Raw genomic sequence first — 72,089 nt, forward strand, 5'->3', positions numbered from 1 at the left:
ACAGGTGAAACCAAGGGGTGCAAACAACAAGACACAGGACCATGTAACCTAACGCTTTGTCAACTCAGCAGAGGTTTCCAAACATCTCAATTAGCTCTCTCTCAGGGGGAGTAGAATGTTCAAGATCATTTCAAATGCTCTTCAGACTAAGATGAGGGCTAGAATAGCAGAGAAAAATGTAATTACTCCAACTAGGCCAATATTTTAGTTTCTTTCTTTTTTTAATTTTTATTGTTGTTCAATTACAGTTGTATGCCTTTTCTCCCCATCCCTCCACCCCACCCCAACTGAACCCACCTCCGTCCTCCACCTCCACCTCCACCCTCCCCCTTGGTTTTGTCCATGTGTCCTCCATAGTAGTTCCTGTAATCCCCTCTTCTCACTGTTCCCCCCCCCCCAGCTATTGTTAGATTGTTCTCAACTTCAATGTCTCTGGTTATATTTTGTTTGCTTTTTTCTTCTATTGATTATGTTCCAGTTAAAGGTGAGATCATATGGTATTTGTCCCTCACCGCCTGGCTTATTTCACTTAGCATAATGCTCTCCAGTTCCATCCATGCTGTTGAGAAGGGTAGGAGCTCCTTCTTTCTCTCTGCTGCGTAGAATTCCATTTTACATAGAGATGAAAATATACCATAGTGTTTCAGAATTTCCTCAGAGACATTTTCTTGTTGACCTGTGTAAAGTCACTTAGGCTGGATAGAGCAAACTTTCCTGCATAAAATTTGAGAGACTCAACAAAGGTTAATTAGAGGAGACAAATGCTGTAACTTCTTCAGACAACAAATCTCTAGTGATAATGCAGGTGACATGTAAGCTCTCTTGTCCCTTGCATAGGAGTCCTTATTTTCTGCCCAGATATTTTTTTCATTATAGTTACTAAAATTATTTATAATATCATTCTGAAAATATGGGAGAATTAAGCATCTTCTATGCTCTACAAAACATTATACATAATCCTAAATTTTCTAATTTCTTGATTGCTACATTGTAAATAATTCCCTAAATCTACTTTAATTCACTGAAACTATAAATCCTGTTCCTACATAAAAAATAAATAATCACAGACAAAAATGATCCATATAATTTTTGTTTCATTACATTTCTTACATAAGCGTGTACTTAATATTCCTTATCCTTAACAGTCTTAATGATTTGATAGAGGTTATTTTTATCAATATTATTAAATTAAAAAGTACTCATGATGCCTGGGCCTAGGATGAATTTTAAAATTGTCTTTCTGATGATATATATTGGGTTGGCCAAAAAGTTAATTTCGTTTTTTCCATAAGATGGCTCTAGTAGCACTTAGTGGTCTTTAACTTCATTCGAAACAATTTTATTAGATTGTATTGTGACAGCTGTCATATCAGCATGCATTTAAAAAACTTAGCAAAATTGGTAAGTTTTTGTACAGATACTTAATATTGAAGATGGAAGAAAATAAGCAATAGTTTCAGCATAATATGATTTATTAGTTCAAGAAAGGTAAAAATGCAACTGAAATGTAAACAAAGATGTGTGCAGTGTGTGGAGAAGGTGCTGTGACTGCCTGAATGTGTCAAAAGTGGTTTGTGAAGTTTCGTGCTGGAGCTTCTCTCTGGACGATGCTGCACAGACAGGCAGACCAGTTGAAGCTGATAGCGATCGAATCGACCAACGTCATGGCACACGGGAGACAGCCAACATATTCAAAGTACTGAATCAATCAAGGGATTGCTGAAAATGAAAATTGTGTCATTTATTTTATGGAAAAAACTAAACAGATTTTTTGGCCAACCCATAATTAGAACTTTATTTGGTTTTTATACAGAATTGATTATTCATTCATTCAAAAAAATACCTAGTGATCATCTATTACACACAGGCTATAATCTAGGCACTAAGAATACAGTAGTGACCCAGTTCCTTATTCTCAGAGGGAGAGACAGACAACTAGTGAGTAAATGTATAATATGTTGAGTGGTGAGAGGTCTAGTGAAGAAAAATGAAGCAAGTTAGGGGCTAAACAGCATGAATTGAGAGTGAGGTTTTATTTAAATGTAGGAGTGATCATGTGAGCAAAACCGGGAATAAAGTGAGAGAGAGCCTCATGGCTGTTTGAGAAAAGAGTGATCCTGGAAGTTGGAACAGTTTAGTGCAATTCCTGAGGCAAGATTGCACATGACGTGTCTGAGAAAGAGCAGAGTTAGTGTGGGAAGTGAAGTGAGGAGGAAAGTGATGGAGGATGAAATCATAAAGGCAGCCTCTGGGATGGCCCCACCTTGCTCACTGTTGTACCACTCGCGTTGGGGAAAGTCAGCTGTCAGATTATGAGGACAATCAAAGATCCACGTGACGAGGGACTGCGGCCTCTTGCCAGGAGCCAACTGCAACCTGAGAGCCTTGGGAGCTTCAGATGACTGCGGTCCTGGCTGACACATTGCCTTCAACTCATGAGATACCCTCAACCAGACTAATGTAGCTAAGCCTCTCCACTCTTCCTGACTCACAGAAATTGTGTGAGATAAGAAATGGTTATTGTTGTTTAAAGGCAGAAGTTTGGGGGGGGCATTAATTTGTTATGCAGCAACTGATAACTAATACAATAGAGTTTTGCAGACCACAGGAAGGACTTTAGATTTTATTCTAAGTAAGATGGAAAGACATTGGGGGAACTTGGTCTGCTGTAGATTTTTTAAATAACTACTTTGGATAACAGACCTAAGGAGAAAGGGACTGAAGCAGAAAGATGAAGTAGAAAGGTTCTGTAATGAGCCAGTCAAAGAAGACTAAGCCAGACTAGGATATGGAAGCAGTGGATGTGATCAAAAGGGGCCAGATTTTGGATGTATTTTGAAGGTACAGTGGAAAATATGAAAGCATACTCAGAGGCCAGTGGTCACTTTAAGGAAATGATAAAACCCTGCAATGTCTTTTCCACTTGGGATGGTCACTTTCTGTAGGAGGATTAATTCTGAGGTCGTGTAGTAAGTAGTTAAACGGGAATATATGCATTAACAAATTAGAATTTGTTTGCAGCTAGTTGAAAAAAAATTATATTAGTACCTATGGTACTTGCCAGTCAGTACCATTTAGGAGTATAGGAAACATTATAAATAAAAGTGTAGAAGTATCGATTTGGTTAACGATGACATGATAGTGTACATAGAAAATCCTATAGACTCCACCAAAAAGAACTATTCGACCTAATAAGTGAATTTGGCAAAAGAGTGGGATACAAAGTCAAAAATCAAAGTCATTTATTCAGAAATCGAAGGCATTTTTGTACCCCAACAATGAAATATCAGAAGCAGGACTTAGGGAAAAAATCACATTTACTACAGCAACAAGGAAAATAAAGTATCTAGGAATAACCTAACCAAAGAGATAAAAGATGTGTACTCAGAAAACTATGTAACACTGAAGAAAGAAACTGAGGAAGATACAAATAGATGGAAGCATGTACTGTGTTCATGGATTGGAAAAATTAACATAATCAAAATGTCCATACTACCCAAAGCAATTTATAGATTCAATGCAATCCCTATTAAAATACCAATAACATACTTTACAGATATAGAATAAATATTTCAAAAATTTATACAGAACCATAAATGACACCAAATAGCCTCAGCAATTTTGAGAAAGAAGAATAAAGCAGGAGGGATCACAATACCTGATATCAAACTATGTAAAATAAACAGTATTACAAAATAGTCTGGACACGGTAATCAAAACAGTCTGGTACAGGCATAAGAACAGACACACAGATCAGTGGAACAGAACAGAGAGCCCAGAAATAAACCCATGTCTCTATGGTCAATTAATATTTGACAAAGGAGGCAGGAGCATAAAATGGAGTAAAAGTAGCCTCTTCAACAAATGGTGTTGAGAGAACTGAAATGGCACATGAAAAAAAATGAGACTAGACCACCCACTTACACCATACACAAAAATAAACTCAAGATAGATAAAAGACTTAAATATAAATCGTGACAACATAAAAGTTCTAGAGGAGAACATAGGAAAATTTCAGACATCCCATGCAGCAAAATTTTCACTGATATGTCCCCTAGGGCAAGGGATATAAAGGAAAGAATAAACAAGTGGGACTACATCAAATTAAAAACCTTCTGCACAGCTAATGAAAACATCAGCAAAATAAAAAGGGAATCAATCATATGAAAAAACGTATTTGCCAATGATACCTCAGAGAAGAGTTTGATCTCCAAATCGTGTAAAGAACTCACAGGACTCCACACCAGGAAGACGAACAATCCAGTTCTGACAGTAACCAGAGCGGGGGTGATAGGGGATAATGGGTGGGGGGGGATGGGGGAGGATTTTCAGGAACATGTATAAAGGACCCATGGACAAGCGCAAGGGGATGAGAGGATTGAACGTGGGGCATGTGGACAGGGCATGGGAGAGTAATGGGGGGAAATGGGGACAACTGTGAATGAACAACAGTAAAAAATATTTTTGAAAAAACAGGTGGAAATTGACCAAAGGAAATATCTCCTGTATTAAAAACTTCAGTAATTCCTCCTCAACATTTTTTGTTTGTAATTTGAGAGGTTTTTACTGTATTATGCAGGCATTTTTTCCTTCATGAGCCTCTTCCTCCATAAAAAACTTTTTTAATTAAAAAAAAGAAAATATTACCATAAGATAGTTCTGATTTTACCACTACAACTCATAGATATAAAATAATTTCTCCAAAAGTTCCAAGTGCAGAATTCTCAAAAAACCTATCATCACAATTCATCCATCTGTTCATCCATCACCTCTGTTCATCGTCTTTATCCTATTTTTCATAAGCTACAAGTAGGTAAATTATAAAAGAAGTCAGTAATGACGGCTGCCTGTTAGTGTTTGGTGGCAAGTTCATCGCTGATTCTGTGCATCAGTACGGTGACAAGTTGCATGGTTTCACGGACTACCTCTGAATAACAGCTTTGCATACAATGGAAAGAATCCTCTTCCCCAAAAATGTGCCAATTAATCCAAATTATCAATGTAAAATAATAAAACTAACACGAATTAATCACAGTAATTTACATGGTTTAAATACATTTCATGGTAGCAATCAGTTTAGTATGTATATTTGCATATTTTAAATTACTATAATGGAAAGATAAATATAATTTCTGATTTTATTAAGAACAATGAGAATTAGTAAAATAAAATTTAGCCTAAAAACACCTAAATATTACCTTCTTGGGGACTATTTCAAAGGAAAGAAAGAAAATATTTCTAGAAAGGGAGGGAGAACCTAGAATAAATGGAGAAAGAGTCAACAGAAGAAACATGTAAAACTGGAAAGAATTTTTATGAGTTTATTTGAGCCAAACTGACAACCTAAGCCAGCAAGCATGCTCTCTAATGCCCCAGAGAGTGACAGTTTGCAGTTTCTTTCATGTATTTGGAATGAGGAAGAGTATATGAAAGTGGGAGAAAGCAAAGTCTGGGTTGGATCACAGGATAGTGTGCGAGACCATTGCTCTCTGAGAGGGGTCTGGGGAGAGGACAGCTCTGGCACTTCAAAGAGCATGTGTTAACCTAAATGCTCAAGAACAATGAGGAGGGTCTTAGATAAGGGTCTAAGGCAAAGATAAAGCTGTTACTAAAGATGTTACAATGCCTGAGGCATCACTCCCAATCATGACCTGCCCAGTTAGGAATTTATGATCTTACTTTGATGTTACTTTCTGTCAATGGTGGTGTCATTTTTTCAGATTTATCAACTGAAACAGTTGTCTCTATGAATTTTCTATGACTGCTGTAACAAGCTGCTACAAATTTGGTGGCTTTAAACAATGTAAATTATTATCTTACAGTTCTGAAAGTCCTAAATGAGTCTCAAGGTATTGGCAGTATGATTCCTTCAGGAGACTCTGGGAGAGAACCTGATTTCTTGTATTTTTGAGGTTCTGGAATCCACGTACTTTCCTTGGCTAGTGTCCCTCTTCATATCACATTGCCTTTTCTTAACCCCCTTCTGTTGTGATGTCACATTTTCCCTCTTCTGTAGTCAAATCTCTGTCTGCCTCCTTTTTATAAAGATACTTCTTATAAGAATTATGCTTAAGGCCCACTTGAGGAAATCAGGACAACCTCCCCATCCCAGGAACTTGAATGTAATCACTCCTACAAAGCCCCTTTTGCCATTCCCAGGTCCCAGGGGTTAGGACTTAGATATCCTTAGAAGCCATTATGTAACCAACCATATAGTTACACTTCAGACTAAAATTAAATTTATTGGTAATAAAACTTCAAAATTCTTGTCGTGATCAGTGTGGCTCAGTTGATTGCGCATTGTCACTCAAAGGAAAAGGTCAAATGTTCAATTCCCAGTCAGGGCACGTGCTTAGGTGGTGGGTTTTGTCCCCAGTCATAGTGCTTACAAGAGGCAACTTATTATCTCACATCGATATTTCTCTCCCTTTCTTTCTCCCTCCCTTCCCATATCTCTAAAAATAAATTCATAAAAGATCTTTTTTAAAAACTTGAAAATTCATTATATATGTTGCTAACAGGCATCTCCCTTACTTATGCACTTGGATTTTAGTATTCAAATGAAGACCAGATAATCAGTACCCTTATTAAATTATTTTTAAGTATATTTTATTGATTATGCTATAACAGTTGTCCCATTTTTTCTCCCCTTCATCCCCCCTCTGCCCCGTACCTGCCTTCCCTCCAGGATTCCCTGTCCTTAGTTCATGTCCATGGGACATACATATATGTTATTTGGCTTCTCCATTTCCTATACTATTCTTAACCTCCTCCTATCTATTTTGTACCTACCATTTATGCTTCTTATTCCCTGTACCTTTTCATCCATTCTCTAACTTCCCCTTCCCCACTGATATCCTTCCATGTGATCTCCCTTTCTGTGATTCTGTTCCTGTTCTAGTTGTTTGCTTAGTTTGTTTTTGTTTTTGTTTTAGGTTCAGTTGTTGATAGTTGTGAGTCTGTTATCATTTTACTGTTCATAGTTTTGATCTTTTTCTTACATAAGTCCCTTTAACATTTCATATAATAATGGCTTGGTGATGATGAACTCCTTTAGCTTTACTTTATCTGGGAAGCGCTTCATCTGCCCTTCCATTCTAAATGATAGCTTTGCTGGATAGAGTAATCTTGGATTACTCTATCCAAGTAGGCATAATCAGTGTAATACAAGTAGGCATAATTACTTGTATTAGTTTCACACTTTATGAAAAGTATTATTGTCTAATTATAATGCTGTACATTTGAAACTAATACAAAATAATATTGAATGTAAACTGTAATTGAAAAATAAAATTTATAATACAGTTCATTAGGAGTCTCCACAGGGGGATTGTCCCACCTGGTGTGGGCACCATGAGGATCCGATTCAGTGTGTGGCCACAGAAATGGAACAATTTCTCAGCAGGGACAGCTGAGGCGAGTGGTTTCGTTACTGAACAGCAATTGGGGTCCCATTGCCGGCCACCACCCTCTAGGCAAAATCCTAGAGGCAAAGCTTTGGTGATAAAGAAAAGGAGTCTTTATTCAAAAGCTTTACAATTTTGGAATAACAGCTTTCCACATTCAGTAGTCACATAGGCCTGTCAATTAAGGCTAAACTCTTTAACTCTCTAGTTGCAGCTGTAATCACTTAAGCCTAAGTGAATAAGATTAAATTCTTTAACACCTAAGTTCTCCTATCATTCCCCCTGTTAGTTTTAATTATCTTATTTCTATACGATTAGTTCACAAACTAAAACATAAGATACAAAAGCTACACAATATTGGAAGAATGGCAGGCTTCTGCCTCAGAGCCTGTCCCCTCTAGAACACCCAAAGAATAACCCTGCCACCCTATGCCTGGCCAGCCTGATCTTAAGCTGTGCCTGGAGTTCCTTCCCATCCAAAATACCGTCCCATCCCTTGGGAAATGCAGGCTGCTGCAGCACGATCATCCAGGCATCCTTGAGGAAGTAGCCCAAGAACCAGGGAGAGCCATGCCAGCCGGTCCAGGAGCCCGAGAGCCCTTCTTTTATTTCAAAGCTTTTAGTCCATAATTCCATGCGCTCTGGAGTCACTGAGTTTCTCAGCCAATCCCATCCTAGACCGTTTACCATTGCATCAGCAAACTCTTCCCATGACCCCTCCCTACTTCTCCCTAGTGATCTGATCAGATCTCTCTGTACAGTTTTAGGACTTTTTTTAGAGCAGAATATGAGGCTGAAGGCATAGGTAATAAGGTCCAACCTTCCTAGGGCAGAAAGCTAGAAAAATCTAAATGAAGAACCAACAAAGCAGAGGCTCATACTGGAGCTCTCATTGCGATGAAGAAAGTTGCTCTCCAGAAAACCAAGTCAGAAGTCCAGTCAACTTTACTGAGCCAGCTTGGATGGAGGCTGAAACTTAGCCTGTGTGCAAGTGCCCTTCCCTGTCACTTACCAGGCAGACACTGGGGGGACTACCTTGAGATTTCACTCTAGGATGCATCGGTCAGGATTGAATCAGAAAAGAGAACTGAGACTCTAGGTTGGAAGTGTCTGGGGAAGACAGGGACGCATGAAACACAGAATTGCTGCCCTGGAAGAAGCATGATAAAGGCTCTAGTTTATTACTTTTCCCTTTAAAGTTAATCTATTCTCTATACAAAGCCCTTTATCAGAGTTGACAGCTGTCCTTCTACCCTAAAGGGGGAAACTCTGTCACAGTATTCGAGGTGGTCCAGAGAAGAATGATGATTAATGCACTTGGGTGCTTTGCATTCTTTGAATGGCTTCCAAGTATGCTAACCTGTTTAATTCTCACAACAACCTGGGAGGAGTTACTTTACAGATGAGGAATCTCAACCATAAAGAGATTAAGTAACTCCTTCAAGGTTTACACAGTGAAGACTTGAATGCAAGCACTTCCCTCCAGAGCTCACGCTTGTAGCCACCAAAACATGGGGCCTCTTCTGCACAACCCTCCTTTTGCACTCCTCACTGTGTGTGATGCCTCACACATAATCAAAGCCCAGTAAACATCTGTTGGACTGGCAGGTAAATGAGGACGGATGCATTAGTGAATGAATAGATGGAAGAAACCCCAGCTGAGAGAATACAAGCTTTATTTGAAAAGCCCTGAGAATCATTCTACTATAGACTCTCACAAAGCAGAAAAGTGTTGCTTCACTAATAACCAACCCATCTCCATCTTTTATTATTATATGCTTTCTGTAAAGCCTCCCCAACTAAAACAGGACCCAAATTGGCCAGGTACCATAAACAATATGTGCAGCTCTTTAAAAAAAAATTCAGAAATACAAACGAACGTTAGAGTAAATGGAACAAAAATGTTCTGAGCCAAGAATGGAAAATTGCCTACACTTTTTCATTACTGTTTTTATGTGTCAAAAGTACTTCTTTAAATACTCATTATTTGTACTTGTAGTAAAAGACACAGTGTTTGTTAAATTCTGACTTGAGTGAAAGTGAATGGGAGAAAAGGGAGCTCTGTCGCCAATGTCTTCCTTCCTGGTGTGTCATACTGCTGGGCGATATAGCTCTGCTACTCTTGTTGCTGGTCTTATTTTAGTGTTTTGCTAATATGTTCATTGTGCATGATTTCTATTAGAAGTGGTTTTGACAAATAATTTTCCCCATGTATCTTTTATCCTGTGATGCTCTAAGAACACACTTCTTTCCTTTTTAGTATTAAAATATACTTGGCTTACAGTAGTATATTAGTCTCAAATGTACAACATAGTGTACATAGCAGGGAACAAGATGCAGCAGCCTTGCAGATCTGCCAGAGCACCTGGGTGGGGCTCCCACTCGCACTGTCTTGGTGGAGAAGGAACATAGAAAGAATGGTGTCCAGCAGCACATTTAATCCCAGAGAGTTCCCTCAGATTCCAGAGAGCTCTCACAGTTCTCCAGCCTTCTCTATGTGGTTTTTCTCTCTTGTTTGCTGTGTGGAAGCTGTTCAGTCACCCTCAGTTGTCTCTCAGGAGGAATTGTTTTAAATACAGGTGTGTATTTGGTGTGTTCACAGCAGAGGGCAAGTTCCGTGTCCTCCTAGGCTACCACATTTCTTTTTAAAGTAACAATTCTAAATCCAACACATCTTACGCAACTGGGCTTGAGTTAAATTTTTCTTTCATGTTATTCTGAAACCAAATTCTTTTTCACCAAGTGAAAAGACAGCTTAGAGGAAAAAGTCTTGCTTTTCCTTAAGCATTTAAGTTTACATCCAAGTATTATGGACATAGTCACTTAATTAATTAGTGCAAGGCAGATTCTTTGAACATATTTAAATTTCAGGATTTGGCAAGTTTTCAAATAACTGAAGGTTGTATGATACCCTTGTTAATAATTACTTTGTACAGAGAGTCTGTGTGGATTGACTGTTGAAAAAACCATGTGCATGTTCTGTGGATTTTTGTCTTCTAGTCCACTTAGGTCTTGTGTGGTCACCTAGTCATATTTCCACAACAACTCAGCGATAGGATCTTTTCCAGTATCATTTAAAATGCCATACAGCTGTCCTTGTTAGCCGTTCTATTTACCCAAACAGAGAGCAAAGGACAAGTTGTTTTCTTAGTTTAACTCAAGCAAAAACACTAGATTTAAAAAATTTTTTAGTTCCAGATCTCACCGAGGTCACTGCTTCACTCCCTCTGTTTAAGGACTAATGCTTTGCTACCCTGATCTTTAAGTCAAGGTGGTTTTCTACAGTCATTCTTCCTTTCGTTCACTTATGAACTGGTTCAGTCAACACAATTTCATCGAGTTCCCAATATGTGTCCAGCTGTATACCGCACAAATAAATAATAGTTAATTGGTAATCTAAGAGGAATGAGAGGAGTATAAACAAGAATTAGACATTGAATGCAAAGAGATATTATAGAGGTAAGTACAAGGGTTATGGGATCTAAGATGAGAGAGAGGTGAGGAATGGGGGAAGCTGAGGGGGAGGACTAGAAACTATTTAATCTTTTATTCTAACATATTTGAATTTTGAGGAACTTTTCATTGTTTTTTATTAATTTCTTGATAGAAACACATTATAGTAGAAAGAAAGCAGACTTGAAAGTCAGTTCTGTCACCTACTATTTTGTGTCTTTGACAAATGACTTAACCTTTCTATGCTTGGTGCATTACAGTTTTATTGGTTTAGTGGCTGGCCCACTTCCAAACCCCTCTTTCTATTTACGAGAAAGTTTTCATTGCATGACTCTTGGTATTGGTCAATTTGTGCTACAAAAATTAAAGGGTAATGACCCTTGCTCTTCTCCGTACTTCTGGAAGCTAGGGCTCAGGACAACATCCAACCAGGCTGCTCTTTGTGGTCCCTGTCACCCAGCCTCCAATGGCACCTGCTCATTTTCAGGACCCGGGTCTCCAGCCTTTTCCACATACTTCCAATAAATTCTTCTCCTAATTAAGATAGCCAGGGTTCATTTCTGTTGCTTGATACCAAGAACCTTGGGTAAGATTCTCATTTAAGGTCTCAGGTAAGGTTTTGTTGATGACTTAAAATGGTAAAGTAGGTAAAGTTCATAATGCACAGCATCTAGCACACTACGGATTCATTATCAAGGTGGGATTGTTAAGGTGTTTGGCTGAGAGCCCAAGAATACAATAACCATCATATCTCCAATTCTTCCCAATAGATTAAATAGAAGGGGTAAGTTGCATGTCAAAGACACAAAGTAGTAGGGGACAAAACTGGGCTTCAAGTCTGTCCTCTGTTCTCAATAGTCTGAATAGTGGGGCTCGGAAAAAAAAAATACCACTTCCTTGGCGGCTGAACCTAATAACAATCAATGCTGAGAGCTGGAGAAGCTGCTTAACAGCATGTGGCTTTGGCTCCCAGTACCAAAAGGGTGTGTCACATCTTTGAAGAGCAAAATCAGTTTTTGAAACCTTTCAACATCTGGCTGAATATAGGATGTCAAGACATAATCACTTCACTCAGATGAGAGACAGAGACCCAGGGAACCATGTGTACTCAGAACTGGTATTTATAGCACAGTGAAGACGCCCATTAGCAAATGCGTGGGAATTTCTCTTTCTGAACTCAGTTTTTGCACCTCAGGCCTAGAGAGTTGACTTACTTACTATTCACTCACACACCATTGTTCATAGCATGATATCATTATCAGTTCAAACAAGGCTCCTGTTTCATTTTAATTCTTACATTTGTTCTCAAATACCACTTCCATTTGCTCCCTGGCACACACTCTTGAGGTGTTTGAGATCTGTCCTCAAATATGTATGTGTCCTAGTAGATGGTTTGTGGTTGGGTGCATGTTTGAATGTGCACATATTGTTGAGCTATAAATCTTTTATATTTCTCACTATGTGAATTCAACAGTGTTTTAAAGACCAGTTTGGCTGTTTGTGCCTCTGGAGCTTCTCTTTAACTACTATGTAATATCCCACGGTATGCATCTACCACGTTCTATTTATCCATGTTGCCACGAGTGACAACTAGGCTGTTTCCAAACCTACCACCACAAACACCATGAAGACCTATGTTTTCTTATCTATCCTATATGGTCCTATGCAAGAATTTCCCTAAGATACACTCCAGAAGGGTAGCTACTGGACTACAGGGCATAGTCAGACTTTGTTTCTCTCATACTTCTTTCCAGAATAGCTGTAACCATTTATACTTCCACCAGCAGGTCACGAGAGTTCCTACCTATTCACATCTTTTTTTTTCTTTTTATTGTTTATGCTGTTAAAGTTGTTCCCACTTTTTCTCCCTTTTCCTACCTCGCCCAGCCGCAATCTCTCCTCTCCCCAAGTTAATCCCCATATTATTGTCCATGTCCATGGGTTGTACGTAAATGCTCTTTAGTTAGTACCTTCACCGTCTTTCATCCTGTTTGCCCCTCCTCCTTTCCAGCAGCTGTCAGTCTGCTTTGTGTAATTAAACTTCTGTTACTATTTTGTTCATTAGTTTATTGTATTCATTAGATTCCACATATAAGTGGGACACATGGTATTTTTCTTTCACTGACTGGCTTATTTCACTTAGCATAATTTTCTCTAGGTCTATCCATGCTGTTGCAAAAATGTAAGAACTTCTTCTTTTTCACTGCTGTGTAGTATTCCATTGTGTAAATGTACCACAGTTTTTTAATATACTCATCTACTGATGGACACTTAGGCTCTTTCCAAACCTTGGCTATTGTAAATAATGATGATATAAAAACAGGGGTGCATATATATGCATAAAAAGTAAAACTAGATCACCAACTTACACCACACACAAAAATAAACTCTCTCCACATCTTGTACAACATTTGTCATATTATCCATGATCTAATTTTTGTCATTTAAATTGGAATAAAGTGATATCTTATAGACATTAAAATATACATTTTTCTAATTACTATTGAGTTTAAGTGTTTGTTCATGTACATGTCAGCTAGCTATATCCCCTTTACAAAGTATCTCTTCCTATCTACTTTCCATTTTTCTATCTGCTTTTCGAACATTTGCCTTTGATTTGGAGGAGACCCCTGTTTATTCTAGATACTAGTTCCTTCTTGTTTACACAATGGAAAAAATTCTTTTACTCTTCCATCAATTAAATCTGTCTGCAGTAGAACACACTGATGAGAAATGATTAATTTTATGTAATCAAAAGCATCCATTATTTTAGCTATGGTGTATAGTTTTGGGGTCTTGCTGAAGAAGTGTTCTTATAATCCCTAGGTCATATAGATCCTCTATTACATTTTCCTTCTATTAGGTTTGTAATTTTACCTTTCACATTTAAGTAATTAATTCAGCTGGATTATACCTTTAAGATGTGCAGCAAGGTAGAGGAACCCAGATTAATTCTGTACATATAAAGAGCTGCTTTTCTCAACCTCACTTACTAAACAAGCCATCCTTCTCCCTTGCTTTTGCGGGACCATCTTTGTCAAATAGCAAATGCCCAAATAGACCTGGAACCATCTATGAGCTACCTGTTCTGTTTCATTAGTTTACTTGTCTGTTCCTGAACTAGTGTTATATTGTTCTTATTTCTATGATTTTGTACAGTCCCTTAATGGGTAAACCTCTCCGTTTTGCTCTCTATTTTCAAAATTAACTTTTCATGAAAATTTATTCTTCCATATACTTTTTAGAATGTGTTTGTTGTCTTCCTCAGAAATATGGTAGAAATTTATTGAGTCCATAGGAAATAATTTTCTATTTATCATTGAAAAACTTAGAATTTTGTGTTTTTACATAAATTTATGTATTTCATCTGAGATATAATAATTATGCTCAAATAGATGTCTATAATCTTGAATTAAATTTTAGATATTGTTTCATATGGTCATTTCATCTTTTCACTTTGTATTTTCATTTACATTTTATATTCCTTTTATAACAGAATGGTCTTATAAGAGATTTATTAATCTTATTTATCCTTTCAAAGAATGCTTTATTAAAAGCTTTTGTTCTAAACACTGCTCTCTCTTGTCCCACATAATCTGCCGTGTACTACTTTGTTACCTGGTTCTAAATATTTCATTATTTCTCTAACGATTTCTTCTTTAACTCAAGGTTCTACATTATTATGTTTTTTTTTAGTGTTTAGCTTTCAAACTTGTAGAATTTTATTAATGATTCTTTTGTTTCCCTATTTTTCCCTGAGTTCTTCAGATTTATACACTTAACTTCTCACCTTGAAATAATCCTCCAGTGTCAGGTAGAAATATGGAGTCTTCAGTCTAGTTCATCATAATATTGTCTCACCCCAACACCCTCTCCACCCTCATTCTTTACCATCCTCCTCTCCTCTGCTCCCACAGAAAACATGCCCACGCAAAGGCACACACTAGGATTGTGCTCTCTATTTAAAAAAAAAGAAAAAGACCTCATGGGGTGGAGTAGGGAAATGGAATGAGGAAGATGTACTTGAAGGAAGACAGAGAAAAGGATTTGTCTTCCTTTGCAACACAGTGACTCCTGTCTGCAGATTTCTACTTGGAATAGGTCCATTCCGAGTGTGGCTCTCAACCCCAGCTACACATTATGATCCTCTGTAGATTCAAAGACTTTCCAGATGGTTCCCTGTGGCAACCCAGATACGCCCTATCTTAACCTTTAGTGTGCTCTCTGCATAGGAGCTTCAGAGTTTCCAAATTGGTTTCAACTGTTACAGACTGAGCACCACTATTGGCAACGCTGCCTTTGGGACTTTAAGAGGAATCAGATAAGGCTGAGACACACAAGCTAAAAGTAAACAAGTGCAAACTTCAAGAGACAGCTGTTTACCGACGTCACTTAGACAATAAAACCCCATCATAACAGTTCATGGTAGGGAAGTTTATAAGAAGGTGAAAAAATCCCAGTGATGTAAGAAATGGAGTAGTGCTTAAACCTGCTGTTGGGATGTCGGACATCATTAAAAAACTGCGTGGGCATGCAATCTGCTTTATTCTCCATGGCAAGTAAAAACACATGGTCACAATAAATGCGTATATTTTAGTTAAGAACAGAAATATTAATCTCTTTGACGACTTAATTTTCACATCTATGAAATTACTCTATTGTATAAAGTGTTTTAAGTATTATTACATAAGGATGTCTGGTGAATTGTTTTTAATCTGCAGATAATCCATTTGGCAGTTTGGTCAGTGATAATGAGGGCTGCTATATAAAGAAATACTCTTTACCTAGTGTCAGAGTGGATTGCCTGACATTGCCTCCAAAAATGTGATGTGGAAAAGCAACACTACAGTTTCTCAAAATATTTGTCTCAGTAGTCAGGAAAGAATCAGCCTGGACAAAAGTAATTGGTTGCCTTCTAGATCTAGAAATTCATTCTGAGCTTTTTGTTAAAGAGTCAGCAAATACCTATTGTAGGCGTGTCGTATATGAGTTCCTAGGCTAGAAACTGCAGGCCAGGCATTAAGCAGCTTAAAGTCCCTACTGTTCCTCCAATATCAATATAAATGTGTTGGTAGACTTTTTTATTTTGTTGGATTAACTCAGCCTTTTAGGTAAATTTTCTGTTAATTTATGTTTCAAATTTCCTAACAATGATCTTTCTATCCTCTCGAAGAATCCCTTGGTCTGCAGATATTGCCCTGAGCCATGGCTAGTGGACAGTATACTAAGAAAAAGCAATAATGTATTTAGAAAAAAATTCAGAGATACTGTATTTCATGAGTATCCTTAATCCATAAACACCTCTTTAATTTATTGGAGTCGACATGCAGAAGCACAACCAGTGGTATTCACATAAAGGCCAGCACTGGACAGGTGCTCATTAAATAAACATTTGTCGTGTCAATGAATAGCAAAAGGAAGTGGAAAACTGGGGGCTGAAAGGAAAGCATTCATTTAGAATATCCTAGACTCCCCCAGATCAGTTAAACTTAAGTGGAACACGCTAAGGTTGATGGAAACAAAACAGCTGACAAGGTTTTAGAAATTTCAAGATGGAAATAACTGTTGTTATCATTTCAGACTAACCATTTTAAACATAAAATTTGGAGAAGTCTTTTTCCCACCTTTATCAATCATGAAGCTAAATTAGCTACATTTTTATGCCAAAAAGAAAGTGTTTTAGAAGAGCTGAAACTAAAAGAAACACGATGAACTTTATTTCTAATTAAGTATAAAACTATCCCACAAAGTCATTATTTCCTGTTCATATGCTAACGAGAGAGCTCTCTTTGCCTGCGACAATGCTGCACCTCTCAGCTCTCCTCCCACATCCGTTCCCATCTCAGGCCTTCACTTAGAATTCATAGAAAGCGTGATCATTATTTTCACTATTACTATGCCACTCATTCTTTATTTTATATTTAACAAGTGCTTATTACCCATTCCATTTTTAAAGTTGCTTGTCTTGCAAAGTATATTCTCTAATTGAGTGTATACGCCTTGTTTCTCTTAATTAGTAGAGAAATTTTTTGAAAACAGGACTGTATACTCTTTTATCCAACCCCCTAGTGTCAAGCACAGTGGGCCCTAAATAAAAATTGATGAATCCCATGAAACAAATGACAACATAGCAGGAAGTGAGACATTCTTAATGTGGGAATGACGCAGCTGAAACCATTTTTAGAGAGGAAGTACTAATGAGGCTAATGACATAACCAGAGTTAAGATGCTTGGGTGAATATATTTTCCAAGAAGCTGATGTGCCTGTGCTTTTATTATGCAAAACCAAAATGTTCAGTGATCAATGTGAAGTTTCCTCTTCAGATTTATACAAGAATAAACTATGAATACACATCAATTCCATCACAGGCATTCCTTGATTTGCGTTGTTTTGGTTATCTATTATTGCATAAAATGGATTGCTTTAAACAACAGTTTTATTTTGCTCACAATCTTCTGGGCTAGGAATACTGGAAAGGCTCATCAGTAGCTTGTCCGCAGTCCCTGTGGTGGTGTCAGGAAAAGGAACCCCTCTTCTCAATGAAAGTAAAATTGAAAAATTGTGCTTTTAAAATCTGACACATGAGTTTACCATCTTCCTATAAAATTAGGCTTTTGTGTTAAAACTGTCAACTTGGTTTATCTTGAATACATGAGCTTCTGGACACATTTGGAGCTTATGCCCGAATGAATGGTCATGTTCAGGTTAAACAAATTCCCTGGGCTAACCTGTAAAACTTTTCTAGAACTTCTTTGAAGTAGGTGAGACCAAGAGCTGCCTCTTCTCCATTGTCCCAGACTAATCCCAATGCATCAGTCTTTCCTGTGTCTTAATGTTATGTAGGCCAGATTTGTAAGCTGGAATTCCTGGCTCCTTAGAGAAGGGCAGCAGAGATCCAGAATTCCCTGAAATCACAAAAACAAAACTTGGTGTATATGCATTTTTTCAAGCAAAGAACTATTGGTTTAATCAACTTCTTTAAGCATTTTTCATTCCCTGGAAGTGATTAAGAACCACTTGGCCAGACGATTCTATGCTCAATCTTTCCTCCTTAACTTTCTGTTTTTGAAATGTACTCATTGTCAGTTGAAGATGACAGGATATATTCATAATCCTCTACCAAGGCCAGCAGCTCTCTCCAGGTATAGGTAAGGGTAATGCATGCCAGGTGTGAACTGGAAGTGATGTGGCTTACCGAAGACTAGTTGTAAGATTCTCACCCTCAAATTGCTGAAACTTCAAATAAACATTTAACAATAGAATATTCAACATTCAATAGAGGTGTAGGTAATTTCCAGAAATATTTATTGGCTGTTAGTAAGACAAAATATTCATAAAGTTGGAGTTTCTTTCATTCCATTTAATTACCTAGCATAGTAAACATCACCATGAATTACTTGGAAAAAAGAAGTGAAATCAGTGCCTCTTTCCTCTCTCCATTTATTCAAAGATTGGCCTGGACAAAATTCAGCCATCTGTGGTAACTCTGAGATCAACAGGTAGGTTTGAATTCATGATATGAACACCTGTTGTGTTTGCCATCTTAGTATCCTCGCCCTGTTTTCTGGAAACAGGACTATTATCTCCTAGGAGGGATCCATTTCGTGTAGTTCACATAAGGCTGCTTTCATCCATTTCCATGCCCACAGGGTCAGATATGTAACCAGGCCAAGCCAATCACAGAACTCCATTCTACTGTCTCCTATGATTGGTCTAAGGATGGGTATATAGACCAGCCTGAACAGAACTCTCCCTGAGAAGTTTCCATTAGGTGTAGTAAGAAATATACTCTCTTTTCAATGAGGTTGCCAAGATACAAGGACATGAATCTTGGGCTTCAAAGACCATTTTGGCTGAAACATGAGGAGAGTCTAAAAAAATCAAGAGGGAGATGGAGTTCTGGTGACATTGTGTATCCTTTGGATCCAGCCTTAGATGGAGCTTTGTGTCTCTGCATCTCTCTGTTTTTGCTGAAGCAAGTTAATGTTGAGTTTCTGCCTTGGATAGACAAGCACTTACTAATACAATAGGACCACTAAAAAATGCCATTATCGAATTGGATGAGAGACTTCATGAGATTTAGACTCGGTATAAACCCTGTTTACACTTACTTATCTAAAACACAAAACCTCACTGATGATTTATTTTTATAGGACTCCAAAAAAATCATATGTCATAGAATTATAAAATACAGTAAGTGAAAGGGAACATAGAGGCCGTATTAATTGTTGCTAATTCCTTTGGAAGAAAGAAAGAAAGACTATAGCTCACTTGCTTTTGTGAACTAGACTGGCAAGATATTCCCCATCCCGTTTCCCTTCCTCAGCACAAAAAAGGGTCACATTTCTCAGCCTTTCTTACAATTATGTTAAGATTGTGGGATTAATTCTGTAATGTGGTTAAAGGTCATGTATCCTACTTCCAGATTAGGCCCCTAAAATTTTTCTTGAAACTCTTGGCTTATTATATCCTGCCTTCCTAACCTACTATCTACTTCAGAATGAGTCTGGGAGGGGAAGATTCCAAGGACCCCTGATAGAAGAAGCCTGGGCCTCTATATCACTACTTGGAGGAAGGCACCCAACTTGCACTGGACTTTTGCATGAACAAGACATGCATTTTTGTGGAAAGCCACTGAGATGTCAGAGCTTTTGTGTTATCAGAAGACATAATGTATTCTACCCTAATTCATTTATTAGTTTCAAGAGTCTTTTTGTTGTTGTTGTGGAGATTTTGAATAAGGAGCAAAACAGAATGAAACTAAAAAAAGTGTATGTCCATAGAGGTTATGATGATGCACATGTGATAGTGAGTATAAGAGAAGAGAAAGAGAAGAAAGGTTTCATGGCAAAGTATGCGGGTTGACAAAAGGAAAATTCAAGAGTAGCTGAGTATGTAACAATTTGGAAGAAGGGGAAAGGTCCTTACAGAGTTTAAATTAGACCTTTTAATTTTTTTTAAAGATACAGCAAAATTAGAATTTCTTTTTAACCAATTTTGACTGATGGACTGAGCTTTTTGAAAATAATCCCATGCAGATTCTGTTTCTTCCTGGTTTAGTCTTTGAAGGTTGTCTGTTACTAAAAATGTATTCATTTCTTTTATTGTCAAATTTGTTGACTTTAATAATCCTTCACATTTTTTTGATGTTGGATGTAATCTCTCCACTGTCAATTCTTTTTTAAAAATATATTTTATTGATTATATTATTACAGTTGTCCCAATTTTCCCCCTTTGCCTCGCTCTGCTCAGTACCCCCCTTTCCTCCAGCAATACCCCCCTTAGTTCATGTCCATGGGTGGTGCATGTAAGTTCTTTGGCTTTTCCATTTCCTATACTACTCTTAACATCTCCCTGTTCATTTTGTACCTACCGATTATGCTTTTTAATCCCTGTACCTTTTCTCCCACTTTCTCCTTCCCCCTCCCAGCTAATAACCTTCCAAATGATTTCCATATCTATGATTCTATCCTTGTTCTAGTTTTTTGCTTAGCTTGTTTTTGTTTTCTTTTTTTTAGATTTAGTTGTTCATAGTTTTGAATTTGTTGCCTTTTTAGTGCTCATCATTTTGATCTTCTTGTTTTTTCTTAAATAAATCCCTTTAACATTCATGTAATAATGGCTTGGTGATGATGAACTCCTTTAGCTTTACCTTGTCTGGGAAGCACTTTATCTACCCTTCCATTCTAAATGATAGCTTTGCTGGATACAGCAAACCAGGTTGTAGGTCCTTGCTTTTCATCACTTTGAATACTTCTTGCCAGTCCCTTCTTGCCTGAAAAATTTCTTTAGAGAAATCAGCTGACAGTCTTATGGGAACTCCCCTGTAGGTAACTCTCTGCTTTTCTCCTGCTACTTTTAAGATTCTCTCTTTAGTTTTAACCTTTTGGCATTTAGTTATGATGTGTTTTGTTGTGGTCCTCTTTGGGTCCAACTTGTTTGGGACTCTCCGTGCTTTCTGGACTTGTATATCTGTTTTCTTCACCAAATTAGGGAAGTTGTCTTTCATTATTTTTTCAAATAAGTTTTTAATTTCTTGCTCTTCCTCTTCTTCTTCTGGCATCCCTGTGATACACATGTTGGCATGTTTGGAGATGTTCCAAGGTCTTCTTACACTATCCTTGTTTTTTTTTTTTTTTTTTTTTAATTCTTAGTTCTTCTTTCTGTTCTGGTTGAATATTTATTTCTTCCTCCTGTTCCAAATTGTTGATTTGAATCCCGGCTTCCTTCCCTTTACTGTTGGTTCCCTGTATATTTTTCTTTATTTCACTCAGTGTAACCTTTCCTTTATCTTGTTGCCATACTCAGTGAGTTATTTGAGTATCCTGATCACCAGTGTTTTGAACTCTGCATCTGGTAGGTTGGCTACCTCCATTTCATTTAGTTCTTTTTCTGAGGATTTGTTCTGTTATTTCATTTGGGCCATATTTCTCAGTCTCCTCGATTTGGCAGGCTCCCTGTGTTTGTTTCTGTGTATTAGGTAGAGCTGCTTTGACTCCCTGTAAGAGGCACCTTTTACAGGGAGCCCATTGTGTGGGGCACAGCCTTAGGTGATCACCAAGGTAGGGTAACCCAATTCCCCACTTTGTGGCTCTGTGGGGGTTGGGGGGTCTTGAAGAGGGAATCATGCCACTGCCTGGCTCCTGGGGTTTTGCCTGGTGCTTGCCCTGTTTCCAGTCACTCCACCCACTCCCCATATGTTACTGGAGCCCTTCCAGCTGTTGCCCTGGTGTTGAATGCTACAGTGGGTGGGCTTACCTACATACAGGACCTTTTAGCAGAGTTTCCCCAAAATCCAGCAGCTTCTTCCACCACCCCAACCTGCATTGGTTTTTACAGCCAGAAGTTTTGGGGATTTGTCTTCCTGGCACTGGAACCTTGGACTGTGCTGTCTGGCCTGGGACTGGGGTCACTCACTCCCAAGGTATCCCTCCCAATTTTTATCCATCACTGGTGAATGTGGGACTGCCCACGCCCATTCCACTGCTGCCACCACCTCTCCTTGTCTCCTCATATCTCCACCCAGTCCATGTCTCTGCTCCTCCTCTCTCGGGATGAATGTGGCTGTTTTAAATGCTTGGTTGGCAGACTTCCACACAGCTCAATTTTCTGACAGTTCTAAGTATTATTTGTTTTGAGATTTAGTTGTAATTCTTTTTGTAGTTGTGTGAGGAGGCCAACTGTGTCTACCTATGTCTCTTTCTTGACTGGAAGTTGAGAGACTATCTCATTTCTGACTTTTTTAAATTTGTGTTTTATCTCTTTTCTGCTCCATCAGTCTTATTAGAGACTTGCCAATTTTACTTACCCTTTCAAAGAACCAGCTGTTAGTTTCATTAGCCCTTCCTATTATTTTCTATTTTTCATTTTACTTATTTCTGCTCTGATCCTTATTGTTTCTTTCCTTCTACTTAATTTGGGTTTTGTTTGTTCCTCTTTTTCTAGTTTTGTTAGGTGTAAATTTAGACTTTTTATTTGGGACTTTTTCTTCTTCTTGAGATTGGCCTCTATAGATATAAACTTTCCTCTTATAACTGCTTTTGGTGCATCCCATAGAATTTTTAAAAAGATTTTATTTATTTATTTTTTAGACAGAGGGGAAGGGTGGGAGAGAGAGAGGGAGGGAAATATCAATGTGTGGTTGCCTCTTATGCGCCCCCTACTGAGGACCTGGCCCACAACCCAGGCATGGGCCCTGACTGGAAATCTAACTGGCGATCCTTGGGTTCACAGGCCAGGGCTCAATCCATTGAGCTTTACCAGCCAGGGCAAGCATCCCATAAAATATGTAAGGTTGTGCTTTCATTTCATTTGCCTCAGAGTAGTTTTTTATTTCCTTTTTGATTTCCTCTTTGAGTCACTGGTATTTGGAAGTATGTTGTTTAACCTTCTCATATTTGTCTTTTTTATAGTTTTTCCCCAGTTTTTTACAGATTTCTAGCTTCATGCCATTGTTGTCAGGAAATATGCCTCATATAATTTCAATCTTTTTAAATTTATTTATGCTTGTTTTGTGGAAAGAAGCCTAGTCTGTGGAACATGTTCCTCATGCACTTGAGAAAATGTGTAACCCACAGTTGGGAGGAAAGGCACTGTAAGTATCTATCAAGTCAACCTGATCTAATGCGGCATGTGAAGCCGTTATCTCCTTATTAGTTTTCTGTCTGGATGATCTACCCATTGGAGTAACCGGAGTATTAGAGTCCTCAACTATTATAGTATTACTGTTAATTTCTGCCCTTATGTCTATTAGCATTTGCTTTATATACTTGGGTGCTCCTATGTGGAGTGTGTAAATATCATAATTATTATATCCTCTTCTTGGATACACCCCTTTGAATTTATGTGATGTTCTTCTTTTTCTCTTTTTACATGATTTGTTTTGAAGTCTATTTTGTCTGATATGGGTATTGCTGCTCCAACTTTCTTTTCATTTCTATTTGTATGGAATATCGTTTTCCTATCACTTTACTTTTAGTCTGTGTGTGTCTTTTGATCTGAAGTGATTGTCTTACAAGGAGCATGTAGGTAGATCATTTTTAAAATCTATTCTGCCATCCTATGACTTTTGATAGAAGCATTTAGTCCACTTAAATTTAAGGTAATTATTGATAGGTTTGTGCTTATTGCCATTTTGTAATTGTTTTTTGGTTGTTTTTGTTGTTAACCATTGTTCCTTTCTTTTTCTCCTGATCTCTTTCTTTTTAAAAATATGTTATTTATTTTTCTCATTTAATCTTTATTATATTTTTTCCATTACCATTTAGTCCCCTTTCACCCCCCTCCACCCAGCAATCACCACACTGTTGTCCATATCCATGAGTCCTTTTTCCTTTTTGCTCAATCCCTCCTCCCTCTAACCACCCCACCCCAGCTGTCATCCTGTTCTTCATCCTAAGTCTATCCCCATTTTCCTTGTTAGTTCATTTTATTCACTAGATTCCACATATGAGTGAAATCATATGGTACTTGTCTTTCTCCGACTGGCTTATTTCACTTAGCATAATGTTCTCCAGGTCCATCCATACTCTCACAAAGGATAAAATTGTCTTCTTTTTTATGGCTGAGTAGTATTCCATTGTGTAAACATCTCATAGTTGTTTTATCCACTCATCTACTGATGAACACTTGGGCTGCTTCCATATCGTGGTGATTGTTAATAATGCTGCAATGAACATAGGGATGCTTACAGTATGTTCTTTCCAATTAGTGGTTTGGGTCCCTTCAGATATATTCCCTGACATGGGACCACTGGGTCAAAAGGCAGATCTATTTCTTTTTGATTTGTTGGTTTTCTTTCTTTCTAAAAAAAAGGTTCATTGATTTTAGGGAGAAAAAGGAAGGGAGAGAGAGAGGGAAATATCAATGCAAGAGAAAAACATTGATTGGTTGCCCCCATGCATGCCCCAACCAGGGACCGAAACTGCAACCCAGTCACATGAACAGGAATTGATCCCCTGACCATTTGGTGTAGAGGATGACGTTCCAACCAACTGAGCCACACTGGCCAGGGCAAGTTGTTGGTTTTCTTAAGTGTTTCGATTGGATTGCTTGTGTGTGTGTGTGTGTGTGTATTTTTTTGCATGGTTTTGGTTTATGGTTACCATGATGTTCCTATATATTAATCTGTATTTATAGTAGTCTATTTTAAACTGATAGGTATTTAAGATCATTCACATTCTAAAAACATTATATTTTGCTTCCCTCTCCACTCGTTATGTTTTTGATGTCATGCTTTATATCTTTTTGCTTTGTTTATCTCTTATTTATTATAGTTATATTTAATTTTGCTACCATTGTCTTTTAACTTTCTTAATAACTTTTTAAGTGGTTGATTCATTGTGATCATCGTATATCATCAGTCTGAGTAATATTTTTTGGGATACAACCCCTTGAACAAGGGATACAAAAAAAAAATAAACAAATGAGACTTCATAAAACTAAAAAGCTTCTGCACAATGGAGGAAACCTTTAACGAAACAAAGACAACCTATTGAATGGGAGAATATATTTGCAAATGATATATTCAAAAAGAGGTTGATATCCAACATATATAAGAAACATATACAACACAAACACAAAAAAATAAATAATATAATTGAAAAATGATCAGAAGGCATCAAAAGACATTTCTCTAAAGAAGATATATGGATGGCCAACAGACATTTGAAAAAATGCTCCATTACTAATCATCAGAGAAATGCAAGTCAAAACCACAATGAGATGCAACCCCATGCCTGTCAGAATGGCTATTATCAAAAAGTCAAAAAATAAATTGTGTTGGTGAGGATGTAGAGGGAGGGAATCCTTGTGCATTGTTGCTGGGCGTGCAAACTGGTGCAGCCACTGTGGAAAACAGTATGGAGATTCCTCAAGAAAACTAAAAATAGATGTACTGTATAACCCAGCAATTCCACTTCTGGGTATTTATTCAAAGAATAGATATATGCACCCTTCTGTTCATTGCAGCATTATTTACAATAGCCAAGATATGGAAGCAACCTAGGCATCTATCGATAGATGAGTAGATAAAGAAGATGTAGTACACATATACGATGGAATATTACACAGCAATTAAAAAGAAATCTTGCCATTTGTAACAATATGGCTGATGTACAGGGTATTATGCTAAGTGAAATAAATACGGGCAGAGAAAGACCAATACCGTACAGTTTCACTTATATGTGGAATCTAAAGACAAACAGAACAAAAACAAACTCATAGAAACAGAGACCAAAGGGATAGTTACCAAAAGGGTAGGGGTGAGGAGAGGGGTGAAAGGAGGAAGGGGAATATAGTCAATAATATTGTGATAAGTTTGCACAGTGATAGATCATTACTAGAATTAGTGGGGTGATCACATTGTAAGGTATAAAAATGTGGATTCACTACTTTGTACACCTGAAACTAATATAACCAATATAAGATTGTATACCAACCATGCTTAAATTAAAAAAAAGAACAAAAAACAAGGAAAATAATCCTTTGCACAGAATGAACCATGTAGGTTGCCAGTTATACACATTGAAATATTTGCCTATTTTTGTGATTAAGACTAAATAGGTATTTTTAATGCTGCTATTTTGATTTTCTTATTCTCCAGGCCCTTTCCCTCTGAAAGATGCACTTGTTAGGAGTAAGCAACCCAAATATCTAGAAGGGTGTCAGACAATGCCAACTATCCACCTTGCATCCTCTCAAATAATTTCAAGAAAGAAAATAAAAAGCAGAGTTATGTACTCTGGCTCCATGTTATGTCATTTACAAATCAAAACATCCAATCTTATTTTTGAACTCAGGAAGGAGAACAAGGAATTCTTAACAACAGACATGGATGCTGGTCCACAATACATGGGGTTCTCTCTTCCCTTCTCTGGCACACAGCAATCTTTCACTTCCCGACTTAGCTATTGTCCATAAGATATCAGCAGAAGTGGTATTTGTCATTTCTGGGCAAAATTGTTTAAGGCCTTCTGCCTGGTTTTCCATCTTTCCCTCCCTCTGCTGCAGTGGCTGGTGACCTTGCAGATGATAGAGCCCCCTTCAGCTGGGTCCCTGAATGAAGACCCCATGGAGTAAAGCCCCAACTATCCACGATAAACACTAGCACGAATAAGAAGTAAATCTCGATTGATTCAAGCCCCTAAGATCTGGAATTGTTTGCTGCTTCAGAACCTGGCTGATCCTCACTGATACAGACACCAGACAACGGCGATGGGAAGAGAGAGGGCCCCGATTTAAAGTAGGAATTTGGGGGGACATGTTCTTTTACTGAAAACACTTCCCTGTAGCTGGTATAGAACTAGGTCTTTCTAAAAATATATTATAAAATTGGCATGAGCATCCTTATCCTAAAAAGAGGCTTAAGTTTTGTTTAAAAATCATTTAGCCAGAAACAAGATGCAAACAAGATCTCTCTGAATGAAAGACCAGATATAATTTGTTACCTGGTTGGTAATGTCAAGAGAGAAGTTATGGAAAAATTCAAACCCTGTTAGATATCAAGTAGTTCTAAAAAGGGTGGTTTATTCAGAATAAGCTAAAATTCAATTTCTTTAAAAAAAACTAGTTCTTCCATTGATTCATGGAGGCCAGTACAACTGAAGACAGCCAGTCATTCAGGGTGCAACACTGTAGGTGAAATAATTCCATGCAGAAAAATTCCAAAAGTAAAAGGTGTTTTTAAAGTTTCAATAGCTAATTCAAAGTAAAATCTTCTCCTTCCTTCATAACAACCCCTTCAAACTATTCCCCTACTTAGGCAGCACTCTAAGGAGACCAGTAGGCTGGACCGCGCAGGGAAGGAGTGCGCAGCGCGGGAAGAGGGACGTTGAGTCATGACGACGTTTTGGTGAAATCCTGCAGCAGCAAATCCGCTCCCTTACTGAGGAGTCAATCATTAGCGATTAGCTGAAAGTCCACGGACTGCTGCAGTGAAACGGGACTGACATTAGCAGACAACACCGGCCAAATATTTAAGAAATGAAGATGGGCAAGAAAAATTTTAGAATCAGAACTACTACAAAGGACACATGGACAAAATCAAGGGGGAGGTTGGAGGTGGGGGTTCGGCTGGGATGGGGTGGAGGGATGGGGAGAAAAGGCATACAACTGTAACTGAATAACAATAAAAATTAAAAAATAAATAAATAAATAAATAATTTTAGAATCATATTACAATAAGAAATGAGTCTCCAGTGTTTGACTAATAAACAAATGGAATATAGAGTGATATTGGAAAGTTTATAAGGAGCAAATTAACTATCTCAACCTCCTACACAGAAGAATCCAGCCAAAATATTCACAAGACAAAACTCAGGGGACCTTTATCACCAGATAAGCGTACTGTTGAATTTTAAGAAGTATCAGTGAAAGCACCAGGAGGGAGGGATACGAAAGAAGGAAGAGCTGTTCTGGCAAAGGCAAAATTCAGAAGCATTGGGATTCCTTCCTTGAGCGTGTGCCGCAGTGGGGGCACAAGAGGGGGTGTATGACTTTGTACAGTTGTTTCATTCGATCAGAACAGTGTGGCTTTTTCAAAATTTCAGTCTGAATGTTCTTAAGGGAAACATGGATTTAGTCATCTAAATACAATTTCCCTCACTTCCTACTGTTCTATACCACAAATAAATATTACTTTTCTGGCCTCTGAAGGGACTTCCCTGCTTTACGACAAAGCAAAAATATATTTTATTAAAAGAGTCTCACATCAGAATGGTACCTCCACAAGACACTAGCTATGGGGACAGGAGGGGACATAAAATTGAGAGGAGGAGGAAAAAGGGAAACGAAACAAAGAGCAATAGACTAATAATATTCTGTACTTATTAGGATTTATTAAAACCTCCCAAAATAAAGCACTCTCATAATGTTGGATGTTTATTTAAGTGCTTCAGAAAAGACTCTTAAATTATTCAAATGTTAGGGGGAAGGGGGAATATAGGGTTTTATTTTTCCTTTATGTTGGGTTTGCTTTTAAGTACATTTTCTAAAAGCCTACAGCTTTTAATGTTTTTCTTAGCACAATATACACAAGATGAAGGACTAAAAACAGTCCCTTGAAATCACAAATCTTGGGAGGGTAGACTCCTCCTTTAGTGGGCACGTGTGGGAGGAGTTCGAAAGTATTTTAGAATCATTTTCCAACTACACAAGATCTTACAGTCTGTCTCTCTTTCTAGAGTTTCCCAGGAATTCTGCTACGCCCTCTCCTTTTCCCTTTACATGGAGGTCACTGTCCTGAGCAATTGCTAGGTAAGTGTCAGGTCTCTTGGCGCCCTGGGGGGTGGAGAAACTGGCAACTACTGGCTTACGTTATCCCATAAAATGTATTAAAACATCTAGACCACTTCTAAAAGAGAAATCCTGAAGTTCTTAACAAGAAACACTCGGAGACTGTCACATCATTTATAAGTTTATACTGCTCATTCATTTCCATATGTTAAGATAGGATTATTTTCAAATTCTATCCTCTGAAAGAGTTTGATTTATTTTTTTCAGTTAAGAGCATTAATACTCTCAGACATCTGGATCAAAGGGCAAAGAGGTCTGGGGACCAGATAGAAAGTTTAATGGTTCATTTTCTTATGTGGCACACAGTCACAGAGCTTTTGTGCAACTTCTCATGTGAAGTTCAAGATGTTTTTGAGATGCATTTAGAACAACAATAAGAAAGTGCACGATACTATCTCGTATCTTGAAAAGCGATGATGCATGCTGAAGTACTTGAAAATACCAGTGATATACTTTTTAGTCTCAGTAATTTCTAGCTTCTCCAAGTTGCCCGGCGGCATTTCTCAGAGAGTAGAAAGCATCATTCATTGCTCTGTGAGTGCACGTGAAAGGGATTTAGGGGAGGAAAAGAGAGAGGAGGTGCAAATCTATCCTGAAATCAAACGGTCATTGTTCAGCTTTGAACTCTAAACTAGAGCTAAGTCCAGAGCAGATAAAAAGTATAAAATCCAAAGAATGTTTAATTTGCAAATGCCAGGATCTTGAAAAATCCTTAGGTATTGTAAAACCTGGGTTGGCATTCAAGAGAAAATCCTGGCTTATCATGTGTGGGCAATGGAGCTTATCATGCCTCGGATCGCAGAGAGGAAGAGGACGCTACGCTGTTACACTGTAGATGAGTTTCCTGCCTAATAAAAACCCTTTATCGTCGTAAGCAGCGAAGAGTGTAGAGAGGGTTCAGAGAAAAGATTTAAAAAGTTATATGTTACTGTGGGAACCTCCTTTTTGCCCACTACATTTTAACTTTGAAACCCCAGGAAGGAAGAAATAGCAACTCCTAGGTATATTTGGAAACTGAAAAGTAGAAGAGGGTTGTATCCCATTTCCAGCTTGGAATTCTGCAAGGGGAAGGCTTTATAGAGTGTCACTAGTCATACCCAGGATTAAATCAATAGAGTGTATATGATATTTCAGTTTGTTTAAGCAGAGAGAATGACGTAGCCCACTGTGTCTGCCTTCATGGGACACAGGAGATTAAACAAAGTTCTTGCATGCCCAAGGGGGGAAGAAGTAACAGGACTTACGAAGGAGGCCAGGCAGTCAGTCTTCATGAAGGGTAGGGAACTCTAAAGTGCAGGGTGAATAGTCAAGCTGGGGACAGATGGTGGACCGGAGTAAGTCTACAGGATAATCAGTGTTGGCAAGAGAAGAGGGACCAAAGCAAGGGAAAACATTGAGTGTTCCTCCCAGACCGCTACTGTGGAGCCATCAGCTGCCTTGCCTGTCACAGGAGAACAGACCAGCTAGAAAAGCTATGGAGCTCAGCATGGGATGTAGCAAAGACAGAGTCATATTCCCAAGACCATTTAGGGCTGCTAATGCAAAATTTTTTTAAAGAGAAATTTTCATTTTACATGCAAATGTAAAATAAAGGTGTGCTAAAATTTTACTTAGCGTATTAATTAAAGAGAGTACCAGGAAGATGTTAAATCTATTCAAGGGTGAATTTGAGGAAGCATAACACATAGGCAGCCAGGAATGTTGAACTGAATTTGCTAACAGATACAAGACTATTTCTTATAGGATCATAAAGCACAACCTTTGGTGTTATCTTTACTGTAGGGCAGAAATCAACCACATTTCTATTGGACCAATTCATTTGCATTGTTAAGGACAAAAATCACTGATGGACAGCAAAAGTTGGCAGGTTAGTGGGTTGGAGGCTCTTGTGGGACATAAGAGTTGTTTATTCAGTGAATGTTGTTAGAATTACTAGCTAGCTGTTGCAACAGGACAGTAGAATCCCTAAATCACTCCTTACACCAAAATAAATTCCAAATGAAGATCTAGAAGTTAAAAATGCTGTATGTGTAATCTAACAGTATAAATATGGTTTTTGTAGCAACTACAATTTTAATTTGGGGGAAGATTTTCTAAGCATATCATTGAAGAAAATATTTCATAATTCTAACCTGAGGAAAACCAAACATTTATGTATTGTATAAATATGGGAATATGTGTACTCATATATATTTGTGTACATAATTCTTATTAATCAAGAACAAAAAGAGGCATAGCCAAATAGGAAATTGATCAAATGACATAAATAAATAATACACAAAAGAAGAAACACAAAGTTAGAAATATTTGAAAAGATATTAAACCTCACTAGAAACTAAAGAAAAATAAATAAAATTTAAAAGCAAATTAAATAAGGCCAATGATAAACTCAAGAAAATAGCACAAATATATAGACATCTTACAAATTAAAAAAAAACAATGAAACAAACTAGAAACACTACAGTAATGGACCAAAAATGTGAGTAGCTAATTTGCAAAAGAAAAAATATAATTAGATTTTTATGACAATATTTACCTTCATTATTAATCAGTCTATACACATTAAAACAGGTATTTATTCATTTGTCAAATCTGAAAAGACTTTCTTTTTTGATGCAATAAACTTCTTTTTAAGAGGTATATTGACAGATAACATTGTGTTAGTTTTAGGTGTATAGAATAATGATTTAATATTTGTGTATATAAAGGTTTTATTTTTAGCCCTGGCTGGAGTAGCCCAGTAGATTGAGTGTGGGCTGCCGACCAAAGGGTCACCAGTTCAATTCCCAGTCACGGCACATGCCTGGGCTGTGGGCCAGGTCCCCAGTAGGGGGTGCGTGAGAGGCAACCACACATTGATGTTTCTCTCCCTCTCTTTCTCTTTCCCTTCTCCTCTCTCTAAAAATGAGTAAATAAAATCTTTTTAAAAATGTTACTTTCAGAGAACAGATTCCATGTCCATGAAGCTGTGGAAAATGAGCACTCAGTGCACTGCTGATTAGACTGTAATAACCATATACTGTGTAATGTGGCTAATATATTGTGATTTTACAATAAAATTAAAATTTTATGTAACCTTACATGCAGTAATCCTACTTCCACAAATTTCATCTTAGGAAATAATCACAGGTGGTAAGTAAAGTGGTGTCTGTTAGCAGCACTGTGTGTAATGGCTGGGGGGCTGGAGGCGCAGTGAGAAACCTAGGAGGCCAGTGTTTTAGGGAAAAAAGGTGAAATATATAAAATAAATAAATATAACATAAACATAGATGCATCAGTGTGATAGGGAACTATGGAACCAAGGCATTGATGGCATAGGAGACTATTCAATGACATGGAGAAAAGTTCACAATATGATGTGAATTTGAAAAATCAGATTATAATATATAATATGGTCTAATTTTTGGTTTTATCTAAGATACACACGCAGTGAGAAAGAACTGGAGAGGCACAAGCAAATCGTAATTGTGATCATCTGTGAATGCTGGGTATAGTAGGAAATATTTTTAATTTTCTTCATTTTTTTCTATTTTCAATTTTTTAGTAACAGAATATTGTTCTAAGCAGGAAAATATAGCTACTATGGCTGAATGCATATAGCTTCTTTTCTTTTCTTCTCTTTATTCATAACCACAGAAAAAGTAATGTTAAAAATATGTTCCAGATTTTTATTTCTGCTCAGGTCTTCTGTGGCCGAGTGTGCTCAGTCATCATTCCATCATGATGAAATAAACCCACACAGATTTCCTTGTGTGAAGCAGCTTTCCAAAGTGCCGCATGGCATCAAGAGAGCCCATTGAAAGAATAGCTGAATTCTCGAGGAGATGGACCGGCTTTTCAAATACAAAGTTAAACAGAGAGTCTGGAAAACGCTAAAAGTTTTTTATGAACATTGGTTACATATTCTTTGTTTTTAACACTATATTTCATGTCAGGACAAATAAAAAGCCTCACATGTCCATTCGATTGCAGGTTCTCAGGAACCTGGAATGATGACGTCTTTATAGCTACTTCATTTTACCGACTTCCCATGTAATCAGATAGAAGTCTGTTCAGGAACACCGAGGTAAAGCTCCCAATATTTCAAGTTGATTCTATTTTACATCCATATCTTTCAAATATTTGGACAAAGTAAACCATAGAGATTCTCATGTATATATTGAAGTGACAGTTCAACGAATTTAACCTTTTCTCAGGCATCATGTCTGCTTTATCCGGGGATAAATTAATCGTAAGTATGTCACTATCACCATAAAAATACTAATGGAAAATAAAATGCAACATATTCCATATTTATCCCAGTCCCCCTACTGGTGAGAAAAGAAGAACTTTCTTCTGGCAAGTGTGTGAGAGGTGGCAGACTGAGTGGTAGGAGGAATGGATGAAAAATAAAATGTATTTTTTCAAAACTAACCCCTGTCAAACCCCAAGAAAAAGAGAAGAAGCTAAAAATATTTTTTAAATTTCAGTTTGTATTAAAACATTTGCTAATTCTTTCTACAGCATGTGTTAAGTGCCTGTGATGTATACAGAAGGCAGCAGGGCACAGAGGTTAGAGCCCAGGCCTTCACTTCAAGTGGACCGACCACGTGAGACTCAGCTCAGCCACCAGGAGCCTTGTGACTGTGGATTGGTTGCTTCCCCTCACTAACCTTTGTTTATGCATCTGTAAAGTGGGATAACAATATGTGCATTCCAATATACAGTTTTAGATATTATTTCAAATAGTTAATGAAATAATGAATTAAAACTCAGCTTATTCATTAAGAGCTTAATCGATGTTATAAATGTTAATCGTATCTATTATTATTACCACTATTACTACTACTACTACTATAACTATTATTGTCCTGTACTTGGTTTTCTAAAGAGGAAGCCAAAGGTATAGAACAACCAGTGCAGATCCTACAGACTCTCCTAGTCCTGAAGGAGAACATGTCAGGCATGAGTGAAACATTCAAAAACCAAGCCAGTGCCCCGTCTGCCTCAGTAAGACCTGGGAGCATGAGGCTCACAGGTGGCAGCACAGTGTAAGGGACAAGACTGTAAACTCTGCTGGAGCCAACTGCTTCTGTTTAAATCCCGGCTCGGCTACTACTGACTAGCTGTGTTACCTGAGGCTGGTTATTTGCCCTTCCTGTGCCTCTGCTCCCTCAGCTGTAAAATGAAATGGCCCTCATAGGGCCCTCCCTTGGGACAGTGCCCGGCACAGACAAAGTGTTAGTGATCCTTACATACTTCTCTGTATCCAGCTAAAGACCTAGTGATGTGCTGCAGACACTGTTGATTTGCTAGAAGCAGAGGTATGAATGCCAGACAGTAGCCCTCTAACTGCAGCGTCATTCGTTAACATTTGAAGGGAAGGAGTCATCGCAGGCTGTAGGAGTAAAAGGAATGCCCCTGCAGATACCCAATTTCCTCCATTTTCTCACTAACTAAAGGGAAGAAAACTGACAGCTTAAGGAAAGGACGTGAGACATACTGAATAGCAGTTATAAAGAAATACATAAGGTAATATATGATAAACTAAACATAACCCATTTATATTGGGAATCCCTGCCCCTAGGAGAGTAGGTTATTCTTGACTCACACCCTCAACTTCTTGACTAAGTCCAGTGGTGGCTCCCAAGCGCTCTGGAACTCCAACTACTTTAGTCAGTGTTCTTCAAGCTACGTCCATTGTCCTGTGACATGTCCGTCACCTTTGCATTGGGGAAAGTAAAAGGATGAAGGTTTTCCATGGTCAAATAGCTTTGGGAAACATAGGTAAACAAAGTTGAGCAGGTTTCTCAGAGGGTTTTTTACATACAAACCTCAAAGAGAGAATAGGATGCGTACACAGCACTTCCTCCAATGTATTGGACTGTGGCCTTCTTTTCCTATAAGAATGCTGTCAATTTCTTCTATTGCACAGAAAGGAGCTGGGGATATGCTGGTTCAATTGAAAGGAAAAGCCTTGTTGGCAAAGAACAGGTAATGCGGAGGATATTTACATATTTTTTAAAAGGAAGAATTAACATTTTGAATCCTACAAAATGCCAGAAACTTAAACAACCAACTATGTAAATAACTCAGGAACTGCATTGTTTTATCACCAAGATCTTACAGATGAAGAAGAATTTAAGGCTCAGAGATTAAAACAATGTCACAGCTAGTAAGTGAAGCAGGTAGCAGCTTCCATTAATTGAAATACTTCTTAAAATATCTGGAATTGCAAACTGGGAGAAAGACTGGCAAATGAAAGAGAAAGATGACTCCAGGCTATGTATGCACAACTTGCATATTTTTCTTTTCATCACTTCATGAACCCCCCAAAAGTATGTTAACTGAAATCCACTGCGAGTAAGAGGGAGAAAGCAGTAATTCTTAATACAAGAAGTACAGAACAAATGCAAATTGCTCTAAGAAAAGCACAAGATGCCACAGAAAATACTATGTTCTTTTCATATTTTAGGGCCACAATTTCTTTACCTCCACTCAGTAATTTTCATAGCAGTTCTAGTGAGGTACCTGAATCCTGAGTCTGTATTTCAATGGTCCTGGTTTCCTTTGAATGTAGAACCATTAAAATTAAGACAGACACACTTTTAAAACTATGTAGATTAAAAGAGGGAGTGGAATCTGGAATCTGCATTGAACATTTTTTGTTGAAATATACATATATATTTCAACAGGAAATTATATATTGTATTATATTATGTATATAATATATTATATATAATATCTTGTATATATAATATAGAAATTATATATAATATCTCTATGTGTGTCAAATACACATACAATAATACATGTGGGTAATTAACTAGTACTGTTGTTCACTGAATAAGAATATCTTCCAAATGTGCCCACTGGTGTAACCTAATGCATTACTTTTATAAATTGGATGTAGTTGATTATTGGATCAGAGAGCTTGACACAGATGAATGGTTTCCTCAGAGGCCACCACCATGTTCCTGGAGTAAGAGCAGCCAAAGGAACATTTGTGACACTGTAGTGCAGGTTCCCTCCCCTGAGGGAAATCTAAGCTCTCAAAGGGGTAGGGCCAAGAGCAATAAATTGCTGGGTTCTGGTCAATGGACCACTTCTGCAATACCCAGGGACTTTAGGGCCAGATATTACTTCTCGTAAGGAGCACTAATAGTGTAATTTGTGACTTGAAAGAAGGTCACCTCTCCGAGTCAGTGACCACTAAGTAACTGCTTGAAGGATTTTTCCAGGCAGGTGGTCTGGAAACCTTTTACTTATTGACACCTCTGAGCTTTTCAAATCTTTCTCTCCTTAAATATCTTGGAGAACATGAATTTTCTCCAAGGCTAGGTAGCTTGTAGTTTTGAGAGCATTTCCCTACACAGAACGTTTCTTGCTTGATCCTCACGATAACCTTGTAGTAGGTCAAGAGGGTACTTTTATTTCCATTTTTAAGATATATCAACTGAGACTTATACAGCCACAGTGAAGCAGGACTCCGGAAGGTCAAGTCCAGCAACCTTAATGTCAGAACCTTGGGATTCTGCATGAACGAACTGGGAAGCAAAGTGGAATTTCCACTGAGAAAGGCACCTCAGAAAATCTGTGGTTTCCTTTCCTATATTTTACAGATATTTTTGTGAGACTATCAAATTTATACCACAGCCACAATACACAAACATTCTGATAAAAAACTCATGTTCGTGTTCCTAGGCACAGGTAACCTTACAGTGCTTCTCTCTTCATTTTTTCTTTCGTGAAATAGCCTGAAAACAGCTCCCCCTTGCTGTCCTTCAAAGCAATGTTCACTAAAGTTAAAACGCAGAGCTCAGAGTAGTTCTGTCTTGCTTGGGCCCGCAGCTAAGCTCCAGTCGTCCAGAGTAACTAATTCATAAAAGGTAGGTGTTCTTTTCTAGAACTCTTCCTTCAGAGCGCCTCCTTCCTGCCACGACTGACTCTTTCTCACCGTCCACCCCCACCCCCACCCCCGACCCCTTCCTCTGCAGGGGCCTGGCAGATTTTCCGCTCCGGCATTGCCTGGGTGGCCGTTTTCCGGCAGCTGCTTTCTGTCCACTCGAAGAGATGTCCCCACGGACTACTGTGGCCCAGTTCCCGCCTATCGCCTCTGTGAGAATCAGGCTTTTCCCCGGAGAAAACCCCAAGGATCTAACTTAGAGAAAACTTCGTTGGTCTCGCCCCACTCCCACCCCCGACCCCGAAGAAACTGGAAAGCCACGAGAGGTTCCTTCCCCCAGATGTAGACACGCGCACGCACGGCGGCCACGAGGCTGCAGTGGCGAAGGGAGTGCGTCCTTCCCGATCGATCGATCGCGACCGTGCGCGGGGAATAGCGCGGGCGGAGAAGTTGCCCCGGAGAGCGTGCGCTCTAAGTCACCCAGCTGTTAACCCTGCAAAGGAGGACGGGGAGTAACAGGGCTGGGAGGGATGGAACTCCCTAGCCAAACTCCCCTGGGAAGAAAATGATTCCGGCTCGCTGCGGCGGGAGAAACCCGGGCTGAAGGAGGGGAAGTCCTGCGCCAAATTCGGACGCAAGAGCTCGCGCGCCCGGCAGTGAACTTGGGGTTTCTAGGTAACGTATTGAATGCATCTGTTGAAGTCAAATGTGGGGTTAAGGGGGCCGCTGAGCGAGGCTCAAGGAGAGGGTAGTAAGCCCCGAAAGCGCACGAACGTCCAGTTCTCCCAGATTTTTGGAAGAGAGGAGCGGGAAAGAGCCGCGATCCGGCCTCTCGCGCGGAGGAGTAGGCGCGTCTCCCCGCCCCGCCCCTGCAGCGGTGATGTAAAGAGGACGAGTCACCGACGTGCGGACGGGAAAATAAACAACTGGCCGGGAAGCGGGTCGGGAGGTGCGGGGAGTAGGCACTGAGCAGTCTCCAGCCACAGGGGCGAGAGGGAGCGCTTTCTGGGGAAACCAACCTCGCCCAAACAATTGAGTTTGGAGCCCAGTGTTTTTTGGAAGCTCGGAACGCACCTCCCCAGCTTCGTCCGAGTTGACAAAGGGCTGAACGGGAAAAGCTGCGGCGGCGGACCGAGAGCAGCTCAGTTGGTGGGTGGGACGTTGCGCGGGGAGACGCCTGCGGGAGGGATAGCGGAGCCCACGAGCGGCGACTGCGGGAAGGAGAGGACGCCTTGGAAGGAGCCCACGCACGCGGAGGAGGGAAGGGAGCGAGCCTTGGCAGAAGTCGAAGGGGCGCCGCATGGACAGCATGACGTTAGCCAGAAGCCCCGGTGCGGGCTCCGCGAGCAACTCCAGCCTGTGGGGGCCGCTGACCCCCGGCGAGGCCAACACGAGTCGGGAAACGGAGGCGCTCGGGGACGGCGAAGGTCCGCAGAGAGACGTGCGCAACGATGAGCTAGCCAAGCTGGAGATCGCGGTGCTGGCCGTGACTTTCGTGGTGGGTGTGCTGGGTAACAGTACCGTGTTGCTGGCGCTGCACCGCACGCCTCGCAAGACGTCCCGCATGCACCTCTTCATTCGCCACCTCAGCCTGGCGGACCTGGCCGTCGCTTTCTTCCAGGTGCTGCCGCAGCTGTGCTGGGAAATCACCTACCGTTTCCGGGGATCCGATGGGCTGTGCCGCGTGGTGAAGCACCTCCAGGTGTTCGTCATGTTCGTGTCGGCGTACATGCTAGTAGTCATGACCGCCGACCGCTACATCGCCGTGTGCCACCCGCTGAAGACGCTGCAGCAGCCCGCGCGCCGCTCGCGCCTCATGATCGCGGCCGCCTGGGTGCTGAGCTTCGTGCTGAGCACGCCGCAGTACTTCGTCTTCTCCATGGTGCAGGTGGACAACGTCACCAAGGCCTACGACTGCTGGGCCAACTTCATCCAGCCCTGGGGGTCCCGCGCCTATGTGACCTGGATGACGAGCGGCATCTTCGTGGGACCGGTGGTCATTCTCAGCACCTGCTACGGCTTCATCTGCCACCACATCTGGCGCAACTTCCGCGGGAAGACGGCGTTGCGCGGGGGCAAGGGCGCGGAGGGCCCCGGTGGCGCCTTCCACAACGGGCTCCTGCTCGAGCCCTGTGTCAGCAGCGTGAAGTCCATCTCCCGCGCCAAGATCCGTACGGTGAAGATGACTTTCGTGATCGTGACGGTTTACATCGTTTGCTGGGCGCCATTCTTCATCGTCCAGATGTGGTCTGTCTGGGATGTGAACCTCACCTGGGTCGGTAGGTGTCGGGACAACAGAGGAAGGTGCAGGGATGGAGCCTCGGGAGCAGGGGTGGGGGTTCTTTTGATCATACCCTCTAGCACAGTCCTTCCTAAACGTATGTGTGCATGAGAATGACACCTTGCCTGAAATTATCAAAAAGGCAAATTCCTGGGGTCCCTGCCCCAAACGTTTTGACTCAATCGCTCTGGAATGGGGCCCAGCAATCTGCACTTGTAGCTTGCAATGATCCCAAGACCACAAATCCAGAAACTGCGCCCTAAAGTGAGCCACACAACTTCAAAAACAAAATGACTTTCTGCCAATCACTAATCTCTGTGTTAATTACCTGCTTTCCAATCTACTGGATTCAAGGAAATAATTTTACTGTCACAACTGCTTTTGCTAGTTTGTGAAAAATATCACAATTAATACAAAAATTTTGTAGAAATGCCCCAAGGGCAAAGGTAAAATGGACAAACTTTTTCTGAAGAAAGAATTCTGTAAGAAGTCAATAATTCTAATTTGGCATTTAGCTAGTGTTCCATTTCTTATTTTTTAAGTTTTTTCTAACAGTTACTTTAACACTCCTTTTTCTGGTATTTCACAGGAGAATTATTTTTACAAACTCTAAATCTGTTAGACTAATTAATTAGTCTTTCAGCAATATCTTCACCACGCATCCTTACACGTCTTTGTGCAAGCCTTGCAGTAGTTCACCGAGAACGTTCTCTACACCCACTAGCTTGTTTGACTTTAATTCCTTTACAAACTAAAAAATTATTTCACAAGAATTTACCCCAAAGGGAATTGTTTAATATTCTATCTTGAAAAAAATTCCTTTTAGTAAGAAAAAAAACTTTCAAAAGAATCGTAGCATAGAATGTTACCAACAACAGCTGTACTTGGAAAATGGGTGTCTGGGAAGAACTGTCTTGTTATTTGGGATTGGGTATGAAGTATATGTGAAATACTTTGGAAGTTATATGTGCAGATAAAACATATGAGAGTGAATTTAATTCAAACAAATGAAAATATTAGTACGACTATAATATTACAGATGAAAAATACAACATAAATGCTATATTTTTGGTTTACCATTTCCTGTCTTGTTTGGTCTTAGCAGCCTCTTAATTATTGCCAATCAAATAAAAATTCAGTTCAGTAATTACTTTATTGGGAGTTAGACATGGTATTGAAAACTTCTTCACTCATGTGTAAGTGTGTTGATGATTTCCATTTATTTTAATAGTCTTAGTCATGGATCACGACCACCTTAAAGGTATGGAATGATGAAACAACCTGTAATTTATTCTGTCACAGCAGGAGTGAGAAGACCCATACTTACATTTTACAATCAAGGGAAAGTCAGTACTTGCTGATTGCTGTGATCTTCAGAAAAGACATATTGTCTGTTGTTCCACTGTGAAAGTTTATAATGTGTATGGAGTGTACCAGTGCAAACTAACATAAAATATTTCAAAAGCCTATCAGAATTTTCTAATTCAGCTGTTCTTAATAATTTTATAATTTGTTTAAACCACAAAGATGGTTTTCTTTTAAAATCAAAAGAATTCTCTAATTAACCAAAGAAGAACAACTATTAAATATTGTATCTGTCAGGAACCTATTTCAACTGCCCCCTTCTGTATAGTTACGTTATTACAAATTACGTTTTAATATTAAAAAATTTAAAACTATTAAATATGGTCCATGATGTCATACTTCTGCCCGAGTTATTGGGATGAATACGAGTTGGTATATGTGCTTATAGACTCGAAATTTCATTGAAGTTGCAACCATTTTGTAAGTGTTGTGTCTTTAGCACATGCTGGTGCCAGTATAAAGGAGACAAAATTTTTTAAAATAAATTACTTAATATTCTTAACTCCTTAAAAGTTCCACTTATTCTATTTAAATATTTTAATACTGTTTTAAAATATTTGAATGAATGTCAAGGCATTTTGCTTATGAAAATATTTTATAACCAAGCAATTTCCATCTACCACCTCTTTCCCTAAATGATTAACAAAAGACTTCATTTTCTATATTAACCCATAACTTTTGTCCTGCTTTCCTTCGTCAATAGAAGAATAAATTTATCCAGTGCTCAGTTATTTGCATTTAACTATTTGAATAACCTCCTCTTATGCTTCCCTTAGAGTCAGAAAATCCGACCATCACCATCACTGCACTACTGGCTTCCCTGAACAGTTGCTGCAACCCCTGGATATACATGTTTTTTAGCGGCCATCTCCTACAAGACTTCATCCGAAGCTTCCCGTGCTGCCAAAACATGAAGCAAGCATTCAACAAAGAAGACTCCGACAGTATGAGCAGAAGACAGACTTCTTACACTAACAACCGAAGCCCGACAAACAGTATGAGTACTTGGAAGGACTCGCCTAAATCTTCCAAGTTCATCAAATTCATTCCGATTTCAACCTGAGCCCCTCCGTCGTGAGGCTGACTCTTGAAACAGATTTTCTGGCCCATTGGCTGAATCCGGCTAGCAGTCCTGAGAACAAACGAACTACAGGAGATAAGCATAAATCAATTTGTTGGGTACAAGACTCTGTTTCTTTTCTATTTGCATTTTCACAGTGCTATGACCAAAGGCTATGAATTGTTTTATACAGAATGGTAATAAAAAATGCTACACTGAAATTTTCAGGCCTAATTCCCAGACATAAATAAGACAAGTTTCTAAAGGAAAAAATCATAACCATCCTGACTTTATATTTTGTTGTTGGTTTCTTTTGTTTTCTTTTTATTTCTGACATAACTAAGGTTTGATTGGTTTAAAAGTCATGTAATATAGGGGACTTATTTCTGAACAAAGTGAGCTCATCCCCAATAAGCCTTAGTGTTTGAAAGGAATTAGAAGAGACTTGAAAAAAATTGTTCCCATCCAATACAGTCAACTCATACATCAGAAAATGCTGCCTCAAACGGTGTCCCAGACGTGGGGAGAGGCAAACAAGAGCAGGTAGTGTGGTTCAGAGTGGAAAGAGGAAAGTTCTCTTAGAAGCTCTAAATCACCTAGATTTCAAAACGGGAACTTTAGACCTGGCAGTTCCCTCCTGTAGGTTCCTCATGTTTTATCAGTTGTGAAAAGCCAATGGACTAAGATGCTGCAGGCTAGAAAAAAAAAGGGTCAATTCACTGATACTTTCTTTTTTCTCCCACTGCAAGGTCGTTTTAAAGTCAGGTTGGTATCAGGAATACTGAGTTTTAAGAGAAGAGTAGCAGCGGAGTGTCCAAGGCGCTGTGCAGACTGTCTCTGGGACATCAAAACGTGTTTTGACCCGTGTGGAACTACAACGCTGCGCTGTTGGACAGGGCCCTTTAACAAAAGCGTATGCTGGATACTGACATGAGCGTTGCTTTATGTTCTGGGAATCCAGATCCATAGATACAAGAGTCTGCTAAAAAGTGGCTCAGGATACACTATGTCCCCTCACATTTAAGTAAAAATAGCTTGGGCTTCCCTTCTGGTCTCCCACCAGAACATAACTCCCACAACAGTGTCAGTAGCAGAGAGGCAGGGTTTCGACCTCGATGCCATGGAGATGGGCAGAAAACTGCTCTGCACCTCATCTGACTTCCCTCTTTACTGAATGCGTGACTTTAGGCAAGTCACTTAAACATACGAAAAACTCCTATTTCCTTGGCTGTACGATGGAGTTGATAACACTTCCCTCCTGAGGTTATTGTGAGGACTACGTGAAACCAGGTGTGTGAAAGACCTTCAGAAATAAACTGCCAAGTGCTGTACAAATGATAGCAGTTGCTTTTATTATAGTCTTGGGGCCTTCCGAATTGCTCAGCCCTTTTCTGTTTACTTTTCATTAACCAGAATTTGTTGGTTTCATGTCTGGGGTATAAAATCCAAAAATTTAAATATAGCTTCGCTGATTCATTGGAAAGTACTGCCAGTGACCACTCAGCCTGACTTCTGCCTAACTTCAGTTTTCCAAGTTAAAGATAGAACTTGCCTTCCTTTGACTGCAGGTGAACCAAAGCCAGCCAAGAGCATCCATTTCTTTCATTTCTAAACAGAGATAAATTACATCATTTGACGGCTGTTACTGCATTTTTTATTAATGGAACTGGGTTTTTTCGAGCTATCTTGTCTGGCTCCTTTTCCTTCTTAGATTTGAGGATACATCATGCGTATTTTGCATCTCTTAAAGGAACTGACAGTTATTTTAATAGTATTGTTGGTTCTTGGAATGAACTCCATGGATAAGAAACTGAAGACTAGGCGGCGCCGTGAGAACCTGGAACCATCAACTTCACTCCTCTTCATTCTCTTGCTTTCCAAATTCTCAGGTCTTTTACTCCCTGGATTGATATGCCAATGTTTTATAGAGATCAAGCCCTGAGGTCTTAGACTTCTGCTTTTCTAAAATAACAAATATATTTCTTAAAGGGCAATACGAGCCATCAGTTAAGTTGATCAATTCTTTGTTATCAGAGGCACAGCAGCATCTCAGGAGCCCTGCCCTCTGTAACACTGTCGGCCCTTTGGACAACTGAGTTCAAAAACTAAAGCTCTTTGGGTTGGGACAAAGATGAGCCCACTTTTTTCCTAAATCTGTCTTTTTCTTAAGTAATAACCTCATGGTTCTTGTAGCTTGTCAAAATGTAAACCAATTCAGTTTGAATTTTCCTTCCAGGAACACCTATCAAATAAGGTGCATGCCAACCCACCCAGCTGTGTTTTCTCCTTTTAAATGCAGGAAAAGGCAAGATGAGGTCTGGGCAGACACCAGACAATCTAGTGATAGTTTTGCACTAAGCAAGTATATGGTCTTATTCTCTGTGGTTTAGGCTGAGAAACTTAACTTTTATAGTTGGTAAATTTTCTTAATGATATTCATGTGTCCCAAAACAATATTCTAAATTGAAGTATTTGCCTGTCTATTTCAGAAGAAAGGAAATAGTGGGTTTTAAGGAAAAAGACTGTTTTGGGAAGAGATTTCCCTTTCTTGACCAAAGAGAAGTTCTGAGGTATGACAAATGAAAGCTTGCAGTTAAGAATGCATGTGTTGTTTTATTTTATTTTATTTTATTTTGCACGGTTATCTGTGGCAAGATCCTGCAAGCATACAATATTAATGTGTCAATGTGAGTATGGGAGAGTGATTGAGAAATAATGACCCGTAAGGGGAAATTGGTGGTATTGTGTGTTGGGCATTTGACAAATGTTACCTGGTGATGGAAAAAAAAAAACATTTTAAAGTACATAATGTGTTCATTTTTGGACATGTATTTTTAAGGTGTAAAACTACCCAGCTTTTATACTAAAATACCATTTGGAATGTAACTATGAAGAAAATTAGTGAAACTCCATGGTTAATTATATACTTGTCTTACATGCAGAATTTCTATCATCATCAAAGCAGATTTCAGCCATGATTGAGAGAAGGGTGTGGTTTTTGAAGAGAAAAAACTACTGAGTAGGCCTAATAACATGTGGTAGCCTCCTAAATGTATTATAGTTCCTGGAATGGACAAAACCATTGATGATTAAGAAACACAACTTTAATCTGTTATTACACAAGTAAAGCCATCCAATTATATTAAAGTTTTATGTTTTTCAGATCCTAAAACCTACACTTTCATAATGTAATTGGACATCAGTGCTTTAAATTATAGCTTCAGAGTTTTCTCTACCACCAAATCATAATTAGGAGCTAGACAGGGAGACATTGAGCCTAGTCCTTCACCCCAAATATCAGAGAATAGCCTCCTTTAGGTCCACATAAACTGAGTCCTTTTGGATTTTCATACTGGAGGCAGCAGCTCTTCTTGGAGTAAGCCCAGGGCAGGGCCGTCGGGATGCTAGTCCCAGAGGTGCAGAGGCAGCCACTTTCCTCCTTCCTTTCTCTCCTTCCCCGCGGCCCTTCTAGTGCACTCAGCATCGCTGGCAACAGTTGCGATCATCAGTAACAAAGGGCAATGCAGATTACAGAATAATTCTTCATTACAATTTGACCTCAGACCATTTGAGCAAAACTGAAGAACTATCTATATGAGTTATGTCCTCAAGGCAGCCTAAATGGGTTGAGTCACACAAATTGTGAGATTCCATTGCATATATAGGCATTTAAATAACACTATTCTAATTCAATTTTTTAGGTTTAGTAAATTATCATGAATAAAAAATATATTTGACCTATAGTATGTCAGTATTAAAAATATATAGCTAAAAATTCAATGCCATTACTTGTTTATATTACAAAATATAAAATCACATCATTTTTTTTACATTGAATTATATTCTAAATAAAAACAAATTGTTACAGAGTGAATTAAATAATTTTGTGTCCCAGAGTCAAGTTAGCAAATCTGAGGATAAATCTGATGGTAATATCACCATAACTGATAATTATTATTGAATAAAATAATTAACTTTTCCACACATGAAAATAGTTGTATTTATATCACAGGGTTTATGACACATTCTATAATGTATTAGCTCATTATTATAGCAAGTTTTTAAGAATTAATATTGTATATTTAATATCCCATTTTTAGAATTGTTTTTCAAATGTTCTGTATCCCCAAGCTTAATGTGCTATATACAGAATAATTTCAATGTGTTTTCTTGGGGAAATTATATGATTCTGGTTTTGATGGATGTTGAAATGTTTTGTGATTGTACCTAATATTTGGTCCTTTACAGAAAAAGTGGCTCCTGGGGTGGGGTGGAGGGATGGGGAGAAAAGGCATACAACTGTAATTGAATAACAATAAAAATTTTGAAAAAAGAAAAAGTGGCTTGTGGTATTATACTGAAATTACTGGTGAATTGATTCCTTAATCTTACTGCATATTGGCATGATTCCATAAATAAAAGCAAATCTCAAAATTGCTTGAAAGAATTTTTCTGCAATCTAGTTTAATGAGGAAATACACTGCAGTTTAATTGTGCTGATTCTGAAAAACATAGAAAATGTTTTACCACGGGTTGCCATTGACAGCTCTCTATCTGAGCACAAAGCAGTTCATGTTTATACTCTATCTCAAGAACAGAGGAAACTTCATAACTGCCTTTTCAATAAATTACCAAAACGAAATCAAATTAACTATATTTTAGTCTGTGTTAACACAATCAAAGTAATCGGTTAGCTGAGGTGCTGTGTGCCATCCTCGCCGGAAAACGTCACTCTGTCCTCTTGCCTCCGGAAGTGGTGGGACTGATGTCTGAGCTCATGCAGCAAGACGCTTCCCGTTTCACAGTCTTCAAAATTGGAAGTCTTTACCCTGTGGGCTAATACATTCGAATCACATTAACTTTCAATTTATTCTTTTTCTTTTATAAGTTGAACCCTAATGGCATGGATGAAAAGGCTTATTTTGGTTTTGGCTTACACTCTAGAAACAGTGAATGCCCAGAATGGAAGAAAGGGAATTTGAAGTCTCTATTTTAAAATACTGTTATTTTAAAACTCACTGTTATTTTGAAAGATTTATAAAGGCTTCGGAATAAACAGGATTTCTACCAAAACATATTTTTAAAAGGTCCTATCAATCAGGTAAAACTGAACTAAGAGTTCCATTGTATACCAGAAGACTCATATAAGTGTACTAGTGTACAATTTATTCATTTTCTATCTTTAATCCTCCATAATCTCTAGAGTTATCATTTCTGCCTTGCTTCATTTTAAAAGCCCTCTAAATACCTTCTCTATGACATATATCAAAATGATTGCAATGTTGTTGAGTTATTGCTCTGTTTTCTCCACAACAATCACATGTTTATCATAAAAACAGGAAGTGTTTCCTCTTCATCTTTGAATCTTCATATTATGGTAGCTGTCTGTAATATGTGCTTACTTAATGAAGTTAATGTAGAGCTACAGATATGATATTTATGTGTTAGTGTAGACAAATGACTAGCAGCATTTGGAACAACAAGGCAAAGTCTCTGTCTTGCCTGAGATTGAAGAGGAATCCTCAGGGTTGTTATGAATTCCTGCCTCTGTTCAACTCTGAATCCACAGCCCATTAGTTCACTTCTCGTGACTGCTTTTTCTTCACTCATTCCCCTGCCACTTTTCTTCCAGCAGTCCTGGACATGTGGCTGCCCTGTATGATGGGGTTCCCCTGAAGGCTGGGGGTCCGGTGGGGGGCTTAGATTATGCCTCAGAAGAGAACGTGATTCATATGCACTCCCCTAAAGGTTCGTGGTTGTCCCTTCTAATGGGGATTAGTCTCTAACTGTCCTTTCTTTTAGGACCTGGCTGGCTGCTCTCTTGCTCAATCATCGCCTCACTACCAAGACCCAAAACCTTTGTTTTTCCAACTGTCAGAAATTAACATTTCTTCCACTTTGTTTTGTAGAACGATTTAGATTTTATTTGTCAAAAACACTCAGTCTGTGCTTTTCAAAACAGCTCATTGTCTCTAAAGGTGTTTTCTCCAAGTATAAGAACCATTCTCATTCTAAAAGAAATATTGTTTTTCCTCTATCAAACAATTCAAACTGCATTGAGCTTTTTAAGTCACCTCTTTTTTTCTTCATTTCTTTTAAACTAGTTGTAAAACATATATAGGGTGCCTGCAACGTTCAGATTCTTCCCTTTTAACGCACTTGTGTAACTTGCACACAGTTGATGTTTCTCCGTGTTGGATTGCACTCTGTTCCCCTAAGGGCACAGTTATTGTGCAAGATCACCTCACATTGCTCTACCAGACGTTTTCCCACAACACTCTTCGAGGAAATTCTGTAACATTCCTTTCCGTAGCAGGCAAGCCTAAGCAAAAGCACACACTATTGGGACAGATACAGAGATATAGATGCAGATACTCCACACGCTGTTTCTTAGAGCAGTTTTAGGTTCACAGAAAAACTAAGTGGAGGGTACAGAGATTTCCCACATGCCCTCCCTTGCTATCAGAGTTATACGTTTGTTACAATTGATGGGCCCACATTGATACATCCTGATCACCACGAGCGCATACTTTACACCAGGCTCACTCTTGATGCTGTTCAATCTACGGCCGTGGGCAAATGTATAATGGCACGTATCTACCATTACAGTATCATACACGGCATTCTCACTGCCTAAAAGTCTTCCGTGTTCCACCTGCCCTTTCCCCAACCCCTGGAAGTCACTTACCGTTTTACTGTCTTTCGTTTTGAGTGTTATATTTTAATAGCCACTCTGTCCTTAACGCCCTGCCTGGCCCAGATCTTTGCTCCAGCTTACCTATGACTTTATTGTAAAACAATATCGTATAAAATAGACCCATCAACAACTCTAAGATATTTGCAAGCATGGAAACATGAGGAAAAAAATCCAACCACAATTAGCCTTGCACTCCGGCCCAGACATTTATCAAATTCTCCACCTGAAGCTCTTATACCCCTCTCCTCTTTCTCCTTTCCCTCCCCCTCATGCCAATTTAAAAGCACCTGCCATTTACCAGGCTTCACTTTCCAGCTGTGGCTCAATTTTTAGGCAGCAGCAGAAAAGTTTTCAAGGGAACAGCACCCCTTTCACAATCTGACTTGAATGATGCTTCTCTCCCCTCAAGCCTGTAGCTTGTCAGTGAGAAATCCAGGGCCCAGAACATGCCAAAAACGCTTAGTCCTACAGAGCTCTTGAAAACAGAGCAGCCTATAAACAGTGAGAGCCCTTTTTTTCTGGTGTTTATTTTTTTTAATTATTTTTTTATTGTTTATTTTTTACTTGAAGTACAGTTGTCTCCATTCCGCCCCGCCCCCAACTCCCCTCTGACCCACCCTCCATCCTACCTCATTTGGCTTCGTCCATGTGTCCTTTATACATGTTCCTTGACGATCCTTTCCCTATTTTCCCCCATTATCCCCTCCCCCCTCCCCTCTGCTCACTGCCAGTGTGTTCTTTATTTCCATGTCTCTGCTTGTATTTTGCTCGCTTGTGTGTTTTGTTGATTAGCTTCCACTTATAGGGGAGATCGTATGGAGAACCTTTAGAAAAGCCAAAGGACCTAAAGACTGTATTTGGAGATAACAAAGAACCCAGATAAGATTCTTACCTAACTTCAATTTTTCAAGAAAAAACTATAAAATATGAACATTTTTGAAGTATTGCAACTGATAGTTATCCTGCAAGTGTTTCATTTTGTAGAAACACCGTTTACTACAGCATCCAGATAATCTGCCCAACCCCTGACCCAAACAATGGAGATAAATGACTAACCAGCTCGGGAAGGAAACAGGGATCCTCAGGACAAAGAAGAGGAGAGTTTGCCATTTGGAAGTTTTTGTAAATACACAAAAATGTCTTTTCCACCCCTATTTTTATTCTAATTTACAACTGATCTGCTAAAAATCCCAAAGAACTTCAATAAGATGGTTACAGTTTAGATGACTATAAAAACCAGCATCCAGGAATTTTTTAAAATGGTTCACCTAAGCAAAACTGGTCATTTTCTTAAACAAATAAATAAACTTTCATTAAAAAAGTAATCTTTAAAGTATATAGAAATCTTCACTATATTGTCAGTGGGTTATTATGTAAATAGTGTGGGAATGAATGCTTTGAGTGGGTGAGTTATTGTTTGGTATTAAACACGGGCTAAGAATGTCAGAGTTAATTTGTTCCAAAATCACTCGCTGCTTTTCCTGTTTGTGTTAGGGAGTATAAGTCTGATTTTCAAGGCCTACACTCACATTCAAGGAAATATAAAAAGTTCAGGATCTTTGGAAAATAAAATGCTAATATGATTTTGTCTTCATTAGAATATAGAACTACTGTAGTTAATCTTTAAAATTTCTAATCTTTTGACTAATAAATATCCCTGTAGACATGAGAAGTGTGTGCCCAGCTCATAGTTCCATTATAAATGAGAGATGAAGGGACACCTATGATCAGGGTTCCTGAATTTTCCTGTTCTTTCTGAATGCTTTAGGCTTTCTTTGGTGGTATTTTTCTCTCTTATTCAATGCAGAAAACATGTCTCTGAGCATTTTAGGAATAGGGGAGAAATAATTTTTCCTCTGCTGAAACTTTTTTTTACCTTAAAACCAGTCCCTATTTCTAGCCGACTTGTGCATGCCTTTTTTTTTTCTTGTTGTTCAATTACAGTTGTCTGCATTTTCTCCCCACCCCTCCATCCCACCCCAGCCAAACCCACCTCCCTCCCCCACCTCCACCCTCCCCTTTGGTTTTGTCCATGTGTCCTTTATAGTAGTTCCTGAAAACCCCTCTCCCCACTGTCCCCTCCCTACTCCCCTCTGGTTATTGTTAGATTGGTCTTAGTGCATGCCTTTCTAATTTGTCTGTTTGACTTTGGTTTGACTGGAAGGCAGGGTGCTGGAGCTAAAGATAAGTCTCTAAACTAGAATATTTCATTTCTTAATCTGAAAATTCTTTCTCTGTCCCAGTAAGTGGCATCAGACACTGATGTCACCACTTTATGTTGGCACATCCAGCCCTGTAATATAGCCCTGTCTCGAACTCATTAGCTTCTGCTACCCAGTGCAGCTTCAGTCCACTTGCACCTGGAGGAAACTCCTTCCAGCTTGGCCTTTCAACTCTTGCTCACACAGCTCTCTTCAGCCCACCTGAAGGCCTCTGAATCCTAGTTCCTCAGCCCAGTGCTTCTCAAACTTTAATTTACAAACAACCCGGGGATCTTATTCAAATGGAGATTATCTGATTCAGCCAATTATGATTCACTAGGGTTGATAATGAGATGGAGGGTTTTTCCCACAGCCTCCCTAGTGATGAGGGCTGCCTGCCGATCCATACACCAGACTTTGGGGAGCAAGGCCTTAGAGGGTCTTGGAGCTTTTTCCTATATGGTGATGAAAAGCACTGCCTAACCATTTTCAGGGGTTCATCCCAGATTGGTCCCATATCTGGTATATGTAGCCTCTGAAATGACAAGATAAAATCAAATCTTCCAGGCAGGTCAATTCCTGAGAAGTGCTCTCTGAGGTTCCTTGCTCTGCCTCTTGCACCAGAATGTTGTCCTCAGAATTTCCCTTTGTAGCTACCAGATTTCGGACGCAGAATGCAGAAAAAGAGAATGGACCTGGGAACGCAAAGGCTAAAGTAAAAATTATTTTAGAAAGAGAGCCTATGTTTTTGCTGAAACAAGGAGAACACTGCCCTCCAGTACAGAAGATTTTCCCTACGCAACTTCCCTATGACCGCATCTATCCCATAAACCCACCCCTTAAACCTCCTGTTTCTAAGATGGCACTTGAGTGTCTCTCTCATAATAGTTTCTTTCCCCGCAGGCAGGATGATTAAGCTACATTCCCATAGCACCTGGACATAGTCATCTCACATTAGCATCATTAATCTATTGAAAATTTTCTGTCTGATAACTGTATATCTTTATCTTTACAATGTCTATATTGTTTATTCTTTTTTATTTTATTTTTTCCTGCAACATAATACATGCACATAATTTAAAAAAATTAAGTGGTACTAAGATGATGAAAAAAATTATTGTTTTCCAGAGGTTAAATATCACCATACCTTTTAAGTAATACACTAGTCTTCAATTTGTTGATTTACTTAGATCATTTTGACCTCCTGTTATGAGATTCAGTACACTCCCCTTCATCTTTTCTCTCCAAACTCCCAAATGTAGTCATATCAATATTTCAGTTATTTCAACAATCAGTGTTGTGTCATTATGATTAGAAAGCAAGGTTACAAACTCAGAACTTAAAGAAGATGGTACTTATTTACAAGACCTTCATTGGGGAAGAAAGAGGGGCACGCTCACAAGCCAGCATCTGGACAGCCCCATTTCCGGGCTCCATAACCCATACCGCACAGGCTTCCTTTCTGACATGAGGACAACCTAAGACCCTAAGGCCCCCTCCAACCATGGCCTTGCAGTCACCAGGACTGGAGGAGCCCCAGATCACTCTGGTAGGGAAGAGAAGACGGCACAGTCCTCACACTAGACCCCGAACTATAAATAAGGAGCTTCAGAAAGACTTACAAGAGGTGCTGGAAACATAGACTCGAATGAAGTCAGTGTTTGTCCAGCAAGACATGCAGAACATGTGGGAAGCCACAGTGCTCATCCAGGAAAGTAAAACATTAAGGGTCTCTTTGATAATAAAACTGTACATGTTTTTAGCTAATTATTGATGCGCAGCACTCGTTCTTTAACAAGAGTCTAACGTCTTTACAAAATGGAAAAATAAAAAATAGCTACTATTTTTTGCCCGTTTTCTAAATCTGATAGGCAGTATTACCCTTATAGTTTTACCCTTAATACTTAGGAAAAGCTTATTATTTAAATTCAGAGGTAGAAATTCAGAGCAGCTTGCCAAAGATCATAGAGGCACCAAATTCAGAACAAGAGTTTAAAACCAGGACTGTGTGACTTTTCGTTCCCCTTACCAGTGGGGCTGTGCTGTTTGGAATAAGGAATCTGCCACTGGAGTCCCCAGCTTCTCTTTTCTTAATTAATTTTTTCATATTAAAAGATTTTTAAGTACTTTATTTACTAACAGTTTTTTTTAATTTTTAAATTTTATTTATTGATTTTATTTTTTTATATTTTCTTATTTATGCTGTCACAGTTCCAATTATTTCCCCCTTTGCACCTCTCCCCCCAGCCTGCCCCACACGTCCATAGTCAGTCCCCACCTCAATGACCATGTCCATGGTCCTTCATACATGTTCCTTGACTAGCCTTCTCACCTTCTTTCAAACAGTCCCCACCCCCTCCTCCCCTCTTACCTCTGTCAGTCTAGTCTATGATTCTATGCCTCTGGTTCTATTTTGCTCATTAGTTTATTTTGTTCATCAATTCTGTGTCATTTCCCTCTCTTCTACAAAAATGTGTTCAACAAACAATTATATTCTCAGTCACACCTCACTATATGTCTCTTCTCTAATGAAGTATTAACATGTTAGTTATTTTTCCTCATGAATGAAATACATGACTTTCCCCTCTATTAAAAGTATCTAAGGTCTTAGTAGACTTTACCAACTTTTTGTTTTTGAGAACATTTCTATAATCATTCTAGGTATTAATCCAATCCTTGAACAGTTAAATCTCTAAATAAAAATTGAATTCTATGTAATAAATTCACCCATTCTCAGAAACTCTTATTCCCTTGTACACTGTTGGTGGGAACGCAGACTGGTGCAGCCACTGTGAAAAGGAGTATAGAGATACCTCAAAAAATTAAAAATGGGCGTGCCTTTTGAGTCAGTGATCCCACTTCTGGGAATACAGGGTCTGTCCAGAAAAAGTCCAGACATTGTTAATATAACAAGTATGGTTTGCACTACATTGATGTAACCTGGCAGCCAGGGAGAGTGGACTGGAATGCACATGCTTCAACAATGACAACTTCACTGTAGTAGTCAGTGGGGGCAGTAGATGCTGTTGAGTGAGCATGTGTACTGTGTGGCCATCACATTCAAAATGAGCAAGTACAGCAACGAATCTGTATCAAATTTTGCCTTAAGCTTAAACATTCCTCTATGGAAACCACCCAGATGATTCAGAAGGCCACAGCTATGGACAACTGGTGATGGGCACCTTCATCATAACAATGTGCCCACTCTTGCATCATGTCTTATGCAGAGTTTTTTGGCAAAACATTGAATCACCCAGGTGAATCAGCTGCCCTACAACCCATATTTGGCACCCTATGACTTCTGGCTTTTCCCCAAACTAAAATCACCTTTGAAAGGGAAGAGATTGAGACTGCTGATGAGATTCAGAAAAATACAATGTGGCAGCAGAAGGCAATTGGGAGAACTGTGTGAGGTCCCAAGGTGGCTACTTTGAAGGGGACTGAGGTGTCATTGTTCCATGTACAATGTTTCTTGTATCTTATATCTTCTTTAATAAATGACTCTATTTTTCGTATTACATGGCTGGATACCTTATGGACAGGTCCCATATATCCAAAGAAACCTAAAACACTAATTCAAAAGAATATAAGTACTCCTATGTTCATTGCAGCATTATTTACAATCATCAAGATATGGAAGCAGCCTAAGTGTCCATCAGCAGATGAGTGGATAAACAACTATGGGGCATTTACACAATGGAATACTCAGACCTAAAAGAAAAAAAATTTACCCTTTGTGATGGTGTGGATGGACCTGGAGAACATTGTGCTAAGTGAAATAAGCCAGTCAGAGAAAGACAAATACCATATGATTTCACTCATATGTAGAATCTAATAAACAAACTGAGCTAAGAAGCAAAATAGAGACAGACTCATACATGGAGAGCAGGATGACAGCTGGTTAGGGGTTGGAGGGATCAAGCAAAAAAGGAAAAGGACTCATGGACATGGACAACAGTGTAGTGATTTTTGGGAGGAGAGAGAGTATAAGGGTTCTAATGTTAATGGATAAAATACAACAAAATTTTTTTTACAAAAATAAAATGGAAGGCCAAGGGAGATTTGTTTCAAAAAAACAAAAAAAATCTGATGTGTGCCTTAAAAAATGATTCTGGCAGCTGTGTTGGGAATAGAACCCATAGAGACAAAGACTGCAGTAGAGAGAGCAGTTAGGAGATTTTTGCAAAAAAAGCCAGACAACAGGCAATGATGGCTCAGGGAGGAATGGTAATGGGTGGGTAGTGCCAAGTGGTGGGATCCCAGATAAGTTTTGAATATAAAATTGATTAGTTTGCTAATGGATTGGATGAGGATTTGAGTGGAGGAGTTGAGTCATGAATGACTCAGGTTTCTGACCTAAGCAAGTGAATAAACAGAGTTGACATTTACTCTGATGGAGAAGATGAGGAAGGGGTAGGTTTGGAGACCATGACTTCAGTTTTGGACATATTAAGATTGAGAGACCTATTAAATATCTGAATGAAACACTTGAGACTCCGTGCTAGTCTGCCTCTCAACCAAGACTATTTCAAGTCAACAGAGACCATACCAGCTGTTACAACATTAGAGACATTCTGGTTAACTTCAGGAATGAGAATATCAGATGTGAATAGGCAGTTAGACACATGACTCTGGAGAACAAGGTTGTGAGACAACAATTGGGAAGCAATTAGTATACAGGTGGGACTTAAGTCTAGGGATTGGATGAGATCCTCAGGGGAAGGAGAATGCTACCTACAGAAAAGAGAATATCTGTGAAGCTGGAGACGGATACTGTCCAATATTTAGTTGTCTTGTCGTCCTGGAGCTGTGTGCCACACATATCCAATCACATCCACGCTAACGAGGCAGAGCCTTATGTATGGCAGAGGCTACCACAGGGGACACCTTAAACTTCCAATTCATTAAAAAAAAATGGAACCAGTTTTTGGATAAATGGTAAAAAGGCAGTGGAGTCAGCTTAAGCACCAGGGCTTTATAGCAGTTAGAACTATGAAAACCCACACTTCATTTCTAGCAGCTCACATCTACAGAAATACCAGCGCCACTAATTTACAGGTTCCGCATAATAAACAATATTCCTTGGGAAATGTTGGAATAGAAAATACTGAACTAATTTAATAGATTTCATCATGGAAAAAGAGAGAGAGAAAAGAAAAACCCTGAATCTACCCTTCAGTAGCTGAATGTTTTGCTATTGTTTTTGAATTACTAGTGCATATTGAATGTGTTTTATATGTACTAATGAAAAAGCACCAATTCTAGACCCAATGTTTACTCTGGTGTCAAAATTCTTGTAAGTGCTTAAAAATATTTATTTAATCCTTATAAAAACTGTATGAGGTAGAAACTATTATTACCCCCATTTTAGACATTAGGAGAGTTAGGTCTAAAGAGTAGAAGAAATTTGCCTAAGTTTATACTTCTAGGAAGATCACAGCAGGATTTGAACTCAGTGATAAGGCTGCTAAGAATTCACTTGTAGCTAATTCTGCCTCTTAAAGACTTTCGGTTTCATACAGAATGTTGCAGCTGGAGACAGTCTGGTTATCATCAGAACCAATAAGAATTTCTGTTACCACCATTGCTACTGAATGTTATTCTAAAAGTTTTCGAACAAGCAATACAATCTTAAGTAGAAACAAAGGCACAAATGTAGAGGATATGGAATTGTCCTATTTTTCTCATTATGTAATTATGCAGTATAAAAAGCCAAAATGTTATATGTTGCAAAGCTATTAAAATGAATAAAAGACAAAAACAAGGAGCATTTGTTTAGATCACCAGTGATAAGGAAGACAATATAGTCAGGCAGCTGATCTTTGAGCCAAGCAGATGTTTGGGGCCCTGACGCTGTGCACTCGGAAATCCATGTATAACTTTTGACTCCCCCAAAACTTAACTATAGTCGTTAGGTACAGTCCTTAGGTGTTGGTTCTAGGACCCCTCCTTCCCCCCCCCAACACAGATGCTCATGTCCCTTACTTATGACATGGAATCATGCTCCTAGTTCACCCTCCCCGTCTGCAGATTCCCATTTGTGGAGGCCAAATGCGAGGATATGGAGAGCCAAATGAAAATTTATTGACAAAAATCTACTTAAGTGGACTCATGCAAATGCAACCTCATCCTATTCAAGGGTCAACTGGATATTGGAAAAAGCAATTCCTTCATAATATTAATTGTCTAGAAATAAACAATGCAAAATGTTAGAAGCTATATATATCAACTTAAGTTTTAATGAGATCTACAAAATGAGGCTTAAGTAAATGGATATAGTATGTTTTTGAGTAGGAAGACTGAATATAAAATGTCGATTTTTCTTCATGTAAAGCTTTAATACAAGTCAACAAAAAAGTCACTGATATATTTGCACCTTACCTAATGTTTGAAAGTTGAACTGAACACACCAAAATGCTAATGGTGGTTACGCCTAGGGACTGGAGGAAGTGGGAAAGTGAGGGTGAGGAAGAACGAAGACTTTCAGTTTTTCCTACTTATATGGCAATAATCTTGTTTTTTACATCTCTATAATTTGAGAATTAACAAAGATATAAAATAAAGTTTATCTAAAGAGTAATTGAGCAAAATGAATAAGATCTTTAAAAGAAATACCAGCCCTCTCACACACTGACACATATTTCAAGGCCACAGCATAGACATAAACAGTAAAACTGATGATGAAATAGGATGGCTTTTATTTCACATTTCATACGAATTTTATGCGATAAAGTTCCAACAAATCAATAAAGGAGAGAACTATTATTCTAATAAATGGTACTGAAACAATTGTTTAGTAATTCAGAACAAAAAAATCAATTTATTTTCTCACTTCATTCTATGCTTACATATTAAATTTGGAAACACTGAAATATTAAATGGTAGAAGAAAACAAATTTGAGCCCTTACCAAAATTCTGGAATGAGGAGAATACTCTGAGTCTAAAATTATAATGGGAAAAACCACCAAGTAAAAGATAAATAGATTTAACCACAGTAGCTTTAAAATTTCTCTTAGCACTCTTAAGAGAAAATAAAAAGCGGAAATAAGGCATAAGATATATTTAAGTATATTATAGCCTCTAATTAATTTTCATGTCTGGAATTTTCCTATATAGCCCTGAAATAGGCTCTCTCAGAAAGCAGAGGTAAAACCAAAGATTACATGTAAGAAACAGAAAGGGAACATCACATATATGGCCCATGGACCTACTCAGAACAAACACAACATTTAAAAATATACAGATTTACAGACATTTAAAATGTCCCATCAGGCTACATTTAAGTTGCAAAGGAAATGAAGAAGAACAGGTAGTCCAGGTAAAGATACAAACAACTTCTACACTAGCTCTTCAGTCAGCAACTACATCTGACCAGATTCTGTTGTCCTTGGAACTGATTGCAAAGCCAATAGTTTTATTTTTTTTCCCGTAACCTCATCTGGCATATATTGAAATGTACAACTCATGTGGGTATTTGGAAAAATAGCGATTTTTCAAACATGGAAAAGAAATTTTTCTTTTAGGTAGTGTTTTAGTCTGTTTGAGCTCTTTTAACAAACTTCCATAGACTGGGTGGCTTATAAAAAACAAATATTTTTTTCATAATTCTAGATCAAGGCACCAGCAGATTCAGTGTGTGGTGATAGCGCACTTCCTGGTTCGTAAACTGCTGTCTTCCTGTAACCTCACATAGTGGATGGAGTGAGTGATCTCTTTGGGGGTCTCTTTTTTTTTTAAGATCTTATTTATTTAATTTTAGAGAGAGGGGCAGGGAGGAGGAAATAGAGGGAGAGAAACATTAATGTGAGGTTGCCTCTCTCATGCCCCCCTACTAGGGACCTGGCCTGCAACCCAGGCATGTGCCCTGACTGGGAAATGAATCAGTGACCCTTTGGTTCAGCTGGCACTCAATCCACTGACCCACACCAGCCAGGGCATGGGGCCTCTTCTTATTTTATTTATTTACTTATTTAAAGAATGCAGTATCTTTTTGAAAACATTAATAAATCTTAATATCTTTATCATTTATGATGTTTGTCATTTAGGGAAATGATAATTTTATTATTTATGAAATATTAAGATTTTCTAAATGTCTACATTTATTTAAATAGTACATATGGATTAAATTGTTTTTCTTCAAAATTTTTTTTACTGTTGTTCAATTACAGTTATCCCCATTTTCCCCCATTGCTCTCTCCTGCCTGCCCACCCTCCTCTCCCACATTCAATCCTCCCCCGCTACCCCTCTGTTTTCCTTGTCCATTGGTCCTTTACACATGTTCCTTGACTTGACCCTTCCCCTTCCTTCCCCCATTTTCTCCCTTACCTCTCCCCTCTGGTCACTGTCAGTTTGTTCTTTATTTCTTCATCTCTGGTTCTATTTTGCTTGTTTGTTTGTTTTGTTGATTAGGTTTCACTTATAGGTAAGATCATATGGTATCTCACTTTTACCTCCTGGATTATTTCACTTAGCATAATGCTCTCCAGTTCCATCCATGTTGTCGTGAAGGGTAGGAGCTCCTTCTTTCTATCTGCTGCATAGTATTCCATTGTGTAAGTACCATAGTTTTTGATCCACTCATTTGCTGATGGACACTTAGGCTGTTTACAGACTTGGCTATTGTGAATAATGCTGCTATGAACAGTGGGGTGCATAGGTTCTTTTGAATTGGTGTTTCAGGATTCTTAGGGTATAATCCCAGCAGTAGAATTGCTGGGTCAAAAGGCAGTTCCATCTTTAGTTTTTTTAGGAAATTCCATACTGTTTTCCACAGTAGCTGCACCAGTCTGCATTCCCGCAAACAGTGCATTAGGGTTCCCTTTTCTCCACAACCTTGCCAGCATTTGTTTGTTGATTTGTTTATGATGGTCATTCTGACCGGTGTGAAATGGTATTTCATTGTGGTTTTAATTTGCATCTCTCTGATGGCTAGTGATGCTGAGCGTGCTTTCATAAGTCTCTGGGCCCTCTGTATGTCCTCCTTGGAGAAGTGTCTGTTCAGGTCCATTGCCCATTTTTTAATTAGATTGTTTCTTTCTGGACTGGAGTCATGTGAGTTATTTATGTATTTTGGAGATCAAATCCTTGTCTGAGGTATGATTTGCAAATGTTCTTTTACTATACGGTTAGTTCTCTTTTCATTTTAATGCTGTTTTCTTTAGCTGTGCAGACCTCTTTTTAAAGAGATCTAATCCCATTCATGAGGGCTCCATTCTCGTGACTTGATCGATCACCTCTCAGACTTTCCACTCTCCAAATACAATCACACTGGGAATTAGGTTTCAACATATGAATTCTGTGTGGGGGGGGGGGGCAAGCATTCAGTCAATGGCAGGCAGCCTATAAAATTCTCTTTTTTGTGTGAGATTTTCTTCAAATTTTAAGAATTAAAAAATTCATCTCTAAAACTGTATTTAGCTGTTTTGTGTTTATCTATTCCCATTTTCTCAAATTTGATGGGCTACCAAGCTGAACTGCAATCTGAATGACAGCTTTTTTACTAAAAGGTATTTTGATCGTATGCATGAAATTAAAAGCACATGATCCAGACCTCATCTAAAACTAAGATCTAATTTCCTTGATTAAAAACAGTTGTACTGGCAAAAGAGCCTTTATCTTTCTATCTGTTTTTAACATGACTACAGACTGGGAATATAATTTTTATGATTTTTGTATTTTCTCTCCTTTTTTGATTTTTGTACTTTCTAATTTGAGTATATGTGAAGGCAATGTATGAAATAATTCAAAATGGTGTTGAATTTTTTAAATTTGAGGGTATTTGGATATAACATTGCAGATATTTTTATACAATGTTTTTAAATTTTACTTGAAATTATCCTTTGAATAACAGGAACTTCCCCCCCTAAAAAAATTGTATGTAAATATAATTTTGTAGAGCTCATTTAACATTCAGTAACTTCCAAAATAATATTCAGGAACCCCTGAACCTCGGCTGCCAGACCTGACTCCTTGGCCTTTGCTCAGTGTCATTCCAGACCAAACACACTGGATGTGTCCTCACTGACATTGTGATTTGGGTCATACCCCAAAGGGAGTCAGACCCCCTCCATCTCGGCTATTTGTCTTAGCCCTGTGCTTGTCTGTGTCTAGCTTACTCTGATTTTGAATTTTTATGATGTGGTTTTCAGATATTTTTAAATTTACGAATGTGTCCTCCCGCTGGACCAGTAATTCTCGGCCGCTGCGTGCACGTTTAGATCGCCCGGGGAACTTACAAAAGGCAATATACCCCACCCCTGAGCAGAATTGTATCCATCTCAGAACACGCACCTAGGAACTGGTATTTAAAAAATGCTTCCCAGGTGATTCAAATATACAACAAGAGTTAAAAACAACTGTACCAGGCCACAAGATCCCTGAGAACTGAAGCTCTTAAGAGTCCCCATTTATTAAGCACCGCCAGCTTCATGGAATGGGCACTTACATGCATGGTCTAGGGGTTTTTTTATTGTATTTTTCCCATTATCATTTATCTCTGCACACTCCACTCCCCACCCCCCGAACAATCACCACACTGGTATCTGTGTCCATGAGTCTTTTTGCCTTTTTGCTCAGTCCCTCCAACCCCTAACTGCCCCCATGCCTGTCATCCAGCTCTCCATCTATGAGTCTGTCTCCAATTTGCTTCTTAGTTCAGTTGTTGGATTCCACTTGTGAGTGAAATCACATGGTATTTGTCTTTCTCTGACTGGCTTACTTCACTTAGCATAATAATCTCCAGGTCCATCCATGCTGTTACAGAGGGTAAAATTTTCTCTGTTTTTTATGGTCAAGTAGTATTCCACCATGTAAATGTCCCACACTTGTTTTATCCATTCATCTGCTGATGGACACTTGGGCTGCTTCTATATCTTGGCGATTTTAAATAATACTGCAATGAATGTAGAAAAAAGGGCAGGGATTGCCTGGGGCATCGGACCATGGAGTAGATGGACTAGGATAGATACCAAGTTGAGGGCTGTGGGCAATATGAAGGCATCAGCATTAAGCAAGAATCGAGGAGACAAGCAGAGAATAGAATAGAGCATAAAGTGATGGGAAGGAAGAGCTGAGTCATATCCTTTGAGACCTATGTAAAGTGTATGTAAAGTCAGTGTTTTTCAATGTCACCCAAAGCCTTCAGTTCAGTACATTGGAATTAATATAGATAACATTGAATCTGGCCCTAGAAATAGTGTAATTCATGGACATACAAGCAGGAACAGAGATATCTGTGTACTATGGTAAATTATAAGAAAGAAGAATATAGAGGAAGCCTAGGAAGCACAAAGAATGGGCATGAAATCAATTACATGGCAGATAATTTCCTAGACCAACTACTTGACTTGTGGTAGGCATATAGATTGAATTTTATCAAGTCTTATTCATTTTCTTGACAACGAAACTAACTCCAATCCCCACTTCCGGCATGAAACAGTGGGGGTTACATATCAAGTGATAGGGTGGAAAGTGTTAATAATGTGGCAATATTCTTTACCTCTAGCTGAACTCCACCTCCAAACTTTTTGTCTAATGCAGAATGAAGATGAAGACGTCAGTGATACAATTATAAATTGACAAGAGATAAACATCTGGTCAAACGCTTCGTTCTCTCTGTTCAACCCTGACCCAAAATGTCCACTGAGGATGATTTTGCAAGTGTAGTGGAAACTATCGCCAGCTGTTGCGGCAGTGCTGGAGCAGGAGACCAACTCTGGGGAGCGGCAAGGAAGGGAAGATGTTGTTCCAGAGAGAACCCCGGGAGGAAATGCACAATTAATGCAATTTAATTTCCCAAACCAACTGTATTTCTGACTTGTTCTGTTTCGCACACCAAATGTGTTCCAGATGAGAGCTCTGTAAAGAGAGTGTGAAGACGAGCCCAGCTCTCCCAGGGCATCCGCATTTTATCACGCCTAAGATTTGACAAGGTCAGAGCAGAGGAAATAGCTCTCGCTCCTGGGTTGGATCTAAGCACTCAACCTAGATTTCCGTTCTCTCCTTTGACATCAGGTGTTTTTTAACAACAAATCTTCAACTTATTTGGAGCAATTGGGTTTCAAAAACTGTTACAGCATTGAAATCGGATACTGAGCTCTCCCATTCAAATAAAGCCTCTTGTATTTCTACCTTTATCATCTTCCCTTCCTGATCCCTGCTCACCACTGCTCAAAAACTCATCTTTAAAAGTAAAGCTTGAGTCAAACATTTATAATTCTTTTTTGGCTCTTGAGTTAAACTGAAACAATCTTCCTGGCATTAGGTGCCCTTGGATTCAAAGAACTGAAGTTAACACAGAAGAGTAAACACTGTGTGACCTTAAACATAGTCCAGTGGCACCTTAGAAGACAGTTTTTCCTCCTACCCTTTAGGAAAACATACTGGCAATTCCGTCCCAGACACAGAAGGTAGGGTCAAAAACAGTTGCTCGGGCCATTTAAAAAGTCTATTACAGATGAAAAAAACTACTTAAAAACCAGTTTGTTTGAAATGCACGATGGGTATTATTATGTTTGACTCTGATCCTGTAGATTTATAGTAGGTGACAAAAACAAACTTTCAGTGTTTTTATCACAAACTACTACTCGTGCCTGGGAAAGCTTTGCCTGCACACCGTCCAACAAGCTCTCTTTGTTTTTTATGGAACAAGTTTGCTAAGTGGGAACACTGTTCCCAGGGCTGCACTCCAGGCAGTCTCTCTGACTTCTCCCTTTTCATTCCATTCCTCCTGTAACCTGGAATCCAATTTTGCAGGTTTATCAATCTCATGGTTTGGCAGGTGATTTATTTTCTCTCTCTATTACTGCCAACACTTAGATAAAGCTTTCGTCACCTCCTCACTTAAGAACACAATCCTGAACGTGAACTTGAAGAGACTTTAATTCCTGTCTCTTTTCTCCGTATGATGTTGGCCAAATGTGTATCCTCTCCAAGTTCCCACACCCTTAAAACAAGCTAGTAATATCTATTCACAGTGTTAATGTACTTTGAACTAAATGCTTACATCTCCAAGAAGTCACACAGAAAGCATCTTGAACAAAATAATTATGTACATATAAGGTGTTATCATTTGTGTATTGCATCAACTTCTTCATCTTCCTATTTCTACTATCTTCTCTTCCTAATCCAGACCTCCCTGCTCAAAATCTAAGATTCCACAAATACTCCTGTATTGCTTTTTCACTCAAGAATTTACAATGACTCCTTTGGACTCTCAAAGTAAGCCCAGATTATCTCTGTGGTATTCAAAGCCCTTCAAGCCAGTGGACTGGAATCAGCATAGATGAACAAAACATAGGCTATAGCTTTAAAAATAGTGGAGTACATGGGTATACAAGCAGGCACTGTGATATATGTTTAATCTGATAAACTATAAGACCGCAGAACATAGAGGGAGCTTAGGAATCCCAAAGAGCGGCCATGAAGTCAAACACTGGTGATCAGAGGAAGCATTCTGGAGGCCATAAGGACTGAACTGAGTTTTGACGCATAAGCAGGTGAAAAGGATATTCAACTACTCAGTCTATTCAAACTTATAGTTCTCAATGAGAAAACATGTACTGATTATATCCCACATTTCTAAAACATTCTGACTAATGTTGCTTCCTACCTAAAGTCCATGTTTACCCATTGAAGCCAAAGAAGCACCTCACTATAGTTTTCCCAGGCTAAACCTCCCATGCCCTGACTTTTCCTTTATTCTGAGCGCCGTCCGTCCTCAGGGACAGGGTGCACTCATGTGGTCTTAGGCTCGCCTGTATATGATCACACACTAACTTTCCAGTTGTTTCACATTATTAAAACAAAAGCCTCTTTCATGTATTGTTTTCATTTGTCATTGATTTAATGTCCTAACATTAAATGTTCTTTTGATCACATGGAAAAAGCACATATATAAAGTTTTTGAGGTTCTGATGCAAAAAAAGATGAAAACGTCATATAACTTTGAAAATTACAAACAGCAATTTGAATACTGTTACCCACAACAACCGATTAGCATGCAATGTTTTGGAATTAAAAGTTACATTCCACATGAGATAACCTTACATGTTAGAAGTTTGCATATTTCCAAAAGTTTTGTTTCACAGATGACTTTGTAAGGAAACTTTCATTATTGGCTAACAAAGCAGAGGACTTTATTCTTGAAATAAAAACAAATGGTTTTCCTGTTCAGAGTAACTCCCACTTGTACCAGCTTTCTCTTCTTCTCACCTTCCCTGGCTGGAGTTCCCTTTCCTAACTCATTAGGTAGTGTTATAGTTCTGAGCCAGGGAACTCTGGACCTAAAGAAAGCTATTACTTAATGAAGATTATATAAAATAAGTCTATCTAATTATAAAGCAGGGAGTATGTGGGGATCCATTTTTTAATCCCTGCAGTTCTGGGCTTGCACTGGCTATACATTGACAGAAGGAATTACACAAAGTCCCTACTCAAAAAATCCAATTTCCGTTTCTTAAGCAAATGGCCCATATCAAGGCTGAACTCAGGAGAACAGCTTGCATCTGTCCTCTTCACAGGGCAGCAGGATGGAATGTGTACAGGAGTCAGGTAGAGTCCCTTGATTTCAGGGAATATGGCGCACACCCGTGGGGTTGGCCACTGAGACGTAGAGGGTGAATTTGTTGCTTTTGGGAAAGATAAGGGAGAGGAAGGAGCAGAAGCTCTCTCCCCTGTGCTGTCTCCTGCTTCCCAGCTTAGACAAGAGAATGTACGGCCCAGCTCTAGAACACCTGGGCTCTTCAGCCATCACTGGAGCTGCGTACTTCTGGGCATCATGTGATGTAAGAGAAGTAAACCTTTCCTCTCTTATTTAAGCACCTACCCACTCAGGCATTTTACTTACGATGCATAAGTCATCTGTACTTGTGCTTGAAGCTGTCCCGACTGGAACATCTGTCGTTATGTCAGTTAGGGTCAAATCTTATTTTTTTAAGAAAATAATTTTTAGCATCATTGATATTGATACAGAATTATTCACAAATATGAATGTGTATAAATTATCAAATATAGGGTCTGAGATAGACAAAATTGTGAAATAAATACAGTATGTTTCGTATTACCTTTTGACAGTTGTACTACTATTCTCTGCCCTCGTTTTGCCCCCAAGAAATCTTGTGCTGACAATGATATGATCCTGGTTTCCATCCCAAACAGCATATGCGTTATGAGCCAACAACTTGCCTCATAAATTTCATGGTATTTCCCAGACAGACTGGTATATGACAGAAGTGATAGCAGTAATACTAACCTGTACTTACATTTACCACAGGTTGAGCATCTTACATGCATTAACTCATTTAATTCTCTCAGCAACGACATAAAGTAGGAACAACCATTAGCCTATTTAACTGATTTTAAAAAGTGAAAATTAAGAATGATAAAGAACTCTCCTGGAGTCTCATGATTAGTCAATGATATAGCCAGGAGTGAAATACAGGTCAGCTTTATACCGAGTTCATACTCTTACCTACTATGCAATGTAGCCTCTATTTCTGAAAGAATGTGGTCTTTCTATCCGGGAAAACCCCCAGTCTATTCCAATTACTATGTTGATCGAATCAGTACAGAAAGACTTACAGGTTTGCCTTCCGGGAATTAGACAATTTGCTTATGTGGCTCTATTCACTGTGACAGCTTCCTTTTATACGAATATTTTTACAAGTCTTATATATCTACAAAGTGCAGTTCAGGAGAAAGTAAGATATGTGTTATTCACACTTATTTTATTCTCTTGGGGACTCATGGCTGCTCAGTCAAATTCATATATCACCAAAGGAATGTTATTAATGATGGGAAATCATTTCAGAAATACAATGAGGCCAGGGGCCGGCTCACCCGTGAGAAGACATGCCACGCCGTCGGGTGTGGTTAGCAGAGGTGGGCATCGCATTCGCAGCTTCCTGGAAAAGAGGAGATGTGCTCAATTACAAGATTCACGATGTTCATAAGGTAGAACCGAGCCAGCTGCTCCTGAAAAGAACAGCTTGGCCGACATGGAGAAATGAGAAATGTTTCTTCCACCATTACCTAGAACAGAAATAGTGCATCCAAAAACTGGGGGAGGAAGTTAATGTATTTGAAAATCCTGATGTGTCCTTGAGTACTTTGTTTTCAAAGAAAATTATACCCAGCCTGAAATAACTACTAGAAATTTGAATTTGTAAACCATTGTACTAGTTTTAGAATAATTCTGACAAGGAATATTGGAGCTTTTTTAAAATTTGGCTTACAGGATATAATGTGAATCACTGATACATTCATATTTGAGGGGCATACATTTAGGTTAAATTTAGATAATCTATATTATGGAATATACAGAAAAAATCTCACATAGAAAAATCACTGGCCTAGATGTTAAGAGCCATCACTCCAGTGCTAATAACCAAGTGGTGTTCCAGAGCTCAGTTTTATATTCAGACAGAGACAGGTTTGAATCAGAGATCCGCCTTTGACTAATAGTACATTTGGATGCATTGTTTCATCTTCCTGAATTTAGTTTCTTTATTTTTAAGGTGGGATAATATTAACTGCCTTTGGGTATTGTTTTTAAAATTAATTAAGTACGTGATTAATGATTAACATCGATGCTGTGACTACACTAACGAGGTTCATGGTGTTCAGCATTCCTGGGCTTTGGTTTCCAGATCTGTAAAATAGGGAATTGGACTACACGGCCTCTAACACCTTGTCCAGGTCTTAAGTCCTATGGACCCTATGATTCACTATTGTTTCATTTTCTGTATCTTCACAGTATATCGACATATGTATCATTGTGCTTGACACCAGGTATTGTGATCTGTTTGTATTTTCCCATGCGTGTTTCAGGGCCATGCCTGGCATATAATGGGTTGTTAAGAAATGTTTGTCTGTGAATGAGTAAGTAAATGAATGACTAGATGGAAGAATAAATGGAGGAGTAACTGAATATCATAGAATCCATGATAATAAAGAAAAATTTAAAAGAGAAGAAAGAGCTATTCATTTTAAACTGTATTCCAGGGTATATTTTTAAGGCATCTTGACAAAGTAAAAAGAATTATTATTTTTATTTTTATCTAAATGCGGGTAAAGAAAAATTTAGTTGGGGTGGGAGTTTTGTGAAAAAGGGAGGAAAGAGGCAAATCGAAGGCTATGCCCGTGAATTAGTGCTTTCTAAAGCAATCTGCACGTCCCTGACTTAGCCTGTATAGTTCTCAACTCATCACAGCTCAGTGGTTACTAAGGAAGATTCTGGAATTTATTCTCTTTGGACATTTTCAAAAATCTTTTGCCTTCAAGTAAACCCAAGAAGATAAATTACTTCTTTTTTTAGTTGGTTTTGCTTGTTTGTTTGTTTTTGCTACATTCATTTCAAAACTATGATTCTATAATCATATTTAAAAAGTAAACCTATGTCTACAATTTACTTAGTTACAAATAGAGTGCCAGCCAGTGTTTGACACTGTGTTTAGCACTTTATAAAGAAAAGCAAGTAAGACATGGTTTTTGCACCCTATGGGTTGAATGTGTAACCCCCTAGATTAAATTTGTTTTCACCTGGTCATGTTAATACAGTTTAATACCTCTGGATTTAATAAAATATCAACTTTCTAACAGGTCTTAACTCTCAGGATGTAGTACAATTAGTTCAATGCAGACTGAGATGGAGGTGATCCCATTCCACTTGAGGTGATTTCACATTACTTAACCACGAACCCTGGAAAATTTGGAGTAACCCTCGACGGTGCCCTCAGTTTGAATACCTACTTTAAGCACTTTTTTCTCTATGTCTTGACTAAACCAGCAGTACGAATCTCATCAGGTGAATGGAATGGTTATCAGAGTCACCGCAGTGTCAGCAAGGAATTGTAGAAAAGTTGGTAGAGTTTTTTTTTAAGTTGATAGACTGTAGGAGTTGATATGACTGGCAGTAACCACGGAGCTGCGAGGAATCGCGAAACATACAGGCTAAGCCGGGGGCGTGCACTGCTTCAAAAAGCACTAATTCACGTGCACAGCCTTAGATTTGTCTCTTTCCTTCCTTTACCGCAAAACTCCCGCCCCAACCAAATTTTTCTTTACCTGCATTTAGATAAAAATGAAAATTATTTTTTTTTACTTTGTCAAGGTGCTTAAAAATATACCCTGGAATATAGTTGAAATTGGAATCTAGAGGAAATTCCAAAGATACAGGAGGCAGTTTCCTTGTAAGATATTTACTACTTGCGCTGCTTTATTTCTGTAACGTTGTTGGGTAATTTGAGTTTAAGGTATATTGAATGAGGTAAATAACAACAGTGGATGACAGAGACTTTCGTAATCTATAGTTGTTGGTACAATCATAGAAAAGTTGATAGAGTTTTATTTTTAAGTTGACAGACCGTAGGAGTTGATATGACTGGCAGGTTTTGAGGGTTTTTTTAAGATTTTACTTATTTATAGATTTTACTTATTTTTAGAGAGAGGGGAAGGGAGGGAGAAAGAGAGGGAGAGAAACATCAGTGTGTGGTTACCTCTCACACACCCCCTACTGGGGACCTGGCCCGCAACCCAGGCATGTGCCCTGACTGGGAATCAAACCAGCGACCCTATGGTTCACAGGCTGGCGCTCAACCCCTGGAGCTACACCAGCCAGGGCCATCTTTTCTAATGCAAACTTCAAATGAGATGATTCTTTCCATAAAGACAAGCCCATGCGTGTGTGTGAGAGTGCAAGAGCACAGGGCACTGACGGGCCTGGGTTGGTGGGGGGAGAGCACGGCTACCCATGCTGCCTCTCTTCTGAAACCTCAACAAACAGGAAGAAATAGAAGATGTGACTAGCTTAGAGACATTTTTAAGAAAGTCTTTAAAATCTACCAGTAAATCCTAATCTACTAATTAGAAACTTCTTTCTTGGGGCTTTTCCAGGAAGAAGCAGCTTCTTCTGTTTAGCTGAGCACTTGCCGAGTTATTGTTTTGATGTCCTATTGGCGTAGCTGAGGGGCCATTTCCAAATCTGAGATGATTCATGGAAAGAGTTGAAGAGAGAGTATTCATCATGCCTTTAATTCTTCAGTTTGCCTCCAAATTATTCCCAGAAATGATTTAATTTTTAAAATTTTTATTTATTGATTTTTAGAGAGAGGGGGGAGGGGGGAGAGAGAGAGAGAACATCACAAAAATGTTTGAAGGCAAAAAACCCATATTCATCAAAAAAGTCACATTCATCAAAAAAGTCAAAAGGATGTAGTCAGAGTATGTTAAATAAAAAAGAAAATTTGGAAATACTGTTAACATTACAATCCCTATTTTATATTGTTCATATTTCTATACATACACACACACATTCAAAACAAAATTTGTTCAATGGAAAAACAATTCTTCAAGATACTAAATGTTGCTATTTTTTAATTTCATCTTTATTGTATTTTTTTCATTACCATTTAGCCCCCTTTTACCTCTTCCCCCCAGAAATCACCACACTGTTGTCCATGTCCATGAGTCCTTATTTTTGTTCAATCCCTCCACTCCCCAATCTACCCCCTCCAGCTGTCCTCCTGCTCTCTATCTATGAATCTGTCCCCATTTTCCTTGTTAGTTCAGCTTGTTCATTAGATTCCACAGATGAGTGGCATCAGATGGTATTTGTCTTTCTCTGACTGGCTTATTTCACTTAGCCTAATGTTCTCCAGATCCATCCATACTGATGCAAAGGGTAAAATTCTCTTCTTAGTTATGGCCAAGTACTGTTCCATTGTGTGAATGTCCACAGTTGTTTCATCCACTCATGTACTGATGGACTTAAGCTGCTTCCATATCTTGATGATTATAAATAACATAGCAATGAACACGGGAGTGCTTATGTTCTTTCAAAATGGTGCTATTTTTTTTAAATGCCATTTTAAGATTGTGAAATGCTCACATAAAAGAAGTAAGCGTACTTCTCTCCTGCAGAGCTACCTCAATCTGTAATACAATGATTGTGAAACACATAATAAAACATGTAGTTGGAATGGGATAACTCACATTACAAAAAGAATTCTCTAGAAAACAACTTAAGGTATGACACCAAGTTTTCTTGCAATCCAACAACCTAAATAAAGGGGAAAACATATTCAGTTTTTTCTGGAATTTGCCCCTACTCCCTGGAGCTGGGATATAGTTTTGGAATATCAGGCAGGCAATGTTAAGGCTGTGGGGGTGGGGTGTCAGGAGATAGGGGCAGTGGGACAGTGCATGATGCAAAGCCAGACCCCTAGCCCCAGATCATTGATACATACCAGTGGATACTGAATTGTAAATCACTCTTCGCTCTTGCTCCTTAGGGAATGCTTGCAAGGCCAGGTGAGACCCAGGAATATTTCATAAAGCTGCCCACGGTTCTTTCTATCTAGACACGCCAAGAATGATTTCTCAGGTCTTTCTACTCACTTTTGTTTTCTTTTGCCCAGTTTAGATAAATCCCGTTCTTTAGTGGGCCAGAGGGAAAGGGGTGAAGATGAGAAGAACGGAATACCTACTGTCAGTCGTACCCTGGAATCAGACCAGCTCTTGAGAGCAAATCGTTAAATATTCGGGACCTTTGTAAGCACTCAGACTTCCTCTTGATAGTTTGGTATTGGTTATGATGGAAATGCTTGCACCACGCTGCAAGTATTTACACTATGGGAGTTACCAAACGCCGCGAGTCAGGGTTTCCTGCCTCTCCCTCAGTAGAGATCTGGTGGTTAAACATTTGCTGCATCCATCCCACTGCACTCTTCCCCTCTCTCCAGCCTCCTTTCACTTTCTGGAAAAACACTTAAAGGATTTGTAGACCAATTCTATTTTCTGTCCTACTACATGCCCCACCCCTCACCCAAGCTAGTAAAGTATTTACTAAAGTGACTGCTTTCTGAAGAAACAGAGGAAGGGAGAAAGATAGGAAAAACAACAACAAACGTTAGTTAATGCTTCCAGCTATAGAGCAATTCCCAAATTTATTTGATTAAAGGAGTCTAATTCTATCAGAGAATGCTCATATACTTTAGTAACAGGAAAACAAAAGGCTTAATCGAGAAAAAAATTTAAACTATGCATGCCCGCAGATAGCTCGAGATTATAAAGAATATTTAATGAGTCTATTCAATTGGTGAAAAAATTTTGAAAATCTACACTTTACTAAGTCCAATTTTTGATTAGAGTGAAAAAGAAAAACAGAAACCAATACAAGTAACATTGCTCTTAATTGCTTTTTCTAACACCACAACTCAGTGGGGGTAGTAACACTTATTCATCCAACAAATAAACATTAAGTGCTACTATAGTCTAGGCATTGTTCTAAATGCTGAGAACACGGCAATGAATAAAATCAATAAATTTCCCAAGGAGATCATCTTTCTACAAGACTAGAAAACATCCCTCCTCTCCTCTTCCCAGTTTCTCCTTATATGGGCTCATGGGATGGGAAGGGGGGGTGAGGGGAGTACAGCGGGTCCTCAAATAACATGCTTTGGTTATAACATTGATGAGATGCTGTGGGAACGTAACTCTCCTTTATATCAATTAGCTTATGGTAAAATTGGTTTTATTATATGTCATTTTGCCACACTTCCAAGAACCTATTAAGGACGTACAAGTTTTCTAGTCAACACATATTTTGCATAGTGCTCATTTTATCATTGATATTCCTAACACTAACAAGCGCGCTAATGTCCAAGAGATATGGATGAATCTTAAACGCGCAAGGCTTTGTGGAAGAAGCAAGGTGGAAGAGAGAATACTGTATAATTTTAATTCTATGGCACTCTGGAAAAAGCAAAACTAGAGCCATGGTAAAAATATCAGTGTTTGCCAAGGATTTCGGGGTGAGGAGAAGGACTGAATAGTCAAGGCACAGGGGATGTTTTTGGCTAGTGAAACTATTCCGTACGATACTGTAATGCTGGATATGTCATGATACATTTGTCAAAACTCACAGAACTTTATAGCACAAGGATTGAA

At 38.8% G+C, this 72,089-nt stretch overlaps 1 protein-coding gene across 2 annotated transcripts; it reads left to right on the plus strand.

Annotated features, from left to right (window-relative positions):
• Window positions 1-28,600: 28,600 nt before the first annotated feature.
• On the plus strand, window positions 28,601-45,504 carry AVPR1A (arginine vasopressin receptor 1A). 2 transcript variants are annotated; one of them, XM_053921220.1, is made up of 3 exons: window positions 28,601-28,614; window positions 36,630-38,817; window positions 40,961-45,504. In XM_053921220.1, exons 2-3 carry the CDS (start codon window positions 37,839-37,841, stop codon window positions 41,245-41,247), a joined length of 1,266 nt encoding a protein of 421 aa, XP_053777195.1. In that variant the 5' UTR covers window positions 28,601-28,614; window positions 36,630-37,838; the 3' UTR covers window positions 41,248-45,504. The 2 variants fall into 2 exon arrangements, with proteins under 2 accessions (XP_053777195.1, XP_024432152.2); XM_024576384.3 differs by lacking the exon at window positions 28,601-28,614 and adding an exon at window positions 36,444-36,521.
• Window positions 45,505-72,089: the final 26,585 nt, after the last annotated feature.

This window comes from Desmodus rotundus, chromosome 3, assembly GCF_022682495.2.
Source record: "Desmodus rotundus isolate HL8 chromosome 3, HLdesRot8A.1, whole genome shotgun sequence".
Classification (NCBI taxonomy): domain Eukaryota; kingdom Metazoa; phylum Chordata; class Mammalia; order Chiroptera; family Phyllostomidae; genus Desmodus; species Desmodus rotundus.

What these genes read in the sequence shown, in the direction of transcription:
- AVPR1A (XM_053921220.1), top strand. Translation starts at nt 37,839, where the DNA reads ATGGACAGCATGACGTTAGCCAGAAGCCCCGGTGCGGGCTCCGCGAGC. An exon ending in TGTGAACCTCACCTGGGTCG is followed by an intron (nt 38,818 to 40,960) that starts GTAGGTGTCGGG and finishes TGCTTCCCTTAG; the next exon opens with AGTCAGAAAATCCGACCATC.